Source organism: Oenanthe melanoleuca, chromosome 8 (genome assembly GCF_029582105.1).
Source record: "Oenanthe melanoleuca isolate GR-GAL-2019-014 chromosome 8, OMel1.0, whole genome shotgun sequence".
Taxonomy (NCBI): Eukaryota; Metazoa; Chordata; class Aves; order Passeriformes; family Muscicapidae; genus Oenanthe; species Oenanthe melanoleuca.
Genome location: NC_079342.1, coordinates 19,849,836 through 19,912,325, shown reverse-complemented (window position 1 = coordinate 19,912,325; position 62,490 = coordinate 19,849,836). Strand labels below are relative to the sequence as shown.

Here is a 62,490-nt window from a genome sequence, read left to right as displayed (position 1 = left end):
CCGGTAAATTAAAGTGATGACATGTTTGTAGGGCTCATTGTTAATTTCATTTCCTTTGGCTCAGCCAGCCAGATAAAATGCAATGTTATTAATCTTTGTTTAAAAGAAGATCCTTTGCTGAACAGTAATAAATGATCTTGATAGATTTGTCAGGAAAATGAATGATAATCATTTGCAGATAGACACAAGCCTAGTATGGAAGATTAATAAGAAAATATGTATTGGCATCATTAATAACATCTGCTGCCAATGCACTTGGATATTGGTTACAGCCTGAGAGTGATGTGTTCTTGTTAGGACACCACAACTCATCCCCTGCTGCCACAACCAGCCTGCACAGTGCTCCTGTTCAGCTGGAGCTTCATTTTTTGATTGATTTAGGTTGTTGGCTTTTTTTTCAACTAATTGCATTATTTTCCTAGAAAACACAAGCAAAGGTCAAGATGTTTTGAGACAACTTTGCTTTATTTCAATAAAACCTCTCAGACTTCCCCTCCCCAATAATTCTTTTCTCTTTTATTTCACTTCAGTGCTGCAAAGCAGAGCAGTGAAGTCAAAAAAGTTGACAGGGAAATGTGTCCCTCCTGGGGATGCACAGCTGGCTGCATCTGGCAGTGTGGGTGTCTCCACTCCTTCTCAGGCCCAAGCTCAGAGATGCAGTCACAGCTCTCAGAGTGCATTAGTTTGTTTAACCAACATCAACATCATCACTTTAAAGGAAAAGTTACCTTCAAGGACCCGTGGGATGAGATGGGGAGAACTCATCACATAACCAAAGATCAAAAGTATTTTGTCATTAGGAAAAAAAAATGGCTTAGTAAAATTCAGTTCTAGTCTCTGCAAAACTGAATGTTTCTTAGGGGAAAAATAATCTCAAATGTTTAAAAAATTGCCCCAGTTTTCCTCATCCTGCTTGGTGTTGCTTTCCCAAGCTTTAAGGGGATGTGTGGTCCAAAAAAAAGCCAATAAAGCCATTGAGCTGAGAGCTTCTGAAGGTCTCTGTGGCCCAGGGTGAGGAGGTGAGAACCCTGGCATTTCTAAATGCACTAAAAATGTACCTATTATTATCAGACATTTGCCAGCTATTAATTACTGCTGGTAGTTTGATTTTCTCTAAATGTTTTGAGGCAGCCTCTGATCTGGGCACTGCCTGCTTGAAACTGAATATTGGAAAGGCAAGACCAGCTCTGTGTGCCTCTTCCCATGGGGATGGATGGTGCTGAGAGCTCCCTTGTCCAAAGGAAATCTACTTTTTCCTCTTAGAATGAGCAAATGCTTTTCCCGACCTGCATGAGGCCAGCACAGACCCCATCCAGGCTGAGGAAAAGCAGGGAAATCATGGCCCAGCTTTCCTGTGCCTGGTGGAAACAGAGCCTTGTTTCTTCCCTCCTTGCTGACTCTTGACTCATTTTCTCCATCTCTATGGCTGTGCTTCTCTGTGTGCCCTCACCTCCCCACACAGCCCATGGTGACCTGGACCTGCCCTCTGGATGCAGAGTCACATCCCTGTGGGCATTTTCAGCCTTCTCCAGGCACAGATGTTAACAGTGGGTGCTGCTGTCTCTTCATGGTTTCAGAGATTTTGGCTGTGCCATGTTATGTGATGGCACCAAAATCGGTGAGAAAAGCCCAAACTTGCTCAAGAAAGTGAGATCCTGATCCAGATCCCCAGGAAGGATATTTCTTTTGCCATCCATAGCCAGATCACTGTGGTCCCAGGGAGCCTTTGGTGTGTCAGAGCAGGACAGATCACCACAATGACCACAGTCAGGACTGCCTTGGTTACCCAGGCACCTTTATTGCTGGAAATGCTGGAAAGGGGCAGCATCAGCCCTGTGGGCAAACAGGCTCAGGCTGGTGTGAGCCCAGCCCTCGTGCAGCAGAGGTGGGGGCTCAGGGAGAGCAAGGAGCCCCTGTACCCACTGCTGGTCCCAGTGAGGGTGGGTGGGAGGGATCCCACACAGGTTCTGGGGAGCCTGTGGGAGCCAGGCTTGCCACTGCTGAGTTAATCCAGTCCCCAGCTGATCCCATCTGAAGTTTGGCCACATAAAAAATCACAGCTAGTGTTTAAATCTACTTCCCCACACCACTGTAAACCAGAATTCCTTCCCCTAAGCTCAGCAGTGCAAAGCCAGCCCTGAGAGAGGCCCCAGCCATGCCACAGCTGGGCTTTCCAAAGCCTTTGCTCCTTGCTGGGCTCAGCTCTGCACCCTAAAACTTGACCCCAAACCTCCTGACTTGTCCCACACATCCCCTGCATCCCAGATGTGAGCAGTGCTGAGCCTTTGTCACCCCTCGTGGAGAAACTGAGCCCCACAGTCATTCCCAGCAAGTGGTGCCCCCAGGGAGGGGCAGTGCCCCAGGGACTGTCACCAGGAGCTTGCTGAGCCCAGCTCAGCCAAAATATGCCCAGAGGAAGACGTTGATGGTCATCAGGATAATGGCATTAGCATTGCACACATTCCTCCACAGGGGCTCTTCCTCGATGCTGGTGAGTCTCTGCTCCAGGGCAGCTTTCTCCTCCTGGGACAGGGTGGGCTTTGGGCCGGTGGACAGACCACACAACCACATAACCACCATTTTCCAGCAGGGGCGTTTGGCTGCTGCGAGAGAAGGACCAAAACACGGCTGTTGGAATCTGCTGGGACTCTTCCCTCCCTCCTCCCAGCGATTTGGAGGTGCATGGGCCAGTCTGGAGTGGGGCTTGAGGCACCTTGCATGGGAGATACATGATGGAAAGGAGGAAAAGGAAAAGGAAAAGGAAGAAAAGGAAAAGGAAAAGGAAAAGGAAAAGGAAAAGGAAAAGGAAAAAGGGGAAAAGGAAAAGGAAAAGGAAAAGGAAAAGGAAAAGGAAAAAAGGAAAAGGAAAAGGAAAAGGAAAAGGAAAAGGAAAAGGAAAAGGAAAAGGAAAAGGAAAAGGAAAAGGAAAAGGAAAAGGAAAAGGAAAAGGAAAAGGAAAAGGAAAAGGAAAATTCTCCCTAGACCATGTACAGCATAGCCTGATTGCAGTCAGTTGATTGCACCACTCACTCATTAGTTAATTAACAAACCTCTTCTCCTCCCACCCAACCCAGATTCCATCTACTTTTAAAAATTCCTGACAGCATGATGGTCCATTTAGAGATATCCCAGCTTGTTTATTACACATGGCATGCCAGGTGAAGTGTGTGTTTTAATTGTCAGTCCTGTGCTGAGTATTTCACTCGCTGTTCTTTCCAAATATAACCTTTTTTTGAAATGCAGGATGTTATGAGGCCTTCATAAAGGTGTTACCCAGAAAAAAAATCCTCATTAAACTGTCAACTGCTGTGTTTCACATTTCCTTCCTCATCTCTGCTAATTACCAAAATATCAAGATATTTGTTTATAAAAATCTGAGCTAGTGAAGTGAACTAGGAATTGATAAGAAATAATGCTGAACAGCTGCATTCAGCTTAAACCCAAATTTGATCTATTGGAAAAGAAAAAAATAAGATGTTCACTTCTGTTTAGCTTGGCTGTGATTGGTTCCAGTGTCCTTTGGACTGACCAGCAAATGGAAGGAGTGAAGAAATATTGTGTATGTCTTTATTCTGAGATTCCTGCTCTGTAACCTTTGAAGGCTAAGCTTACAACCAGAAAGCTGCATTTTTTAATAGATTTGCAGAATAAAGCTCTGTCCACTCTAAAAAGAACTTGCCTATGTAGCATCTCCTGCTACTGTTCTGTCTCCTGGTGATTCTTTCAGTTCACTTTGCTCTGCCTTCCTTCCTATTAAATACCTCTGGCAGGACACAGAGCTACTTAAGGTCTGAGCTTTAACCATGGCTTACATCCTAAGGGAAGGTGGAAAGGAGAAAAGTGGGGCCTGTGGGTTCACTCTAGGGCATCCACAAGGTGCACATGTCTGCTCCCAGGGTCTCTTGGTCCCTCAGACTGTGCTGCTGTTTTGGTGCTTTTTGTTTTTTCAGGAATGGCAGCTCTCCAGAGCCAGTCAGAGGGATGTGACATCAAGGTAAGCTGGGAGCACCAAGAACCACAACACTTCCATTTGTCACATCCTTAAAAGTGTAAATACAAGCCCCAGCTCCAGTGAATGCACCAGGTGGCCCCTCACAACAATGGGAGCCTGGCTGTGCACTGCCAGGCTCATGGGTGTGTTTGTTACACTCAGAGCCTACCTGCTTCCTCCTCATCGCCTGGAGATGCATTTCCCACCAGCTCCTTCTCCCTGTCTTCTGGGGTGATCTCTGGTGCTTCACTGTTTGGGATTATGGCAGGTGCCTTTTTGTGCCTGGTCCACCACGTGAGGCCATCCAGCTGCAAAGTGGAGCAGAGAGAAACTCATCACTGCTTGTGTGTCTGTCAGTGTGGGACCCAGACAGTCCCCCCTTGGGGCCACAGGTCCAAGGTGATGCTGAGCCCTGTTTGGGGTGATCTCCCACCTTCCTTCTTTCCTACACAGGTGCTCACACCCTGGGTTAGAAGGTTGGCACCCAGCTGGAGTTGAAAAGCCGAGAAAAAAATGTGAGATAATCTGGTTTCTCTCCATCTTTTTAAATAACCTGTGCCATCCCTGTCTCTGAGGAGTAACCCTTTAGCAGACATTGGAGAAACAGCTTCCTATTTGCAAGGCTCATGTGACTGATCTGAAATAATGATGGTCTGCATCCAGAATGGCAGTCCTCCAACAGGGAAGGGCAATAAAGTCAAATAAATAAATAAATAAGCCAAGATACCCTCTCTGGATGCTGTCACAGACAGCTGTTTTGCCCTCAGAAGATTTTTTTTTTAATTCCAGGTTTCTCAGATGGGCCAATAGAAGACATTGGCCAGGCAGCAGGAACAGGCTCATCCATCCCTCCCAAACACAGCTGCCAGCTCCAGTGGCTGCCCCACTCCTCTGTGCCTGGCAGAGGGGCACAGGGGGGACAGCAAAGCTGCTGTGGTGACAGCAGGGCAGGCAAAGTCACACACCTGCCCCAGGAGCAGCTGCCACCCTGCTCTGCCCATATGGAAATGAACTCCCCCAATGGGTCACTTACAAAGTGACAGGAGTTTAATTTCTGAATTTTGCACACACAAATCCAGGCAGAAGCTTCCAGCTGACACAGAATGTTGCATAATTTCCAGAAGATTTATAGCTTTATTTAAATCATTTTCAACCAAGATGAGCATTGGGCAGGGCTAATCTTTCTTGTCATGAAGTGCTAAATTGCTTTGATTTGATGATCCTCATCTTTCTCGGGGATTTTTTTTTTTTAATCACTTAGGAAATGTCACTGGAACATAGTAAAGTTTCAGGATACTAAAGGATTTCTAAAACTTTTTTCCTTTTCTCTCCTCATGTGTCACTGAACCAATGTCTTTGCAAATTGCAGCAAAATCTCCAAGGCTGGGGTGTTACCTGGGTTTTGGACTCCACCAGAGGGAAGCAATTCCCAGTGGGAAGAAACCTCATGGCACCATCCCACTGACCCACCTGGAGCTGGTGCCTCTCCCATGGCCAACAAAGCAAAGCACCACCCTGGGGAGCTCCTGGTGGAGCACCACACCAGCTTTGAGCTCTGGTTTGGGCTGGCTGCATTCCTTGGGATCCCCCTTCCTGCTCTTTGCCCTGGTGTGGGCAGAGCAGCAGCTCTGTGCCCATGGGGAGGGGAGGCAGTGGTGGCACTGTCCTGGGTGCCTGGAGGAAGCAGGGAAAAACAGAATTGCCAACAGAGGGGCTGTGTCAGATTTAGTGACTGGGACCTTGGAAGTGCTGCCTGAGGCCCCCATCCCGAGGGCAGGGGAGCCTTGTGCTGGGTGCTGGCTCTGTGGCTCTGCTGCCATCTGCAGGGTCACCCCTGGGCACTGCTGGGGGAGCCCTGAGCCCCCCTAGCCTGCTCCTGTCAGCACCCACAGAGTGTGTCAGGCTCCCAGTGCCAGGAGTGATGCTGGGGGAGCTGCAGCTGCAGCAGCTCAGAGCCCTCAGGTGGGCTCAGCCAGCCCAGGTGGGCTCAGCCAGCCCAGGTGAGCTCAGCCAGCCCAGGTGGGCTCAGCCAGCCCAGGTGAGCTCAGCCAGCCCAGGTGGGCTCAGCCAGCCCAGGTGAGCTCAGGCCAGCCCAGGTGAGCTCAGCCAGCCCAGGTGAGCTCAGCCAGCCCAGGTGGGCTCAGCCAGCCCAGGTGGGCTCAGGCCAGCCCAGGTGAGCTCAGCCAGCCCAGGTGAGCTCACCCAGCCCAGGTGAGCTCAGCCAGCCCAGGTGAGCTCAGGCAGCCCAGGTGGGCTCAGGCCAGCCCAGGTGGGCTCAGCCAGCCCAGGTGAGCTCAGCCAGCCCAGGTGGGCTCAGGCCAGCCCAGGTGGGCTCAGGCAGCCCAGGTGGGCTCAGGCCAGCCCAGGTGAGCTCAGCCAGCCCAGGTGAGCTCAGCCAGCCCAGGTGGGCTCAGGCCAGCCCAGGTGGGCTCAGCCAGCCCAGGTGAGCTCAGGCAGCCCAGGTGAGCTCAGCCAGCCCAGGTGGGCTCAGCCAGCCCAGGTGGGCTCAGCCAGCCCAGGTGAGCTCAGGCAGCCCAGGTGGGCTCAGCCAGCCCAGGTGAGCTCAGCCAGCCCAGGTGGGCTCAGCCAGCCCAGGTGAGCTCAGGCCAGCCCAGGTGAGCTCAGGCCAGCCCAGGTGGGCTCAGCCAGCCCAGGTGAGCTCAGGCCAGCCCAGGTGAGCTCAGCCAGCCCAAGTGAGCTCAGCCAGCCCAGGTGGGCTCAGCCAGCCCAGGTGAGCTCAGCCAGCCCAGGTGGGCTCAGCCAGCCCAGGTGAGCTCAGGCAGCCCAGGTGGGCTCAGCCAGCCCAAGTGAGCTCAGCCAGCCCAGGTGGGCTCACCCAGCCCAGGTGAGCTCAGCCAGCCCAGGTGGGCTCAGCCAGCCCAGGTGAGCTCAGCCAGCCCAGGTGGGCTCAGCCAGCCCAGGTGGGCTCAGGCCAGCCCAGGTGGGCTGCTGCTTCTCCCAAGCTGTGCAGCAAGAGCAGCTGCTGAAGCCAGACCCCAAGCCACAGGGAAAACATCCCAACCCCAGGGCACAGCACGTGGAATTACCAATCCATCAGCCTGTCTGGGTCAGCCCTGACCCCTGGGGAGCTGGCCTGCTGCTGCAGCACTCTCTGCTTTGTGGCTGTCCCCCTCCCTTCTCTCCCTCACAGTCTCCTTGGGCAAGGGAGTTTTCAAGAACTCAGCAAAGTTTTTCTTTTGTTGTTTGTAAACTAGAATAAATCCTTCTGTTCCAAAATGCCATCTGGCACCTGACAGTTGTGTTTCAGCTTCACAGTCTCAAATTTAATTGTAAGCTCTTTTGCAGGGTTTTCAAGGACGGCATGACACAATATGGACTACCTACAATGAAGACATATGAACTCTGGAGCATACCAAACAAATTCCTTGCATACTTGTTTTCCAGCACAGCATCAATCACCACAGGGATGGGAGAGTGTCCAAAACAGCAGGAGAAAATGCTACAGCTTGCAGTTCTCAGACTGTAATTCATTTAAAGCCAGGAACATTAGCTGTACCACTCTAACATCAGATACAAATCTCTTTTCTCCTTTTGCCCATTTACTATCTCTAAAGCATTGAGATTCAATATTTAAAGTTGTCCAGTGTAGATCCTCAGCTGGTGCAAGGCGACATAACTGTGCTCAACAGCTGCTGCTGGTCTTTGAAGGCAATGGAGCTGTGGTGATTTACATCTGCTGAGCTGTGATCTATCACTGTATTTCCTCAGCTTTGTCTTTCCTGCCTTGTTTTTCTACTCTTTTTGCTTGACAAAACAAATGACACAATTCCTAGCTCCTCTAGCATGTCTTTCATCATTCCATCCCCAAGCTCTGCAGATAAGGAAGAGCAGAACCAGCCCCACATGAGTCTTAGGGGAGACATACCCAAGGCTCAGGAGACACCAGAGCTCCAGAGATGCTCTTGCAGCACACCCAGCACAGTGTCCCCCTCCCAGCCACTGTCACAGGGACACTCAGGCTCCTCACCACACAAAGGTCAGGTGCCAGTTTCTACCCAGGCAGTCAGAGCCTGGCACATCCACCCTGATCTCCACCTCCTGCCCTTCCTTCCCCACACGCTTCTGTCCCTGGGCCAGCCCAGCACAGCCACAGACTCGCTGGAGATGAGGGGGCAAACCATGAGAAACCATGGCACCAGAGTGATGGTGCAAGCCCACACCTCTGCTCACATCCAGGCCAAAACCTGAGGTGAATCTGACCCAGGAAAATGAAAAATTTTGTTCTCAGTGCTGCCCACTCCCAGCAGTGCTGTCTCCTGCTTCAGTTAAACCCCACACCTTCCCTTTGGCTGTTCTCTGAGGAACAAGGGCAGACGTTTCCTGATGAAATCAGGGATAAATACTAGAAACTGAATGGAATCAGACAAAAAGAAATGGGGACAGACTCTCCCATTCCTACTGAGCTATGGAAAGAGAGAATGAGCTACTGCTTAGTGGCATGAATTCCCTGGCAGTCCATCCCATTTTCCTTGTGGTAAGAAGATACTGAGGGGCAGGGAGCACATGGGATGGTCATCACAAATATCAGATGATTGATCTGGGTCTCTGTGTCCAGCCTTTATTCATTCTCATTCATTTTCTACAACAGAATCTCTTACACAGAGGTCAAGCACTGAGCTCAGCACTGTGTGGGGTCCATGGCATACCAAAATGCTATCCTGAACATCCCTATTGAGAAAATTTCCCCCAAAAAGTCCAGTGATGTTAGTTCCTGGCCAGTGCTGCCCTTCAGCAAGCTCTTATCCCTCCCTGGCTCTCCTGAGGTACCTGAGGCAGGGCAGCCACCACCTCTCATGCTTTGTTCCTCTGGGATAACTGCACACAGCTGCTTCAGACAAAATCCTGCCCTCCCTGACCATAACCCTGCTCTTTGAAGAATGTGTCAAATAAGGTCACTCACATCCAGCACCTATAAACTCACACATTTCAGTGGAAATACACTGAAAATCTCCCCTGGGAATCTCTTAAGGTCATAACCTCTTTTCTCTAATTCTTTTATAGTGGGCTCCGTGCTGAACTCCCCCTCTTGGAAGATACTTTAAATGTTTTCATACCTCAGAGGTCAGACTGAAAAGCCTGGAGGTGCTGGGGGCAGTTTCTCCATCTCCTAAACTGCTGGTTTGATGCTCACTGTTCACCAGTGCTGTGTTAATACATCTTATCTTGCTATTGCTGTGGGCAGGGAGCACTGCACATGTTTAGCTATCACAGGTCAGATGATGAGTGGGAACTCATTAAACCACAGTAATTAATTGCTGGCAACCATCTGGCCACCCCTGAGCAGTCATGAACAACGTAAGCAGCAGAACTAATGGTGCCTCCTTGCCAGTATTTCTCTCTCCCATGTGGATGCTCTGATAGCTAATAAAAGCTGAGAGTTTATCTCCAAGCAGACACAAAGACAGCCTCTCTCCCCCCTCCTCTCCCCTATCTGAGCACCTGCTTTCATGTAATCTTTAGGAGGGGGGTGTCTTTGACACCTATAACATTCCATCAAGCACTGATGGAGCTGCTTAATGCTTTACAAGTTATGAGGAAGCAACAGATTGATGGCATCATAGCATTTTCTCTCTCATGCAGTTAGACAGGAAAAAATAGGTCTTTTTAATCTATCCAGTAACCTTTGCTGAGAGGTAGGTGGCCGTTTTGTTATATTGGCAGCTGCTTTAAAACTTGGGACTGGGAAGAGTTGCTTTAAGGTTTTACAATATAAAACCTCCCAGCTCTGCACCATCTTAATGTGCTAAGTAAAAGAAAGTTGTGCTTCCCTCAAAGTTATTAGATTTAATTGAGATCACACTGGGACAAAATGTTATTTTCCTAAATGCCCATGTTGCAAAAGATATTAATCTTGTTTCCCTGCAAGATTGATGCTGGCTCTGCTGAAACAGGCTAGATGCTACAATTAGATATATTTAATTCCTCCTCAGCAGTGCTCTGTAATGTGATTTCATCTCCTTCCCTTCTTCTTTTCTCTCTATTCCAGCTATGATGGGGGTGTCTGCCCAGCTCTGGGCACAGCATGGGAACTCACACTCAATTTGGAGCACTCAGTGCTCAGCAGCATTAACACTCTGTGACCTGGGGAACAGAGAGAGCTGCGGAGCAAGGGCTGCTCTCCAGCACACCATTCCTTAGCCACTGCAGGAGCAGCAAAGGGCAGACCCCAGGGATTTCTGGTATCCAAACAGGGGTGTCCCTGCAAGTCACTCACCTTTTCTTCAGGGATGGGCGTGGTGCAGAGGCTGACGATGACGATGACAATGGCAGTGAGGGCAAAGAGGATGAGGGCAAAGTAGAGGTAGTGCACATCCTTTAGCACAGCTGGTCTCCTGTCCACCTCCCCACAAGCTGGGGCACTATAAGAAAACTCCATGATCATCCGAGCCAGCCCAGCAGCCAGCCCAGCCATGAGGCCCCAGAAAGCACCCTGGGAAAAGGCAAGCACAGAGAAAAGGTCACTGCAAATTACCTCTGGTTGTAGTTTTCCCTCTCTTCTCCCTCTTTCCCAGGACTTTTTATGCCTGGTGGAAATCCACACTGAGGTGCATCAAAGGATAATTTTTTCAGGTAAAAATCCTCATTTTTTTCTCTCTGCCCTTGAACATGGAACACACAGAGTACAAGCAATGCAAGAATCTCCTCCTAACAACACGCCTCCAATGAGACTTTGACACTAAATGGCAGAACAACTTCCCTTTCATGCTTTCAAATGGGACTGCTGAAAAGTGCCACTTTGCAGTGACTTAGAAGCAAACCCATATTCCCTAGAGACTGGGCTAAGATCCACTGCTGTGTGCCAGGAAAGGCTGTCTGGTTGTCACACTTGAGCTGGACGGGCTCCGAGCTCCAAGTGTCTCAAGGGCTAAGTACTGAGGGAAGGGATACTTATTTATTTTATCAAATTAAGTACATGTATCAATTGGTTGTTGGCACCTCACTTACAGGCTCATTAACCCTCTTCCAGAAGATTGCCAAGATGAAGAGGGCTGTGATTGGTGGGGACAGATAGCTGCCTATGGACTGAATGTAGTCAAAGAGCTTCCCACTGTTGGCTGACTGAACGATTGGGATCCAGAGAATGCTGATGACCACAAGGATGAGGATGAAGACTCTGAAAGAGAAGGATAAAGTTGTATTAACTCTGTAAGTAGATTTGCAGCAAAACATACTCCCAGATGCTCTTGGAATTTCCTAAGAAAAGTTCCACAGATCACTCTCAAGAACCTTTCCTTGTGTACACAGCAAAAGAGAAAATTGTTCTCCCAGTGTGAGCCTGGTGTATCCTAAAATGTGACATGTTCTTCAATGACCTTGCTCTTGGATATGACACAAAGAGGGAGCTTGTGGAAGCAATCTTTCTGCCACTTTTCCAAGCAGGTAATGTGCTCAGTCTCTCACCTTTGCCAAATTCCAACTTGTTTGCTACTTATTAAAATTGTGCTTGGGGTCTCAGGTGAATATTGTGACCTTCCTCTGCCTTTGCACCGTGTGCCACAGAGGTTTGTCCATATTGCTGAACAAGAGGATCCTGTCCCCTCCCCACTCTGCCATGGCAAATTGTGAGTTTGCCTGCAGCCTTCAGCCAAGCCTCAGCAAGGTTTAGAACTTAGTGCTCATGACTAGAGAGCAAAACCTCCACACTGAATGCAGCCTAAATTCCCCTGACTGGAGGAGAACTTTATATGCCCCTGATATAGCCCAGCACCAAAGCACTACAGCCTATCACAGAGACAGAGAGCTGGGAGGCTCAGCTCTGCACTTTTCCCTGAAAAAAAATAAAAAAGAAAATGAAGTAATTCCAATATATCACTCCTGTCTGATGTAAAAATAACATTTTTATAGACCTCTGGTGACAATTATTCAAGAGCACTTTTGGCTTTTCTAAAAGTTACATTTAAAGAAGTATTTATAAGTTCTGAGAGAAGAGGAGCTTAGCTCAGTGGAACACTCAGAGTTTCGCCTTGCCCAGGCCTATCCAAGATGAAGCTGGAAAACACAATGCTCTTTCCCAAGCTGTGGTCCTGCTCTGTATTGCAGGCAGCAGATTTTTCTCAGTGAGTCCAGCCTGGGGGATGTAAAAAAGCTGCTCTCAGAGGAGATGATGGGAGGAATGAGCCATGAACAATGCTCAGACCTGCCCACGATCATCAGCTCCTGCTCGGAGGCTTTCCTGCGGAGCCGCTGCCAGATGTCCACCACGAAGAGGGTGCTGCTGCTGTTGAACACGGAGGTGAGGGAGCTCATCAGGGCTGCCATCATCACTGCAATCATCAGACCCCGCAGCCCTGGGGGACACGAGCACAGAAAGGCAATCAGGATTGGGCCTTGGGCCTCTGAGCACTGTTTTCCCATCCTGCTGTCAGGTATCTGCAGCGAGATCTCCACGTCCTTAGGATGGGGAGGGCAGCCTGATGCCCCCGTGCAGAGCCTGGCTCAAGCCCAGCTCCACAAGGCTGTTCTCACCATCAGGCATGAGCTCAATCACCAGTTTGGGGTAGGCAATGTTGGAACAGCCCACAGCAGCTCCACAGATCCTTTTGCACTCTTCTGGGTCCACGCAGCCCACTTCATCTGAGGAACACAGGGAACAACAAGGAGTCAGTGCAAACCCCACTGAGCCACAGGATGTTTAGATCAAGGGAACAAATCCTGATGCCTTGTGCAGTTTCATATAAATTCAGAGGTGGAATACAGCTACAATGAGTGGAGCTAGAAAATGCTTTATATCATTTAATAGAGGTGAAACTTTGAGATGACATTTTGAAATTCTGTTCAGGGTACAGCTAAATTCTCCTGGGTGTTGCATAACTGTAATCCTTGATGATTTGTCACTTGTGGGAACTGGACTGTTTCCATGAACCTGTCATCTGGGCTCCCAGGGATGCTGGAGGCTCACTTACTCCTATTTAGGCAATCTGGGAAATAGGCTCTTTCCTTTGGGAGTGGTCCTTCCAACCAAGGTATTCCTCCTGGAAAAGGGAAGGCTCTGGAGAAACCAGCAGTGAGAGCTCCTTGGGATTTAAGGGAGGCTCGTTCAGCCTAATCCACCAGGACCTAAATGAATTTGTGTGGTAGGTTGCTAAAACTCTCCAAAATAACTAATGGATGTAATCTATAGAATCTGAATGACAACCTCAGTGCTCCATGAATTTAATTTCACTGACTCCCTCCCTCCCTCCAGACAGATGAATGCAATGTCCACAGCATGGAGCTATATGCCCCAATGGCAAAGTGTGCCCCTTATGGCTACTCCTGCTGATTTCTGGCACTGGGAAAACTGGAGGTGGAGGGAGGGCTTGGGAACACCACAGTGCAACAGGAGTCTCAGTGAACATGCCTGCAGGACAGCAGTTCCTAAGAGGTGAAAGTGCTGGCAGACCTGTGTGGGATTGGTGGTCCTGGCAGGTCTGGAGCCCCAGGTCAAGGAAGATGGGAAGGCTTACCTGGGTAAAGAGCTCTGCTGATCATTCCTGGCATGACAATGAAAAACACAGGCAGCGTTTTCAGGTGTCCTGCCAGCACTGATCCACCTTTGGCATGGGAGAGGTTCTTGGCAGACAGAGACCTCTGGACCATCACCTGCAACCAGTGCAGAAAGGAAGCAGAGAATGAAACAGAAGCACAGCAGGGAGAGCAGGATCCATTCTCTCTGTCTCTCCTTCTCAGGGATGACTTTCATCCTGCAGGATCCCAGGGTGTTTTGCATGCCAAGGACAGCTTTCCCACCTCACTGACTGCAGCCTGCTGCCACCACTCAGAGCTCAGTCCACAGGCTACAGGAGAGGGCAGCTGGAAATTTCCTTTACAGGAATAATTTCACCCTTGACTGAAATGAAGCCACCTTCAGGGCTGGAGACAGCAGCTGTACGGCAGCAAGAGACACAAAATGAAGCAGACTGTGGGTGTTTTGGTAAAAGCTCAGTGGTGGGGTTTCATAATTATCCCATCTGAAAGCACAGAAGCACCATGTCTCAAGAAACACACACAGCTTTCCTTGTTTGTAGCTTGAAAAGGAATAAGGGACATGAGACATCTGGGAATATGAATGGAGGAATACTGTCTGGAGGTCTACTCAAGGTCACAGCACAGCCAGCTCCAGATTCATGTTTTTCTATCCTTGTCATGCTATCTGCATGAAGACTCCCAGTACTCACCAGCCCACAGTGGGATAAAGACTGATGGAAACAACCTGTTCTCACTGCACTAAGAAGTGCATAAAATTAGCAGCTTGCTGAGAAGGTGGAAGGAGTGAGACATTCTGGTCTAGACCAGTAAAAAAAGTAGCAACTCCTGCACACTGAGGCAGAGTGAATTTTCAGCTCATGGATCTGCAGACTGAGGAGTGGACTGAAAATAACACTGTGGTGGTTTGTCTGCTGAGGGAAAGATTTTATTTACCTGGTCAGTGCACCAGCACCAAAGAGCCACTATAGTGAGACCAAATACAAGGCCAGGCCAGGGAAGGTCTCCTGTGATGGGATCCCTGAACAAATGGAAAGAATCATCTCGTGGGAGGTGACAGGTTGTGTTTGGGACTGTGATCTTTGGTATTGCTGTGATGTATTTCTCCTGAAGTCCTTCATACCAGCCAACTTTTTCAAATCCTGTAAAGAAGATGCCAGTGATTTAAGGGCTGTTGGTATATGCAAAGTTATTAACTTATCTGAGTCTCGTGATTACTTTTCTTTTATCTTCCTCTTATCTCCTTTACTTTTCATTCTACTCTTGCTTTTTGCAGTCAAAGTTTCTACAGAAATCAGCTGGATTTTGCCCAGGTTTAAACTCTTGTGGTTTAAACAACACATTCTGGAAAAGGATCAATGCAGGAAAATCTCCATGATCCTAATCCCTGCAATGTCATCAGCATCTAATTTTTACTTACACACCCTCCAAGAGCTAGAGCAGGAAAAAAATAACATGAAAAAAGGTTTAGATATTACTGTTTGCCAAGAAGGCTCAAAACAAAGATTAATGATGATCATTTCCTTGTTGCTCTTTATTTTTTATAACGCTGGGTTATACCCACATGAATCCACAGTAACTCCAAAAGTCAACAGTGGAAGTCAGCAGGATTACTCTGGATTGACATGGGCTTAATGAGAGCTGAATTTGGCTCTGAGAATGGGATGTTCCAAACCTCTTTGGCAACTACAGTGAGGTGACATTATCCAGAGCCTCACCTCCATACAGTTAGTGCAAAGGATATAGGAAGTATGATGGCTTGGAGAGTGAGACTTGTGCTGGCACCACTTCTGTGAGTGGTTGAAACTCATTTCTGCAGCACACATGAAACTGCTGTGTGGTAGCACTGCAGGTTCCCCTTACCTATGAACATGAGGACAAAAGCTCCCAGCACCATGATCACGGTCTGTATCAGGTCTGTGTAAATCACAGCAGTCAATCCCCCTGCCAGGAAAACCAGAGACAGCAGTCAGTGTGTCACCATGCACAGGGAAACAGGTACCTCAACTGGAAAAAGGCTTTCTTTAGCCCCAGCCCTGTGATGTCAGGACAAACCCACTGGGAGAAGCTGGCACTGAGCTGTTCCACTGGAGCCCACAGCTGTCACAAGCCCTCCCATGAGGAACAGCGTGGAAGGTTTTCTGTGTTCATGGGAGAACTTGGAGGCAGCTCAGCATCTTAACAGCTAAAATTGCTAATTTTGCAGAAAGGGAACAAAATAGTAAATATGGGCAGTGGAGACTTCCTGCACAGAGGGATCCAAAAGCCTTGTGCAGTGTTATTAAACCCTCTAAAAACAGTAATGTTCCCCCCATAACACTTTCCCTTGGGCCAAAGGTCTCCAACAGCTGGGAGGGACAAGGCAGGTACTACCAGCAACTGGGGCAATCTCTCCCTCAGACCAGGACCTGGATACTCTATTCCCTCTGTAGGAAATGGAAAACTTAGACCCTAGGCTCCAGTTTAAAATCTGTCCTTTAAAACCAGCTGATTACCAACTATGGTGTAGACAGCAGTCACTGCTAGCAGGACCACAGTGGACAAGTAGAGGTTCCAGCCCAAAGAGGTTTGGATGAACAATGCTCCAGCAAAAATGTCTGTCTGGAATAAAAAAGACAAGGGCAGTCTGGCATTAGTAGTGCTTCGTGCAAGTGAAATCTAATAAAGCAGCCTGCAGCCCTCTGCAGCTGAGAGCACTGACAGGGGAGGACACCACGAAGGTGAGCTGGAAGGGGAGGAGAAGAGCTCTCAGGACTCTTGGCTCTGAACATTGTTTTGCTGTAAGGAAAAACTTTCCTCCAGGTCAGAGCTTTCAGGATCTGGGAGAGCAGGAGGGTGAAAATGAGGGTGCTATGCCAAGGGACTAAAGAGTCGTCAAAATAAAGACCATATTGAATCATAGATTCCTGGCTGGCACAGAGAAGGACTGGTGTAAACTGTCATTTCTTTTGGTGACTGTGACATCACTGGAGAGCAGAGCCCATGGATGCACAGGCAGACACAGGAGGGAAAGAAGGGAGATAGCAGAGACCCTGTTCTTCCCAGGGCTGCCTCTTGGTGGCTCATGGTAGAGACCCTCCCTCTTAAAATACTCCTACAGAGTCACTGATGTCTTGTGCCATGATTTGTTTATCTGAGAAGGTCAACAGGTGGTTTTTCTGTTTGTGCAGTTCAGCATATTAGAGTGACTCTAGAAAAACAGGTTATACCTGCTGAGGACCTCACTAGAAATATAGAAACCCCCATCAGCTGTGTTTTGTTTGGACCTTCTGGCAGAAAGTGACACCAGAAACCAGGTGAAACCTGGAATTACACAGCTAACATAATTCAAAATTGCAGAAGGTGATATGGGAGATGTTTATGTTGGGAAGGCAGGTGGAAGGACACCTGCAAGTCTGATAAGGGGTGAGATACAGGTGAAGACCTTTGCCAAGTGAGACAGAAAGGATGGGGCAGGAATTCCATTTGCTGCATCTGAAATGGGCACCTTAAAAGCAAGGAGCAGTGCAACCCCTGAGCTCTGCAGGCCTGAGACACAACAGGCACAGGCAGCACACCACAGGAATCACTGCCCCTTCTGGGGTCTGGCTTCCCAGCAGGGAGCACAGCCACCTCTGTAGCCGTGCAGGATCAGTCCTCTGACAACACTGGTTATTGAGATCTCTGTTTTCTTTGCAAGCCAAGGAGACTCTGCAGTGCCCTGCTTGTTGACCTATGTTTGGGCAGAAAGCACAGGGAGAAAAATCCTTCTTGTAACCAAGTGCCTGCTGTCCAGCCAGCCGCTAAATGAGCTCTCCACAAACAATAGCTCTGCTTAATAGAAAGCACCTGTCATGGCCATAAACTGCCCCAGCCACATCCGTCAGCCACGCCTGAACTGGCTGCACAGAGGAGAAACCACTGAGATGAAACAGCAGTGATGGGGCCAGGGTCCTGCTCTGAAAAGCACTGGCAAATTCTGCTCTGCTGAAGGTCACTCTGAAAGACAGCTCTGTCTCATACCTTGGCTGTGTGGCTGTGCTCACTGTGGGCTGCTGCAGGAGAGAGTTGCCATTTATCCCTCCTGGGTAAAGAGGCTTCAAGTGCCTCTTTGCAAGACCTAACTCACTCTGCCACCAGGGGCACAGAGCAAAGCTGGGGGCAGTGGTGACAGCAGTGGGTGACATGACCAAGAGCTGCCCATTAGAGGAGGAAATCTATCCCACACTCCCAGCCTGGAACTCCTCTTAATGTCCTTCCCAGGAGCTGAGACATAATAAGCCTGGGAAAAGGACCTTGAAGCCACATGAGTGTTTTATCTCCAGTCAGTGTCTTCTAAGGCAATTTGACATCTGAATACTTTAGCAGGGTCTAGTGAAAACTGCCAGGTACTGATAATCAGCTGGAGACAGAGGACTGACATCTTCAGTGCCTGTAATAGACTCTGAAATACACTCCTCTCCTTCCAAGGGCACAGGTAGCTCTTGGTAAATATCTGAGCATAACTTCTGTTTCTTTCTGAATGGTATTTAAAAGGGGAAAATACCTAGTAGGCTACACTGGTTTTGGTTACCAGCAGGGTACAATGCTATGAGCAATTCAGAAAAGATGCTGAGTTTTGTCTTAAGCCAGACCTACTTCTCTTTCACTGTGCCTTTTTCGGGCAACACAGATGAGAGAAAGTGAGAGGAACAACCATAAAATACCTAATGCTGTAAACTCAACTACAAGAACAACAGCGAGTTTATGGTAATTTAAGAGAATTTCATCTCTACAAGATGCAGCCAGCCAGATTTTCAGAGAGGCAATGCAGTCCTTCCTCTATCTCTGATACCTAAGGTTTGATGTGATAGAAGAGGAAAAGCAGGCAGACAGCCCGTGGTACTTCCACTGTTTAGTAATTAGCTGCACATCCCTGTAAAGTTCTCACTGTGCATGGCTGTTTAATGAGGGCTCTGCCTCTCTCTTAGGAAAGGTCCCCATGATCAATACAGAGGCAGGAGCAGCACACTAACACACTGCTGCTGCTCCTGGGAGCAGGGCTGCTCCTCTCAAGGAGCTCTCTCTGAGCAGCCCAGCCCTGTACCAGGATGCCCTATCCCTGCCCTGGACACAGGGGCTGTGTTCAGCTGGATACATACGGATATCCTGGTGAATATGTAGAGAATCAGGGACAGCACGGACAGGTAGATTTGTATCCTCTGCCCTCCAAACCTCTTCTGCAGGTACTCAGGCATGGTGACAACTCCTGCTGCGATGTACACAGGCAAGAAGATCCAGCCGAGAGCCAGCAGTGGCCAGATGGCCTGTTAGAGAGACAGAGAATAAAGGTTCACACATGGAAACAGCCTTCCCCCTCTTCTGCCAGTGGCCATCCTCAGCAAACAGAAAGGTACAGTGCCATGCCATCTATCTGAGAGGCAGACTGACTTTTTCTCCGTGCTCAGAAGATGAGCTAGCAGCTGGAGGAATTATTAAAATTCAGTTAGAAGCTTTTGAAGATCTCCTCCTAATGCCTGTATTTCCCGCTGTCATGGGTGTCACACCCTCTTCCATCCCCATGGCTTTTGAGCAAGGTGGTGTATTCTGTTGCTCTGGCTCTCTGAAGAGATGGTAGTGTATTTGGTGGCCTTTAAAAGCACTGATGCTGTGGCAGTGAAGAGTTAAGTGATTCAGAGCAGGATGGGAGCATCTGTTTGTTGCTTGATTAGCAAGTGATGAGGCTGAGGCAGCCGACCGTCCCTGCGGAGCATAAAAATCAGCAGCAGCAAAACTCTGCTGGGATGTTCTCCTTGCAGGCTGGCACAGATGTGCTTCTGTCACTGGTAGATAAAGAGGCACTTTAGCTGCTTTGCCACAGGTGAAGAGTCTTTTGGAAAGTATAAAGGCATTCCTCATGTATTTCTTCTCCGATTCCCAGCAAAAGCCCAAACAGGAGAACTTAAAGGTAAATGAAAGCCATTGGATCATCAAACCTCACCTCCTGGTTGTCTCTAGCCATTATCATTCATCCTTGCATTTATTTTGATAAGTTATTTAGGTTTTCAGAAAAAAACCCTGATCCCTGTGAGCAGAGATTGTGACTGATTGAGAGCAGCCGTGGCTCCTGCAGTGGCTGAGGTGAAAGATGCTCATATGGTTCTTCCAGCTGAATGATGTCCCATGGCACAGGGAGAGACTAATGGCACATCTAAGTTCCCTTTCCATTCTGAAATAAATTAATCTAAACTCATGAAGTTAGATTTGCCCTGAAACACAATCTTGTCTTCATGAGCTTCTAAAGTGACTTGAATGGATTTCCTTTGAGTACAGCAATACTATGCCCTATATGCACCAGGCTGAACACAGTCTCTGTTTTCTTCACAAAAGATTTAAAGGTGACCTTAATGGTCTATAAAAAAACATTGCAGTGAATGCACACCCCAGGAGAGAGCTTTTGGTGGGCCCTGTCTGTGCTTGGCACCATTAACACTCTCTGCTGAGGCTGGCAAGAGATTCAGAGTTAGCTGAGTGATGCTTCTTGTGAGGCTGGCACTAATCTCACTCCTCATCAGCTGAGAAATTTCATTAGCACCACACACCAAGGGCCTGGTTTCCATGCTCTTGTGTGGTGTCAGTGGCAATTTTCCAGGCTGCTTCAGCAGGGCAGAATGAGACCTGCCATCACACCCAGATGTTCAGAGATGCCACATTTTGGCAGCTGCCAGGTGAAGAGAGTGTTGCTGATTCTCATGGATTTACAGTGAATATGGGAGCACATGCTGCTTCTTTTCACTTTTTTTCTCAGCTCCTTGTACTCAGAATCCTATGATTATCCAAGTACCTTTCCAGCATTCATTATCCTTTATTTTAATCTTCAGGAGTGCAGACTAAATCTTAAAAATAAGGCCATGTACCACTGGGAAGGCCAAAGAGCTAATAAGTCTAGTGAATTCCACTTAAACTCAAATAAAGATCTCATGTTTCCAAGGCTGTCAGAATGTCTGGAGGCTTCTCTCCTGAGAGTTGAGTACTTGTTGCTGCTGATACTGTTAAACACCTGATTTTGGAGAGAAACCCCAATCCCTTTGTAAACAGTGACATCTTAGTTGACAGCAGAAGTGAGTCTTACGTTCCACTCAAAGCCTCCAACAGCAAGGCCCCCAGCTGCTGCAGTGCCTGCCAGCCCCATGAAGGAACCACTGCCCACATCAGTTGACATCAGGGATGCTCCAATCTGAAACACAGGGCACAGGGGGAAAAAAACAGCTGAGAAAGTCGCTTTGAGGAACTTCTGTATCAACCCAAGCATTTCCCCCAGAAAGTCTCTTTCCATGGGGTCTCATCTCCTCGTTGTTAGGAGCTGGCTGCTAACAGAGCAGGGGTTTTTGAGAGGTGAAGGAAAACATTTTTATATCTTAAAGCACATTCCTGCTCTTTTCCACTGCCCCTACTCCAGTGCAAAGCTTAATCTCAGAATCAGGACTCACTTTGCCAGGGGTTTCTCCTGAGAAGCACACCTGCTATAGGGGCACAGAGAGGGAGGGCAGGCTGGTGACACCACAGATTCCTCAGTGAAATGTGGTGTATTTCTGCATTCCCCTGTTAGGCAAACAGCAAGGTGCCATCTCTGACCCTGCTGACCCTGCTCTGCCTCCCCATGCCTTGCTGACAGCCTCTTTTGAGTCCTGCTCTGGACAGGTGTGGTGCTGGCTCACACAGCCATGGGGACAGGAGTGCTGTCTCAGAGCAAGGGGGCTCCTGAACTGTACCAAGGACGTGCTAGGAGCGTGCAGGTCTTTGTTGTTCAGTGTCCAGGGCAGGTCCAAAGCTATGGAGCTCTGCAGCAGGCTGGGGAATGCCCAGGTTTACTCCAGCTGCAGGCTGTGGGCAGGGCAGCCTGTCCCTGCCCCATTGACACCCTAATTGTAAGAATGCCAGCTGCCAGGCTCTTTAAACAGGGCAGAGGCTATCTGACTTGATTACTATTTTTACTGGCACAAAGCCTCACCTCCTTTCTGCATGCCAACATCAACCTCTTCCAGGTCAAATGAACAGTCACCCAAAGGACAAATGAGCTCTTTCATCCTACAGTTTGCTTTTAGGCACACCACCCACGAGGAGCTCTGCTCTCCTTGGTACATGTAAAGAAAGCTGATCTGCTTCTCACCTTTGGGCAAGGTAAAACATTAATATGACATCAACACTCACACTGACTCTGCCTTCTTGTCCATTTGACAAAACTCTTGGTTAAAGAAGCTTCTTGCAACAGGACTTTGCAACCAATCTTGCAAGAAATGTAAGCAGTTTTCCTGATATGTAGATCAGACACAGAAATAAAAAAGATACATTGCACAGGACCAGCAATTTCCTATCAGGGCTGAGTTTAATGCACAGCTGGAGCCTGTCACTCTCATAAAAACAATAATAAAATGCAGATAAGCCAGTTGTGTACTCAAGGTGAAGGTCACAAGGAGCTGAGCCTGCAGGAGAGCTGCAGAGGTGGAATCAGCTCTGATAAATGAATCTGGGAAGTAAAGAGCATTTGAGGTCACTCTGAACCTAAAACAATTCAGAAGGTGCAAGACCTGATCTGCACCAAACAGCCTCTGCAACCACCTGTGGTTGGAGCCAAAAGCATCGAGGATGTTTTGGGATATGTTTGGAGGATTTTTTTAATAGAAAAAAAAAAAATTAGAAAACCACAGAAATCTTGCTTAAAAAAAAAAAAGAGGGAAAAAATATTCAATTTTAGTATCTTTTAATTTTCCCCCTCCTAATTAGAGAAAACCATCAAGCTAAGCTTTTGCATTAAATGTCACTTGGCCCAGACAGGAGTTTTAAGAACATTTAAGAAATGACATTTTAGAGATGTGTATGTGTCTCTGGTGGAAGAGGATGAAAATCTAGCCCAGTGAATTTATGGGCAATTCACAGCCAAAGGAAAAAAAAGAAAAAACCTGTTTTGCTTGAGAAGTGCATTCCACTACCCACGACTCACTGGAGAGATATATGGTTCTAGAGTCTGGCATTGGCTGAGAAGAATCTTTATTCCTGTGATGCTTTTATTCCTTTCCAACTCTAAATTATCTTTATATGCACCTTTCAGTCCCAAAAAACAGGTGTCTTCAATAGATTTTTTTCCTTCATAGTGAAGATTTATACTTCAGTTGTTTGAAATTTATATCCTTTACATCATTAGTCTATAAACTTAACTCTGCATTAAATAGCAAGGGCTCAGAAAATCCTGGGATTAGGGATTATTTTTAATTCAGTGTCTAAAGACTCTTTACTGGATAACACATTCCTAGATTACCTAATGCTATCTTGACTTGGGAACATCAGTGGTGGGTTGAGGCCAAAAAGTTTCCAACCCAGCTAGGCAGCCAGCATTCCCTAACTCTCATCAATGGGAACATTTTTACTGCTGACCTCAGCAGAGAAAATGAGAGCTGGAAAACCCTGAAGATGCTGAGCAACCCTCTTGGCCTGGCAGCTCCATGCTGCAGCCCACTGGCAAAGACGTGTGGGATGATTCCTTATGGATCCTTCACCTGCACCCTTCATCTCAAGACTACAGTGAGAACATGAAGAGACTGGGTCCCCTCACCAGACCTGCTCTCACACCTGGAATTGTTTTCAAGCCATGAAAAACCATGAGAAACAGAGAGAAGCATTTCACTCACAGGCAACCACGTCATGGATCGTCCAGCCAGAAAATAGCCTCCAATGGTCCCCTGGCTCGTTCGGATTGATGACTGCAAGCACAGGAAAAGGAACAGGGAAAAAGCTGTTTTCCTCCATCCACCCACCCTGGAGTCAGACCAAGCCAGGAGAATCCTTAGTGCCTGGCCTCAGCACCAGCTCCAAAGTATGTGTGCCAGGCTTTGCACACTGTTTCTGCCCCTTTTTGTGCAGGCTTCTGATAGTCGTGTTCTGGAAAGAAGCTGCTTGTACCTTCTAATGACTTCTCCATGAATGTACCAGCTGGGAAAGAAAGAACTGTTCCACCAAGCAGAACACAGTAGGTGTCTGTGACAGAGCCTTTGCCAAACAGGAACAAATCATTAGCAACAATCTTTCCAAAGTTTTTAAGGCCCCATTTCAGTCTTCTCCAGCACAACCCTAGCTTTTCTTTTGCCTCCTGCCCATCCACACCCAGCTGTGAGAGCAGCACAGGAGTTGAGCATCATTCCCAGAACAACCTCCAGGGAGTGATCCCACAGTTGTCCCCATGTGGGGTGGAAGGGAAGGCTCACAGCAGGATTCCTGTCACCCCCAAATCTGCTCCATAGGCCCTGGGATAAGCTGTGCAGAGGATGCCATTTGCAGGCGAGCCCCTCTGTACCCAGGAGGAGCCCAGGGAGCATCAAAGGCTCAGTGGCTCAGGCAGACCCAAGCCCAGCCCCCTCAGGGACTCACCCATATCCCAACAGCGAGGATAAAGGCGAAGTACAGAACCACCACGACGATGTCTGCCACTCCAAAGGCTGCTGCTGGGCCCCCTGGCTGCCCAGGCAGCCCCATGGTGCCTGTGGTCACCTGGCTCGTGGCTGTGGTCACCTGGCTCATGGCTGCCAGCAGACTGAGGGTTTTCTCACTCACACTGGACTTAAGTGCACATTGGCCTTCATTGATTCCCTTGTAATAATTAACAGGGTGAAGAAGGTGTGAGTGGGGATCAAGAGCCAGGCAGGACAGTGGCTAACATTTCCCAGCTGGAGCTTGGTCTCCATGGCTCACAGTGAGGCCACCAGGCAGCTCTGTGGTGTGAGGATTCCTCCCATTCCCCTCGTGTCCATTTACCAGTGGTCCTTCTGCTGCCCATTTACCCATTGGTGACACCCACTGGGATGTAGGAGGTGCTTCTACTTTGAGTATGGGCTCTGCCTGGAAACCTCTGGAATGGCTCTGCCAGCCCCAGCAGGAACCTTGTGTCCCAGGACATGGGCAGGAAGGAGGGGAGGGCTGGACCCTGTGCCATATCAAACTGTGAACCCATGTCCCCAGCAGGGACATTTCTCATCCTGGTTTGCAGACACCCTCCAGCAGGAGCCCCCTGAAGCAGGGCACAGGGAAGGGGTCACCCCAAACCTCTGCTCCTTTGCTGGGACAGCTTTGGGAGGATCACAGAAAGTTTCTACTGGGGCTGGCAGGGCCCCTCCAGAGTCTGCTCCAGGCAGACCCCAGACACATCACATGGGACATTTTAAACTCAGGTGAGCTGTGCTTGATCTTGGTTTCAAGGGAGCCAACAAAACCTCTCTCTCTCACTTTGTTGTACTCCCCTGTCTCCCAGAGTTTTCTTGCAGATGCTGGCTACCTACTTGCTCATTAATTGCACTGCTAGCACGAGGCCCACATCCACCCCTGCTCCCCAGTCTGAGGCTCCCTGGGAGCAGTGCCTCCCTCTAGGCTCATTATCCACAAGAGGCTTTTCAAGACTGAAATGTTTCCACAAGCTGAAGTACAGTTACCAGAAATTAAATATCTGGAAGCCTAAATCCCCTGGTATAAACAGGCAGCTCTCCTGCACAGAGCTGATTTACACTCACCCACACACTTCTCCCTCTTAACACCTCAGCACCTGAAAGCAAAAGACTGTGGCCTAATCATAAAATGTATTAATACCTGCCCAAGGAGCAAACACACCATCTCCAGTCTTCCCAAACCTCCACCTGGGAAGCCCAAAGCCCAAGTACCTGCCTGACCTGGCCCTTCACCCCTCCTTCCCACAGTGCTGTACCTGCAGCAATTAACACTTGGAAACACTTGAAAGGTTTCAGCCCAGGCCAGCACACACATGCAATATGCCATTCCCAACAGCCATGAGCTACCAGGAGTCCACTGGACACACTGGAATGACACAGGCTTGTTGTCAGGTGCTATTGCACAGCCTGGATCATCCCAAACTGCAGTGGCAGCCTGCTCAGGCAGGAGTTTTCCTGCTCCCCACTGCCAGGACAAGCTGCAGAGGAGTGCTCCTCCCTAGGGACATGAGCACCGTCCAAAGGAATGACACATCCCTGCTGGGTCCCAGCAGCAGGCAGCACTTATCTCCTGCTCCATGCACTGCTACATCAGCACTGGTGGCCACCCACACCCAGGAGATGCAGTGCTCCTTGCCCTGGGTCCAGATGTGGGAATTGTACACAGGAAACAATAAAATTCAAACAAACGAGTGGCCCTTGGGGTGAATGATAGGAGTGTAAGCCCAGCAGGTGCCATTTGGCAGATCTCTGTTGATTCAGAGAGTGGCAAGCTCTGTCTCTCACTTTTCTCCAGGGACCTGGTGAGGCACCTCAAGTGCAGGGTGCCTGCAGCAGCAATCCCACCCTCCCAGCTGGCTCAGAGCCTCTTGGCCATGCAGGCAGCGCTGAATTTTGCTTGCCCAAAGTGAAGGAATGAGTTGGTTTATGTTACCTGTGTTGTGGGAGTGGTGGTGGCAGCAGAGGAGGTGCTGGGCATGACAGAGGGAGGTGAGCCAGTGAGCACAGGGGACAAAGCCATCCCCCAGTGTGTCACCCACGGCAGGACCAGGTGATGGCAGAGGTGCTGCCTGCACTCATGGGGACAACTCGCACAGAGAGCTGAGGAATGCAGATCTTCACCCTCTCCCCGTTCCTCCCCTCCTGAGACATCACTCCTGTACTTCCAAAAACCACTCCTCCTCCCTCCAGGGCTCACCTCCTGGTGCATGCCTGGCTTTATGCAGTCTTTGGTGAAGGCTGAGAGCAGGGCTATCAAACAGGGGCAGAAGACAGCCCCTGAAGCTCTCATGGTGTCACTGAGGCCACCTTGTCCCCTCGGCCAGAGACAGACCCATTGTCACCGAGCCCTTCATCCATGGCTTCTCCCAGCCCTGCAGTGATGCCAGGCAGAGGTGTGGGGCAGGCTGCAGAGTTACAGCAGCCCTATAAATGAACTCACAGTTTCAGCAGTACCTGGGAGCTGCAGCCAGGCAGCCAGACCCTGCAGCACAGTTATACACTCTCCTCTCCTTGCAGCAGAAGGGACAGGATGCTGAGTGTCCCCTTGTGGGGTGTTCACCCTCACTCCTGTCACAGCAGCTGAGGACGAGCCCTTCAGGGACTGGAAACTCTAAGTGGTGTTTCAAAGTGTGCAGCTCAGAAAAACAGGAAGATGCTGAAAAGTAAGTGTTTCTGGGGCAAAGGATGTTCAGTGGAGTGACAGGCAATTATTTTCTCAAATGCTAACGAATAAATGGACTTCCTCTTCATTATCAAGCTACTTCACAGTCATCAGCAAATAGTTCCAATGACAATTAGTGAATTTCAAAATGGATTGAGGAATTGGCTTATACACAGATACCGATGCAATGAGGTGAGGTGACAGCCCAGCCTCACTCTTTAGCTTTCCTCCGGGGGATTTTCCCGTGTGCTGAATGGGTGAGGCATTCAGCTAACCATTATTTTCTTCTCAGCCCTTTCTCAGGGGAATGGCTCTTGAATGAAATCTACCAGTTTAATTTTAGTGTGATATGAATGGGCTTTGAATGTATTTAATGTTTAAAGGCAGCAATTCAGCTCGGAGCCTGCTCCAGAGGAGCAGCGGGAAGCAGAGCAGACCCCCGGGAAGCTCAGTGGTGCTACCACAGCTCTTTTCTTCCCTCTGCAGGCCACACTCCGATTTTCACTCTTGGAAGTCCCATAAACCTGGAGGCAGTCACTCCATCACTTGGCCTCTTGCACTGCTTTTGTTTGTTTGTTTAACCGGGGTGGCTCAGGGACACCTGTGCTGAGGAGCCAGGGAAGGTGCTGGATTCAGTGGGAACCTCAGCACCTCGCCAGGCTGCTCTGAGCCCTGCCCCAGCAGGGAAAGCTCCTGGCTCTGTGTGCTGGAAACTGCTCCTCTCCATTCCTGGGGATGGCAGGGTCCCTGTGCAGCTGCATGGGCTCGGTTCCAGCCATGCAATGCAGGTGGGCTCACGTGGGATGTGCTGCCCACCTTTGGGCTCCCTTGGCAGGGAGCTGGGGGTGTGGATCTCTCCCTGCAAGTGGCCCTGACCACCTCTTACCCCCTCCTCACTCTCCCAGGGATCACCTGTAGCTCTGCCTGGCACTGTGTGTACAGCCTTGACACACAGGGCAGTTTGAAGTTATCACACAGCTTTTGCTGCACCTAAGTTAAGTGAGTTTGGTGAGAGGAGACCTTGGGCTAAGCGTGGTGTTAGCAACCAGCCAGTCCAGGATGAGGTGGAATACTAACAGTGGAGTCTCATCCTGGCTGTCTTTATCCAGACAACTCATTTGCTGCCCCAAACAAGGGTTTGCACCTCCCTGTTCAGCTGAACAACCTCCTCTGATTGCCCCTTCCATCCCCACACAGCCCACTGGAAAACTTCTGGGACTGCTGGGAAATTAAAGTGAGAAGACACAGAAGGAGTTTCAGGTCACCCTTCCAGCTGTAGCTGCCTAGAAGAATCATTCTAGGACCAAGCAGACTTAGGCTAGAAAAAATATGTCACATTTACTGAGTGACTTTTTTGACTAACAGCCAGACTTTGAAAAATATTAGCAAGGGTAAAACATTAAGTGACAGAACAAGGACACATTAGATGAAGGATGTTGTTCTTCCTTTAATTTACTCCCCTCTACAGCCTTGCAAAGATCTCAGCAGAGTAAGTGTCCTTATTGATGGATACACTATCCTTGTTAAGATGGGACAATATACTTATTTACAGCTTTCATCATTGTCATGAAGGCACAAAGCAAACAGATATAACTAATGAAGATTTAGCTGTTACATAATGTTTTTGCCAGTGCCATACAGAAGTCTGGGTAAAAGCCCTGGAAATAAATCTTTTTATGAGAGCATTTTTTTTATGAATTTAAGACATGGAGAGATGTATCTGTAGCTTGTATCAGGATGCTGGGTATTGCTTTTCTGGAAAGATGTCTCAGGTTGGGAGTAAAAATGAAATGATGGTCTGAGAAACACCAAGGAAGTGAAAGTCACATCAGCCCTATGACCCAACAGTGAATTAGCACGTTCATGGTGATGCTCCATGATAAGGTGGGGTGAGCTCTGACCATTGGTACCACCAGCAAGATGCAGACTCAGTAATAAGGAATCAGCAGAAGAGATGGAGGAGTTGCAGTAAAAGCTTGTTCACTTCATTTGATCCCCTCTGGGACCATCTGAAGATGACACCAGCCATGGGTGGCTGGGACAGTAATGCTCCACAGCAAAGCAGGAGAGGTATTGCTCCACAGCTCCTGCAGGAGGCATGTTTGGTACTACAGGAACAACCAGATTCCTTGAATGTTCTCCTGAAATCCATTCTCTGAGAACCACAAGGAACTAAGTCCAAGAGTGGTAAAGCTGGAGGAGGTGCATGACCACCTGGTAAACTCCTGTGGAGCAGGGAATAGGATGTTTCTCTCTGTTTCCCACTATAACCTCACACAATCATTTTACAGATCACAGAGTGGGGAAGAAAACTGTCCTTGCTGAATGATTCTGATCTGTGCTTTCCCAAAAAGCACTCCCTGAACACAACTAAAAAGCAATCTGAGGCATTTAAATTTTCACTTTGTGGCCCCTTTCAAAAGAAAATGCCCCGTGGCAAACCCACAGATGCAAACATCTGTTTTGGAACTGTGAATTCAGACAAGTATCAGCAGCTTGATCCATCTCTGCTTGGTGGCTGTTTAAAAAATCCTTCTCCTCCATGGCAGGAGAAAAATGGCAAAGTAGAATCAGATCCTTCTTTTCAAAGCTGGGAGGCAGAAAAAAGGCATTCTCCCTTGTGACAGGTTAGTCAGTGTTTGGGGGGTTGGTGGTTGGTCTCACTGAGAGGTGGAATCTGGTACAAACCCACTTGTCTAGAAATATTGAAGTCCAACAGAAGCAATGAAGGGATGGTTTCTTCACAGCTGGGCTTCACACCCCAGAGCTCTGCAGAGCTTTTATTAAAGTTCCAAGGTTTGCTCCATGATGTTGTGTGCTCCTTCTGTCCCTCCTTCACACAGAGCCCCCTCACTCTGCAGCAGGGCCCCAGGGAGAGCCCCTCTGCCAGCACAGCCCCTTGCAGGCAGCTTTCAGCACCAGGGGCAGCAGCTCCTGTGCTCCAGTGAGGAGTCCATCAGCACATCTCATTTCTTTTCACATCCAGGCTCGAAGAAAGACAATATATTTCCCTGTCATTTCCCTGCAGTCACTGTGTTACAGACTCAAGGAACTGGAGAGGAAATCCATGTCTTTGAGCCAAACCCTATAGATGCAAGACCCCCCTTTTAAGTTGCAGCAAGAGCTTTCTACAAAGTCTGTCGATCCATTTCTAGCTGAATTACATTTCAAAGAAAACTGGCCAGATAAGATTTTTTTTTTTTTTTTTGTAGAAAGGAGCATTTTTGAATTGATGCTGAATTTCCTTTGACTAGTTGATAAAATGGAAGTCAAAAAGCTCTCAGGGTCAAGGATATATAGGAAGTGAGTACAGTCTTCAGAGTTACTATCCCTAAGGAAAAGAATCAGAAAGGAAGGCTGAGACAAAATGGTTGCTGAGAAAACGAAGGAGGAGGAAAAGAGGGGGGAAGGAAAAAGTAGTAAAATCAAAGTTAATGGCTTGCTGCAGTTTGTGGGACTGAGGAAACAAATTCTGGAACTGAAGGAGTTGTCAGGCAGTGAGATAGGGTTACACATCTTCCACACAGAGCCTGCAGTGTTGGCTTGATTAGGAGAAAGGACTTGGGATCACTACAGACAGAACTGCCTTGCTCCCTGTCAACTTGCACAAGTAATCAGCATCCCAAAATGACAGCTCCCTCCAGGGCTGAGACTTCTTAAAACAAAACTAAAATAAAAATAAAAGGCCTCTTTGGTCCTGCTTCAAACCTAGCTGCACTACCAAAAAGAAAAATAATTGTTGAGAAATAGAAAGACTTTGACATTCTCCAGCAACATCCCCAATGCTAATCTTCACCATGATAATAATAATAACAACAATGACTTATATTATTCCTGTACCACAGTTGAGCAGCTCATATCCTGAGGAATACATCAGACTTGATAAACTATTGCCATCAACTTGCACAGTGTGATGAGACTTAGCGTGGGAGGATGCTGATGTTTCGTGATGCCCTAGAGAAGCTGGGGACAAAATGTGATAAAGACTCCCCCCATGCAGACCTCAGTTTCCAGAGAGCATTTTGAGTACATGGAAGGGGAATCATACAGTTTGGGACATTGGCCAGGACATAGGAAATAATGCCCTTGTTCTTGGCCAAAGCATCAGTGAAGCTTCCTCTCTGCCAACTCCAAGCCTTAAAAACTCTTGAGATGTGGGCCAAAGCTGAATGATATTGGCTTAGCTATGATGAGGACTTTTTTATTTTTTCAGCAGTAGAGGTTTTTTGTTCTTTCTGGTTTCTGTTCCCAGAGGGTGCATTTTAATACTTTTCTCCATCATAATGAGCTCTAGCAGCAAGTCTCATATATGCATGAAATTTGGGAAGTTTACTGCACTCCCATGACTGCAGAAACTAGGACTTCAGGGAAAACAATAAATCTCACCAGTTTCACAGGAGAATTGCCAATGCTGGTGCTCAGCTGAGGCCCCTCTCCACTCTTACACTCTCCTGCAAAGCCTCTGCTCTGAAATGTGCAGCCTTCCAAGCTGCAGCTCCAAGGGTGGCTTTCCAAGAGGGCCCCAAGAAAAAAAGTCTTCAGTGAGCAATTAAACCGATGAAAACAGCTTTTTTTGGATGTCCACTGCAGTGTAGGAGGTGTCAGAGGAAGGTGTGGGGTCTCACAGATCCACTCTGATGGTCAGAGTGCACTGCTGCTGTGGATTCTCTCCTGGCTAAGGAGGCTTAAGCTCACACTTTAATTGTTCCTTTGTGGTGAGACTGTGAGAACCTTTCTCCTTCGATCCATAATTTATTTTCATAAACTTTGTAAGGGCTTCATATATTTAAAACTACCAGTTCTCTACCACATGTAGTCAGTGTCAACCAAGGCACCCACTGGGTTGTGATGGTCACAAGGACCAACAAGGACAACCTTGCCTCCCTGTGATCACCCCAGGAAATCCTCCTTCCAAATCCAGGGAAACTAATTCCTCAGATCACTCCTGGAGCATCTGTGGCTTTTCCCCTCTCACCTACAAGATTCCTACGTGCAGGGAAGGCAGGAATGGTGTCACAGGGTCTGGTGCTGCCTGGGCCATGTGCTCAGCCAGTATTCTTGTGCTGGGTCTCAGACCTGACTCATTTTTATTGGTAAATATGCAACAGAACAGTTCTGAAGTTGCACAATTCAATTAGAACCAAACAAACCAAGACAACTCCCAAACCCCACCAGTCAAAGACAAGCTCTCAATAACCTCTTTCACTTTTTGCTAACTCACTTTTCTGTGCCTAAGTGAGCAGAAAGCAGCAGAAACATCTTTTAACAGATTGTTTCCCACCTCTTCCCCGCCTCTCCAAGGCAGCTTTAATATCTCTCCAGAGAAAAAAAATTAGTCTCCAATAAATCATCAAGTTTAGTGCATCACTTAAACCTTGCCTGTCCTTCAGTGTTCTGCTAGAAAGGGATTGATTCCTCCTGCACACCTTGAGGGGGGGTCCCTTTAGCTCAGCTCTTTGCCATCTCCCAAACCCTGAAGCTCGACTCCTGGTCCCCAGGGATGCCCCTTGACCCGGGTCCTGGTCCCAGGGATGCTGCTTGTCCCCTGCTTGTCCCCGGTCCCAGGGATGCTGCTTGTCCCCGGTCCCAGGGATGTTTGTCCCCGGTCCCAGGGATGTTTGTCCCGGTCCCAGGGATGCTGCTTGTCCCGGTCCCAGGAATGCTGCTTGTCCCGGTCCCAGGAATGTTTGTCCCCGGTCCCAGGGATGCTGCTTGTCCCCGGTCCCAGGGATGCTGCTTGTCCCGGTCCCAGGGATGTTTGTCCCCGGTCCCAGGGATGCTGCTTGTCCCGGTCCCAGGGATGTTTGTCCCCGGTCCCAGGGATGTTGTTTGTCCCTGGTCCCAGGGATGTTTGTCCCCGGTCCCAGGGATGCTGCTTGTCCCCGGTCCCAGGGATGCTGCTTGTCCCCGATCCCAGGGATGCTGTTTGTCCCCGGTCCCAGGGATGCTGTTTGTCCCCGGTCCCAGGGATGCCCGCCCAGCCCCGCACGGTGCCCGGCAGGGATGCGGTGGCTCTACGGGCGCAGTTACCAGCAGATGGCAGCTGGAGATCGCGGAGGGAAATTTGGGAGTTCTCTGCTCTTTCAAGCACAGCCCACAGTTCCTGGGTGACCCCGGCACAGGCACGGTGTCACCACGGAGCAGGGATGGGACCTTCCTGCTTCTCACCCCGAGCTGGGAGGGATCACAAGGAGCCCCAGCAAGGACAGAGAGGAGAGCATAGGGAAAGACACGGTGCTTAGCCTTCCAGACACTGGAAACAGAATTTTAAAAAAACAACCACCAATTCACAGGCCACATCTCTCCTCCCTTAACCCCAGGCTCAACCTCTCAAGCCACAGAGTCACTTAGATGTCATTTTCTAACCAATCCCACCACAGAATTGCTCATGCAGGTCAAGCCAGCCCTCAAATACATTTTAGGCAGAGTAACTCAGAGGACAGGAGCAATCCCTGTTCTCCTTCACACCAAAGCCTCACCCATCACTGCAGCAGCTCCCCAGAAACAAGCATTACCCTGTTATCAGTTCTTGCTTCTTTCCTTTTCAGGTCCCAGTGCCCATAAATGCCCCTCCCTCCACCACAGTCCTGCAATGGGACTCACTCACTGTGCCATGGCACAACCCCAGCTCCACACCTGCTGAGATGTCCTGTGCCCTGTGCTGCTTCCTCCTCCTGCTCCTCCCAGGTAGCCCAGGTGAGCTGTGTCACAGAAGACAGCTGTAAGGAGTAAGAAGGAATCTGTGAGAAGAAATCATCCCCACCTTCTCACCCACAGGAGCTGGCTTTGAGGAACTGCAAATGTGACAGGATCTACCCAGTCCCTCATGCACTGATTGAAAAATTGATTCTTCCTCAACAGGCCCAGATGCAGCTGCTTGGGGTACCCCTCCATGCCAGGCAACAGGAATGCTTTGTATTAAAATACATTAAAAAGCTAAAGATAACCCCCAGCTTACAACAGTTCCTTGTTGTGTAAGGGCCAGCTCCATATCTGATCCCGAGGTGTAAGAAGCACTGTGCATCCTCTGGATCCCTGGTCAAACATGTAGGACAAAGGTGTGTCCCACCAGGGTGACTTCTGGGCAGCCTATGCTCAATTTGGGGCTCACTGACCCCCGAGCAGCTTTTATCCCCACAAGGATCCTTGCACAGGCTCCTTCCACAGGCAGCACAGAGTTTATTCACACACAGAAGCTTTTCTTGGCAAGGACAGAAAATGAAAATAGGTTGGTTTTTTTCCCATTCCCCCCAGCCCCCAAAGGTTCAGTTTTGCAGAAGCCAACGGAGCCAAAAAAGGGAATAGACAACACATCAAGCACTGCCCATTTAATCCAGCTCCAGTTCCTCATTTACCAATGTCAGCCTCCTGTCCAAGCTTTCTTTGGCTTTCATCTCTTCTTTTATCTGCATGCTGTCTCTGGTTTGCCCCTTCTGGTTGCTACTGCTTTGATCTCTTGAATTTCTGCAATCCAGACCCAAATCCATGAGAGCTTATGCTGAGGAGTTTCCAGTTTTTTCCTGTTGTTACACTCTTTAAATTCTTCCTCATGAAGAAACTTCTGGCAGATGCTTTCTGTGCAGCAAATGAGGATTTTAGATGTTCAGCCTGAGCAAATGACCCTTTGACAATACCCCAGACCCTTGGACATTTGCATCCCTCTGTTTTTTTGTTTCTTCCATCCCAACCCAGGAGCAGATCCCTTGTGCAGGCTGATGCTGTACCTGGCTGGGAGAGGTCTACAAAAGCCCCAGAATTAATTGCAGAGTTTTGCCTACACTGTGTTACCTGGTTGTTATGTGGCACAGAGAGTGTCTACTGTTCCATAATTAAATTTATAAGAAAAGCATAGGAGATACAGTGGGAACTCTGTGTACTAACCCATTTGATTTCAGCTATTTCTTATGCAAAGGTAGATGGTGGTTCTTTATTTCATCATGAATGCAATGAGAAGAGGAAAAAAGCCAGGAGCAGAAGGACAGACAGGTTTTCCAGCAAGTTTTGCTATTCCCAGGTAGGGATGTAGTGATCATGCAGTAATGGGAAGGCTCATCTTTCCCATCCTGGAGGATGCAGGAGCACTGCAGCAGAGCAGAGCAGGGAGGGATGTGTGGATTCCTTGTGAGTGTCACTCAGCCTTCTCTCTCAGCACAGCCCCTCTTGCTGTTCTGCAGTATTTTAGAATAGCTGTGTGCAAGGGAAGTGTCCTCATTTCTACTTAGAAGTGTGGGAGAAGAAAAACATGAGAATACATGGTTGTGCTTTGAACTTCCTAATTCTTCACCCTGGGGGACAGTGTCAGGGCAGACTGTCCAGCCTGTCCCTCGTGGCCTCTGGCTGATATGGACTAAGTTGAAAGGAGCAGGGTCACTGCACTGAACTGTCTGCCCCGACCCACCTGGGACAGCCCCAAACCACTGCAGGCTGGGGGCTCCTCTGCCCCAGAGCCCTCAGCACTGGGGCAGCAGCTGGGCCAGCAGGACCTGCCTCCCTCTCACAACCAGCCAGCCCCAGCCCAGGGCCCTGCTGCCTCTCCTCAGGCTGATTCCTTTTGAAAGCAAAGCACAGAACATAAGGCCTGTGTTTATTTTCCCCTTAAATTAGGGTGGCTTGATTTTAATTGAGAGATCTGCCAGAATAAGGCACGTTTGTGCAGCTGTCATCAGAAATGCATGCTTGCTTTTTTCTCCTCTTTTTCTTTTTCTTCTTTTTCTTTTTCTTTTTCTTTTTCTTTTTCTTTTTCTTTTTCTTTTTCTTTTTCTTTTTCTTTTTCTTTTTCTTTTTCTTTTTCTTTTTCTTTTTCTTTTTCTTTTTCTTTTTCTTTTTCTTTTTCTTTTTTTCTTTTTCTTTTTCTTTTTTTCTTTTTCTTTTTCTTTTTCTTTTTCTTTTTCTTTTTCTTTTTCTTTTTCTTTTTCTTTTTCTTTTTCTTTTTCTTTTTCTTTTTCTTTTTCTTTCTTTTTCTTTTTCTTAACTTCCTTCCTTCCTTCCTTCCTTCCTTCCTTCCTGATGGACAGTGGTCCTGGCTAGAGGATGCTGGGAATGGCTCTGAAAAGAGCATTTGCCCAGCAAGGAGAGGGGTCTTGCTGTTATCCTGTGTGGCATCACCATCCCAGCTTCCTCTAACCTCCCCTTGCTTTGTATAAAAGTCTACTTTTCATTGCAGAAAGCAACCAGGGAGATCCAGTCCTGCCTGTTTCTTTTTCTCATATGGAACAGCTGGAGAAAGACAGTAGCCTGAGAAATTGGCTGACCTTTTTGATGCATTCAGCTGTCTAGCCTTATATTTGTCCTTTAAATAATTTGTCAAAAACCAAACAAGCCCAAAACAACCAACCAGCAGGAAAATAAGAGCCCAAACAAAACAAGAGAGACTTCCTTTTCCAGCCTTGCCCTTCTGCAGTTGCTGGACTGAAGCAGTTTAATCTAAAGCAGGCTCTGGCAATTGCAATGTCCGTGATGGGTATTTAGAGACCAGGGCTCGCCTGCCATACACTGTCCAGGGGTTTATTACCTGCTGAAAAAACTTAATGTGCTTCAGGTGCTATGTGATGTCCAGATGTCATGGCAGAAGCTGCTTGGAGAGTGCTGGTGATAGAAATGCTGCTGGGTAAATGCAGAAACATTAGTGCCAAATGTGATATTTAGTCCCAGTCCATCTATTTGTAGAGAAACACAGGCTGAGCTGCTCAGGGCCAGAGGCCCATCCATCCCAGTACCCTGTGCATGGCAGTCAGCTCTAGCAGGTATTTAATGCACAATATCAGGGCATGCAGATGGTGGCTCAGGGCCAGTGATTTGTGGTGCTGGGATTTCCTGAGCCAGACATAGTGCCTTTGTGTTTAATAGCCCCTGGTGAATTTTGCTTCCAGGAATTTACCTAGCTAATTCTAAATCCCTTTGTACCCACAGTTTCCTGTGGCAAGCAGTTTCACAGCTTAGCAGCACATATTGTTTAGTGTTGCCCATTTTTCCATTCCCTGAAGGTGAGTGAGTGTTCTCTGCTGGATGCCACTCAAGTCCTGCCCCGGATCCAGCTCACATAGGAGAAATGGGTGAATGGAATCTGAAATAATGTAGCTGTTGTGATCAGATGTGTAGTTATCAGTAGGCCACAAGCAGGGTGTGTTTTAGGAGCCAAGACACAGCTCCTCACCTGCCTGGTTGCTAACAGGTCTCATGGTGCTGTCTGCATTATGGACAAAGAGGGTTTTGAGAATGAGCAGGAAAAGATGGGCACAGTCTGGGGAGGGAATGAAGGGCAGCATGGAACCAGTTCAGTAGAAGATGGTGAGATTGGAGGCAGCATCCCCTGTCAGGAATGTGGAAATTGTGTTCTAACAGCTTTGTGCCTGGTTAAGGTAAGGAAAAGAAAGTTGCAGGCCATGATCTGTATGCAAAGACTTGGAAGCAAGACCTTAAAGTGGGAAATCCTACAGGGAGAAAGGACACAGCACCCATAGCTGCAACACATGAGGGGACTGATTTCTCTGCAGAGGCCAGTGAGACCAACCTGGCAGACACAGCTGTCCCTTTCACCTGAGCAGTGACAGCTTTGGGCTAAAGCCCACCAAGTGGCTGGGCCCTGCAAGGTAGAAAAGCTGTGTTTAAATTTGGTCACTCAAGTTCAATTTATCAAAGCCACCTGCATCTCTTTTACCCTTATCAGGAATAGTAGTTGTTGGGAATTGTTGAGCAAGCTATGGCTCAGGCATGGGGGATTTAGAAATTGTTCTCAAATCCACATATGGTAAAAGCATCAGGGTGCTTTACTTCCCTATGAACACGAGTGATGAAGCAGAAGTGGGAATGTTTTCTTCTTAGAGTCCAATTTCCAGAATTGCTCAGCTCCCATTTAGGCAACAAAGTCATTTGCCATATGTGGGAAAGAGACAGTCAGAGGGTGGTGCTGAGCAATCCTGTGTGGCTCCTTCCTCAAATGAGAAATTCAAAGCCTCCTCAGCTGACGGTGAGCCTTTTCCAAGGGCTGTTTATGGATCCAGAGACTGGTTAAAAGCTTCATGGTTGACCTCAGGCACACGCTGGATGGTCAGCACATTTTTCTGGGAAAGCAAAGTGCAATTCAAGATTTCTTGTAACTTTTTTTGTTCACCTGACACATGTGCTCCAAAGACAGTGAAAGATGGGAAAATAATATGGGCTTGATAAATGACCGAAAGAAAGTTTCCGATCTGCAGCGGTTCCCATTATTCTTCTTATTCTTGGCATCAGCAGAGTTATGGCAATCTCCCCCTTCCCCCCTTCCCAAGCTCTGCTCTGTTAACATTTTTTTTTCCTGTCAAATTCACAGGAGTGGCACCTGGGAGCATTTTGACCAAGGGGAAATTGACTGAGCAAAGTTGCCTCTTTTCAAATACATTTTCTTGAGGGACTGGAATGAATGAGATTCATAGTCATAACATGGCTAAACAGTCTTTGTTTAACTTAATGCAATATAATAACCTAAGTGTTGCAACACAGCTCCTTGCTGTGACATCCTTTTTCCATTTGCTTAATTTTCACCCCAAACACACGCTGTTAATAAGCTGCTGAGAAAATACAGCTCTTGTGACAAAATCCAGAAACTGAGCCCCTGTATGGTGTGTTAGATACACAACTCTTATTTGGACTGGCAAGTGGCACTGAAATTGGTATTGCAAAATAGATCCATTTTTCTTGCTGCCAAAAGTGATGGACAGATGAAAAGGGAGGGCTGGAGAAGTGGATGGCAATAAGCAGAGAACAAGTAAAATAAAATCCCTGACAGAATGGTAACATGTGAGTTAGAATAGACATGTGATTGCCAGAAGGGAAATGCAGGATGCAGGGTGCTTTGTCAACAGCCAAAGTTAAAATAAATGTCACACTGGCACTGAAAACTACAAGATTAAACTCCTCCTGGTGATTTATAATTTACAAGAGAAAAAGGCAGATAGACACCCAGTGACTGAGCTGAAAAGAAAAACTCCTATTGACTTTAGTGGGTTTTGGAGAGGATCCAGTGCAGTAAAGGTTCTGATCTGATCTCTGGAGTCAGAGTATGTTTGACCAGTGATTCTAATCAGCAGAATCAGGCTCTTAATCACAGTTTGGTTTACATTTACTGCCTTTTTACTTGCTTTGTAGCAAATCTGGAAGTCATACTTCTTCTTTAGGAGCTAAGTGAAAGTAAATAAAAACTGCCATAAAATTTGGACATCTTTAAATTGAAAGACAATTACATTAAGGAATATGAATAACCCTTACCCCTTCATTTTACCAAACCAGCCCAATGCTTTAGAAAAGCCTGAAATAAACTCTGGTTTTGCACAAACAACATTTTGAAAGTTTCACAAATTATCCTGCAGATTGCTGGGGTCCAAGAGAAAATGTAAAAGACTGTCTTCCTTAATGAAAGCTGAAAAATGCATTTTATATCATTTATAAAAAGTAATTAATACAAAAATGACATGGTGCCGTGTGGAAAAAAGGAAATAGATACAAAGGCAGTGGTTCCCAGATCTTTATCCTTCCCACAGCTACAGCATTCTGTGACTTTTTCATCAGGGATTTCCAGACATCAGCTGGAGAGTGCATTTGCCAGGTACTGAATACTGAGATCCAAGATGCAAAACCAAGGACAGAGTGCAAAACAAGAAAAAAAATCCAACTTTGGCCACTCAAACCTTATCTGAGAGTCTCAAGTGTGTTTTAGGCAAGAAGACCAGTGTTTGTGGAAGGGGTGTTCAGCATGATATTTCCTTTTCAGAAAAGGAAATGTCTTACAGAGGTATTCCTGTTGTAGCAGTGGATGGTTTACAAGCATGCAGAAAACATGCTGAGGCTCTCCACACTTTGGAAGTGGCTGTGCAGGGGCACAATTAGCCCTGGATAATTTGGCACTGGCATTCAAACCAAAGACAAGGCTGCCTGTTTGGCACACTTCCTTCAGGAACACTGAGTTAGTGAGAGGACTGGGGGACCCAGATGGACTGCAAGTGATCTACCAGGGGTGGTGAATTCCAACATATTATACCTGGTTAATGATGATTTTTATCATTTATTTACTGGATGAGTAAGTTTTCCTTTCAGTTAGACCTAAAAGCTGGAGACATGCAAGTTATTTTTAAATTACAGATTTCAAACCTCAGAAGCCTATGACTTCCCAAAAGAAGAAACATTTCAGATGATAACTAAAAAGATTACTTTTCTGTAGTCTGGCTGTAGTTTTTTGCAGAATCTCTTAATTCTATCTGCTAAAACCAACTAAAATGGGTGATTAACAGTTTCCAGCGTTCCAGAAGTTACGTCAGGCTCTGTCAAAGAGCTCCTGGGCTGTTCAAAGGGCTGTCTGAAGGGATTACAGCTCCCTCTTGATGAGATCCTCTGCACAGAGACCTGGCTCAACAAGGCTGAGTCAGAGTCATGGATTTGTGAGCAGAGCCCTTTTAAAGAGTCAGGAGAAAATCCTTCCCCATGCCACCCCCCTCCGTGGTTCTGCTTCTTGCATGGACCTGGAGACAATCCTGAGCAGAGATTTCTGGCAGCCAAGAGACAACAGATGGCACAGGCATTGCCCTGGTGCAGAGCCTGTGGCTGTGATCATCCAGGAGAGGGATGACTAACTCTGTGGGATAGCTGGAAATCACATAACTGAGATGGGAAGATGTCTTAACACCAACACCGGGAAACAAAAGAAAATTGAAAAAAAAGAAAGAAGGCAAAAGGTACTGCCTGCATTTGGGAAGAAAAAAAAAAGTATTATAGCAGCTGCTGTAATGCATAAATATTGGGAAAAATATGAAAATATCTCTATTTTGAAGAATTGAGTCATCTTCATTGTTTGAAGGGAGTATTTGCTGCTGGGGATGAGAAGTTAACACAGCTGCAAGGCTTTGGATTTGAAGGGCAAAAATTGCTCAGAGAGGATGGGCAAGATTGCCCACATAAGCTACAAGTGGGGACAAACATGAATCACATGGAGAAATAAAAACTCCAAGGAGCAATACCCAGAAACTTAGTGCTGTCTGTCTCTGTGAGACTGGGATTAGATCACACATTAATTGTGATTTTTGTTTGACATTAAAAATTCCTTTGGAGCAGACTTTGTGTAACAGCAGCATTACTGGAAAGAAAAGGTCCTGAAAAATGTCTTCATAGTTTTCTGTGTATGTGTATAAATATAAGACTGCCTTCCTCTCAGACATGCCACTGAACTCTGCTCTTGTTTGCATGTTGAACCTGGAAACTTCTCAAAAGTTTTGCCTACGGATAATTCATGAGTTAAAGCCCAAATTGAAATGCCATGTTACAACTTGTAGAAATGTTAGACAAATATAATGACCATATTTTCCAGTTACCTAATACCCACTCAAAATATAAACCCCAAAAGAACTGAATTGTTTTCATTGCTGTTAACCAGACAATATCACTCCATCTAAATATAGTATGTGATGAAACCAATTTAAATATTGTCCAAGTATTTAACACTGTAAATATTAGACTTAACACTCCATAAAAACAGGCTTTGATGATGTAGGCTGACAAAAGGAGACTAGTTAATTGCAGATTACATCATGGCTAGGACAGCATCACTGCTAGGACAGCCACGATAAATGTGAGGTGCAAAGTAAATCTAATAAAATAAAAATAGTCTCTGTTCAGTGTTCACCTTTATCAGTTTTGCCAACCTTTCTTAGCAAAGACTAGGGGGAAAATGTAGTACTAGGTAAAGGAGTATCTGGAGTTCAATATGTTGGTGAAGTTTGCATTTAGGGCCTGATTCAGAAAAACATCCAAATCTGTGTTTGACTTCTAGGATGATGGGTTTTTGTCCTTTTCACTACAACAGGGTTCATACTTCTGACATTTGCCTGCAGTGGGAACATTTCCTGAGTCAAGGTCCAAATCTATCTCATGTTGTTGTGAAATATGGCACAGTTCCATCAGAGTTGGGGAAACAAAATTTTAAAGCTTTTGGTTGCTGATAACTTCAAAGGATTTCTTAAACCTCTGAGTTCAGATAACTATCTTGAAAAGGGGACAATTTCCTGGCAATACAGGCCTGATTTTCTTCTTGTAGCAACCTGCACCCTTGTGTTCTATCAGTCTGAGTTAGCCTTCCTTGACATCTGCCCAGATATGAACATAAAGATGGATTCTGCCCTGTGTTTTAAAAAGGACACTTTTGTAGTACCAGGATGCCCTCAAAGCCCAGAGATGGGATGTGTCTACACAGGTTTAGCTTCAGGCTCATACTAATAGGAATTTCAGCTTCCAGGTGAAGCCTGGACCCTCACTAGAAATCCTGAATGGGATGGAGGCATCCATTCCATCATCCTCTCCAATCCAGCCAGGGCTCCCAAACGTGTCATGTGGAGGCCTTCACTTTCACTTGCCCAAGACAGCAAAAGTGCAGTTCAGTGGACTACAAAGAGTGCATTGGTTTTCCTGAAAGACAGTGAATAACTCTGTGTAAGTTCCCAGCTGTTATTGTGCTGAGATGATAAAGTTTCTTAGGGGGTACCTCATTTATTGTTGAAATCACTGAAGATGCTTCTGATGGCTGATGACACCAGCAAGTGGTTGCCACTGTATTTTGGGCATAAAGACTGGGTAAATACAAAAATACTGTTTGCCTCTTTTATTTCATGGATCTATTTTTCTCCCCTTCTGCTCTATATAAGCTGGTTTTCTGCACTTTCTACAGCACCCTTCAGAATCCAAAACACTTAAAATCAGCGATGCTGGAAAGAGCCTCCTGCTAACAAAAGATCTAGTTCCAAAGTGGCTTGTGAGGCCTGTTAACACCTCAGAGTAAAATCAAAATACTGATGTTATATAGAATAAGTGAGTCCAGCTGTGCATGTTGACACTCTTGAGCCATGAAAGGAGAAATGTGATATAAACTTGGGTAACTATGGTTTGTGCAGGCCCAGCTCCATTGCCTGCCTTTGTGTTTGCCTGCACACAGGGATGGGTACCTGCACACAGAGATGGGTACCTGCACACAGAGATGGGTACCTGCACTCAGAGATGTGTACCTGCACACAGGGATGTGTATCTACACAGAGGGATGAGTACCTGCACACAGGGATGGGTACCTGCACACACAGATGGGTACCTGCACACAGATGGGTACCTGCACATACAGATGGGTACCTGCACACACAGATGGGTACCTGCACACACAGATGGGTACCTGCACTCAGAGATGGGTACATGCACACAGAGATGGGTACCTGCACACAGAGATGGGTACCTGCACACAGGGATGGGTACCTGCACACAGATGGGTACCTGCACACACAGGGATGGGTACCTGCACACAGATGGGTACCTGCACACAGATGGGTACCTGCACACAGATGGGTACCTGCTCACAGGGATGGGTACCTGCTCACAGGGATGGGTACCTGCTCACAGGGATGGGTACCTGCACACAGAGATGGGTACCTGCACACAGATGGGTACCTGCACACAGAGATGGGTACCTGCACACAGATGGGTACCTGCTCACAGGGATGGGTACCTGCACACAGATGGGTACCTGCACACAGATGGGTACCTGCTCACAGGGATGTGTACCTGCACACACAGATGGGTACCTGCACACAGAGATGGGTACCTGCACACAGATGGGTACCTGCACACAGAGATGGGTACCTGCACACAGAGATGGGTACCTGCTCACAGGGATGGGTACCTGCACACAGATGGGTACCTGCACACAGATGGGTGCCTGCACACAGGGATGGGTACCTGCACACAGAGATGGGTACATGCACACAGAGATGGGTACATGCACACACAGATGGGTACCTGCACTCAGAGATGGGTACCTGCTCACAGGGATGGGTACCTGCACACAGAGATGGGTACCTACACACACAGATGGGTACCTGCACACTGGGATGGGTACCTGCACACAGATGGGTACCTGCACACACAGATGGGTACCTGCACACACAGATGGGTATCTGCACACAGGGATGGGTACCTGCACACAGATGGGTACCTGCACACAGAGATGGGTACCTGCACACACAGATGGGTACCTGCACACACAGATGGGTACCTGCTCACAGGGATGGGTACCTGCACACACAGATGGGTACCTGCACACAGGGATGGGTACCTGCACACACAGATGGGTACCTGCTCACAGGGATGGGTACCTGCACACAGAGATGGGTACCTGCTCACAGAGATGGGTACCTACACACACAGATGGGTACCTGCACACTGGGATGGGTACCTGCACACAGATGGGTACCTGCACACACAGATGGGTACCTGCTCACAGGGATGGGTACCTGCACACAGAGATGGGTACCTGCACACAGAGATGGGTACCTGCTCACAGGGATGGGTACCTGCACACAGAGATGGGTACCTGCACACAGAGATGGGTACCTGCACACAGGGATGGGTACCTGCACACAGATGGGTACCTGCACACAGAGATGGGTACCTGCACACACAGATGGGTACCTGCTCACAGATGGGTACCTGCACACAGAGATGGGTACCTGCACACAGAGATGGGTACCTGCACACAGGGATGGGTACCTGCACACAGGGATGGGTACCTGCACACAGATGGGTACCTGCACACAGGGATGAGTACCTGCACACACAGATGGGTACCTGCACACAGAGATGGGTACCTGCACACACAGATGGGTACCTGCACACAGATGGGTACCTGCACACACAGATGGGTATCTGCACACAGGGATGGGTACCTGCACACAGATGGGTGCTGCACATAGATGGGTACCTGCAGAGATGCAGTGGTTTAGGTGTCTTTATCTGGAGCTGCTGGTCAGCATTACCTCAGCAGCAAAGCCAGGACTGAAATCTGCACTGGTTATAAAAACTGTCTTGTGTATGTTTGTCTGTGTGTTTGCTTCTTCTCCCTGTTAGGTGTTCACTCTCCCCTGTCACAAGGGACACAGCATCACCCTCAGCCATGGTCCCCTTTGCTATCTGTGCTGAAGAAGGGTGTCTAACACAGACTGCAGCAGCAGAGGACAACTTCCACAGGCCAGGAGCACACTGGTCACAAGGGCAGGCAGGAATGGGATGCAGGCCCCCTCCAGCTTCCCTTGTTTCTACTGTATTTGTCTTTCTTAATTAACCCTGCACCATGTTACTGACCCAAAGACATGGCAACAGCAGTGTTGAGAACTGCAGGGATTAAGACATTTGCGTTATAATGCCTCAGCCATGAGATCATAAATGCCCCTATGCTGTATTTTGTTATCCTGGGTTGATAATGGAGGCTGATAAAGCTCCCACTTTCTCTCAGTATTCAAGTGAGTTAATGTGTCTGGGCTCATGAGATCCCGGCAGGCAGAGAAAGCAGCAGCACAGAGTCCCCAGCCTCGGATGTAATCAAGTAATGAGGCTGTTTGAGGACATTACTTGTTAACATATTAGCAGGTACCAGGGGTAAGTGAGTGTTTATTTAGTCCTGGTGTAAAAGCATGTCTAAAATGATTTATGCTGGGAGCTGTTTCACAGCAAACAGGCTGCTTTCATGAAAGAGGGTCAATCACCATCTCCCGTCTGCCCTCATAAATCATATTCAGGTGCTAATGTAACCAAAGGTTTATATAATCTGCACAATCAGCATAGAGGTCTGCCTGGATACAGTAATAGCCAGCCTGCATTAATGCCTTTTGCCTCTAAAGGTTGATATTGAGGGGAGTCAAATGATTGATTTAAAGAAGAAAGAAAGGAAATAAACTTCCATGACAAGTAACAAAGTGTATGTACCGTTTTCCAGCCCCATTTTACACACACAGGAGTAACTTGCCACTGTTGAGATCTGCTGCTGGGACTGGTTTTGCATCAGGATAACTTCCATACATATTCTCTAACAGAAAGTGCACTGTGATTTTAAGGTAACAATGACAGATACCAGAAGCACAACACTGAAAACTGGGATTGGCTTTCTATGCTCCCCAAATTTCTCTCCCTCTTTTGCTAACACACCTTTCAGCTAGCAATTTCACTAGCACTGTTAGTGCTGAAAAGAAGGTTTCAAAATCTTATACCATAATATTTTGGTTTGGAACAATGTTTTCTGAATACAAGAGGTGAACATGTTTTTTCTGAGGAGTAGCATCATGTTACTTGTTTGCTGAAAATGTCTGGAGACTTATTGATGGACCATGAAGTCCAGACTGTAGGTAATGACTGTGCTTGGACTTTAATTGTTAATTGCTCTTCATTATTTGCTTCTTATGAGTCATATTATACCATTATAAAGTCATAAAGCATTAGGAATTAATAAGGACACAGGAGGGATACTGAGCAAAATAAATAACCAGCCATGGGCAAAGATCAGTGAATATTTGTTATGATCAGATTGAAGTTAACAAATAATGTTAAAACTTAGTGTTTGGTGACTAAATGTACGTAAGAAAAGAATTTGTGGGAGCATTCAATAAATAGCATTCAATAAAAAGGTTTTTTGAGAGTGGCAAAGCTAATGAAGTTGCCCTCTGTGGTATTGTTTGGGGGTTTTTTTAACTTCTTTCCCCATCACAATAGCCCACTTTTTGTTTTTGGTAATATTCTGTACTAGGTTAAGGACAGCCAAGTTTTTTGTATGAGCTGCACCTCTTACAAAAGCAAATAAAAAGGATTAAGTCAATCCTGACTGTAGAACAGGTCACAGGTTGAGTTTGTTTGATGTGCATCATAAACAAAGCTGCTTCTGCAAGGTGTGTGGTAGTTGCAGTTACAGAACACTGAATGCTTGTGACAATTCCTGTATTGTGTCTCTTTTAGTTAATTTGTGACAGAACAAAGGAACCCTTTACAGCAAGCAGAGGTGCTGCTCAGCTGGTAAGAAAGCTGGTTTGTGAAGAGCAGGGGCATGGTGAGTGCAGAAAAATCCAGGTCTGTATATTAGGTACATAAAGGAGATGTTCTTTCTTTCTTGGGAAAACTGATTTCAGCATGTTCCAAGGAACAGGGACTTCCAAATGTTCTAGTAATTGACTAGAAATGTTTAGACAGTGACTTCTTGTAGTGGCATCAGACCTCCTTGGTGTTGTTTGTTTGGTTTGGGCACTCTAGAGAAGATGGTGGGAATCAAAGTCAGTACTTGTATCACCTTGTATTTTTCATGCTTTATTTCATTCCTGTTAAAGCAATTGAGTCAATGTGACAAAGGTCATTGAAAATTGCTTTAAACATTCTTCTCAAGACTCTTTGAGCTGCACATTTATTAGGGTGTGAACTTGGCTGGCTGTTGGTTTGGGTGTTTGGCCATCACTGATGCCAAGTGCACTGCTCTCCAGAGATTTGCTGCGTGATGTTGGGCAAGCCTTCCTGCCCTGCCAGCCTGCTCTGCTTCACTTGAAGTTCCTTGGCACTGATGTTTCTGTCTGGCTGTAGGCATGGCTTCCACTCAGCATGAGGATGGGGGGCCTCAAACTACACAATTCTAGTACAAAAAACCCAAATTTACAATAAGACTGTTTGTTGCACATAATGGATCAGCTTAACAGTGTCATTCTCATTCTGAGAATCTCATTTAGGCATCAAAGCCATCACCACAGGATGTAAATAGTCTTTCAAAAATTAAGTAAAGATGACACATATGAGCTGATTTTGAATTTTTTTACTCCAAGTCATGCACATATTGTGGTTTTTTTTCTGTGACAATTTATTTCAATTTTATTCCTTTCTCCAAGAATCATTTATTGACTTAAGCCATTTGTCACTTAGACAATCACTGTGATCTTTAATTCTGACTTAGAAATGGATATAATATAAGACATAATTAATATACCTTTTGCCAGTGATTAGACAGGTCTACCCTGATTTTCCAGCCAGCAACACACATACAAAGAAGAATGCTAAAAATTGCTTTTTGCCACAGCCAATAAAATATACAATTAGGCAGTGGGAATCACTTATCACTTATCTGTCCTAGAAAGGAAAATAACACAGAATGGAACAGAAAATGGAACTCTCTGGATTGGTATCCTCAGTTGTGACTCACTCATCCAAAATAGCTGAGGTGAATGAGATGTGAATGACCTTAAACAAGATACCTGTTTAAAAGACCAAAGTTAAGGAAACAAGTTTCATCCTTTCACTGTAGAATTAAAGGTCAAACAACCTGACTCCTAAACCAGACCCACTGAATAACCCTGCTGCCCAAGCCCCTGTGACAGCCTTTCCTCAAGGTTGTAAGATAATGTAGGGTAATGTTTGACATAGCTGGGAAGAGATAAAGAAGGAAGTGGGATGTGGTGCTGGCAAAGTCATGCACATTATCTCTCTGGTGCTGCTAAACTGGATGGCAGGGACCATGGGGACACATCCCCCTTGTCCTGGGAGATGTCCCATGTAAAGGTCAGGAGCAATAGGAGCCAATGCTCCTTCATTTCCCTACCATGGTTTTGTTACTGCCCATGTGTGAAAACAACATCCCTGAGTGGCCAGCCAGGCAGCAGTCACAAGATTTTTCAGTGTATAATAGCACTCATCCATTAACCATAAATAATCTGTATTTATCCAAGGGGTCCCTAACAAAGCCATGTGTACATTGCACAGAGCATTAGGCTATCAAGGTATAAACTATTTAAAGCAGCCAGTGTTTGAATTGTCATTTCTCAAGTTTAACATTATGTTGTTTCAATATCTAAAGCCTCCTTCCCAATGCAGCAAAAATGCAAAACACATTGAGAGAAAATGTAAAACATACTAACTTGATTATTATGAGTGCTCTGGATTGTGTCACAATTCACTATTAATTTAGACCACATTCCAGTGGCTTCTCCCTTCCCTCTACATTCTGGACCAATCTGTCAGGGAACTACACCACCAATTAAATAAAAAATGTATATTTGCATCTATGTATTTTAAAGTGTGCTGCTTGGAGGAAATGTTTGGGATATGCAGTTTAGGGAGCATTATTTTCCATTGGAAACTGGAACTGATGGACTGATTTTGAGGGTCACTTGCATAATAAATTCCTTCTGAGCATCAGGGACATCCACATGCTCAATTCTGTGAATACCATCATAGGTTTAGTGGTGAGGTTTGTCTCACCTCCTCCCACCCATTAACCATCATTAACCAAATGATGGTTAAATCCTCTCACTGAGAAACTGTTGCAGCCAGAACCAATTTCTGCTTTGAGAGAATGGCCTTGTGGTTACAACTCCAGAATATGGTTCAGCAAAATTGCATTGTGTTTTTGCCTCTTTTATAGACTGCCAGTGTGACCTTGGGTGAATCATTTATACTTTTCCACCTGTAAAGTGAACAAAATGAATTTTCCTATTTTCTCAGCTTAAGAACATAAATACTTTGAAGTAAGCTAATCAAAGCTAGTGCTATGACAGTACTAGTCATGCTGGAATCCTCCTCTAAATAAAACTATTGTGAATGTAGTATATATTTAGGGTATTTTGACATCACTGTGTCCAAAGCAGCTGTTGGAAGGAAATTCAAATAATGCATACAATCAGACTTTTCAAAGAGGTGTTTTTTAGGGGAGTTTTGCTGATTTTCTGGCCACAGATTATGCAATCAGTGTGGCAGGCATGTATTAAGAAGGCAATAACTATTCCTGGTCATCACTGTTGCTCATTCACAAGTTGAAAAGCCAAACTTCAGAGCACCTTTTAAAAGTCTCACAGAAAGATTTCAACTCCTGGCAGAAAATTGCTTAGAATTCACCCTACATAGCAGCAGAAGGACAATGTCATGGTTTATCTCCACCAGAACACTGGACAGATCCCCCTTAATCTGTGAGGTTTTGATGTATTTGTTTTTTGTGCTTGGTGGTGGTAGTAAATTTTGGACAAAGAATTTGGGATCCAAACCGTTCATAGCCGGACAGCCCAGCTGCAATGTCTCTCTCCAGTTTGTACCCAGAGGGGGCCATAAACACCCAGCTGAGCACTCCCATCTGAGCTTCTTGCTTATGGGAGAAGAGCACGTCTCTCAGGGAAGACATCAGCTCCTCGAGTCACTGTCAGTGTGCGTGGGACAATAGTTTGAAGGATTAAGTGAGAGAACAAAACAAAAAAAAACCAACTTTGTGATGTGTGCTAGGCAAATCCCATAGGTGCATCTCCTGAATAGCAGAGGTTTTCAAAGGCCACCTAGGGTGGTCTAACTGTGGAGCCCTGACCCCAGGGAGAGCAAAGCTTGGCAAATATGTGGCAGAGGTTGGGGAAGATCCTTCCTTTGCTTTTGAAATGTCCTCTTCTTTCTCCAGAGACACTGGCCTTTTGTGTGCTGATGCTCAGCTGCTCCTCTGAGGGATAAACCAGATTATGCAGGGTTTGCTCTGGAACAACCAGGCTGGGTTCCAGCCTGATACCTCAAACAAAGTTATAGCTATGGCTCCAGTGTATCCTTGCTGTTTTCTGCCCTTTGTTGTAGTGCCCAAGTGAGGACACTCATCACTACACTCCTGCTGTACCCCACAGCCCAGCAAGCACCTCCAGCAGTTCTCTGTCAACCCTGCTGATCTTTTCCACTGACTGGAGAGGGAGCCTGATGCAGGTGTTTCTGTGAAACTTATACAATCCAGATGTAAATCCAGTGGCAAGTCCCTCAGGATTAGACATGTCTGGAAATGAACATTATTGGGCTGATAAGATTTCTGAGCATTTTTTCCACAGGAAACCCACTGATTTTCATCTCCGGGTTTGGCATGCAAGCTCCCTAAGGCTCCTGGAGAGGCATACCTTGGATTGCCTGTGACAAGATACGAACAGGAGAGCTCCAGCTGACACGAAGGGCCAGGCTGGGATGGCAGTTAGGAAGGAAAAAACACTCTATTCTTTACTGTCGACTTTGAAAATGTGTTCAGGAAAGGATTACAATGTCAAGATTGTAATACTGGTTGCGTAAGAATTGCTTTTTGGAGGAGTCGTTTTTTGGAGGAAAAAACTGAGAGAAGAGACCATTCACTTCATTCCTGCAGATACACCAAATAAAAAAGGATCAGCTAAACCACAGACAAGCCCCTTTTTTGCTTTTGCAACTGTTCATTTTTTCCATCAGAGCTCAGAGTATGGAGCTAAAATCCAGTAATGAAAACCTTCCTTGCAGCCCATGGCTTTGCAGTGCCCTAGACCAGCCTGAGATTGAAGTCAAATGGAGTTGATCCCCAATTCTCCAAGCTGCAGCAGGGCAGGCAATGGTCTGGGCTTCAATCTTCACACAGATGAAACTGCTGCAGTGGGACTGGTTTCCTGGCTGATGTTTTTCATCTCTCACTTACTGAGAGCCTGAGAGGAAGCAGAGAAACGCTATCAATTCCCTCTGCTCCAGACCATCCCTCTTTCTCTGCTGGCATACATGACAGCTTGAAAATGATCAGGTAGCAGCTGCTTTTTGATTTCTTCTCTTATCTCTAATCCAGTGTCTCATGAAATGGCACGTTAGTGCTTTAAGGACATTCTAGCCAGGGGAGTGTGCTTTCCTCTCTAGCCAGCAGGTAGAGCCAGCAAGCCTTGCTTCGTGTCACAGGTTAATGGCAACTTCACAGAAACCTGGATAAACAGATCGCTTCCTCTCTCCCTTCCTCTCTCAGAGAAAGTCCTGACTCTAACAGTAATCCTAAAAACCTGTGCAGGGAAAGAAGCATCTCACAGTTGGAAAAAACTTGTACAGGTAACCTTCTGTAATGAAGATTTCAGCATTTGCTCAAGTGACTGCACAAGTAAGCCCAGGAGATGGGAATCTCATTGGATGTAAATCAGCATCCAAACTGAACCAGCTCTGTGTTTGGGGGTTGTTTTCAGTAGGAAAGAAAAAAACAAACAAAAAAACCCAAAACAAAACAAACAAACAAACAAACAAACAAAAAAAAAAAAACCAAAAAAACAAACTTGCTGTTTTCCACAGATATATCTCTTACACTGCAAGGGGTGCAGGGCCCAGGAAAGGCTCCTCTGGGCATGTTTTAAGCCATGGTCCACTCATTTCTCCTTCTCCACTGCAATCATGACTTTGTGTCATTATCTTCTTTCATAAGTATTTAAAAGTGTGGTGTCCTAGAACTCCTTTTGGCTCAGGAGCTTCATGCTGGCCACTACCTGTGTGCTTCAATCCCCATCAGAACTCATCTGCCTGTCCCATAGTCAGGGAAATGGCCTTAAACGACGGGTTTTACAAAAAACTATACTTCAGTTTGTACAAAAGATAGTGCTATATCTAAGACAAAACCTAAACAATCCTATGGACAGTAGCTATAGATAAAGAATATATAAATAATTTTTCATGATAGTGTAGGTACACAAACATCTTTGATCACATTGGTGAATCCTTAGACTGTTGCATTTCAACCAGTGATTAGTTTGAATGATTTCATTTTAATATCATCAATGACCATAGGTTTAATTTCTCTTTTCAAAAACATTACTGGTATTATCAGCAACATTTCACTTTTTATATAAACCATGTAGTTACTCTTTTCCCCCAGGGTTTTTAAATCCTTTTGAAACTGCTCTCCAGTCCAGTTTCTAAGCTTTCCCAGCACAGCCATTTACCTCTGATAGGCACAGTTTTTCAGAAAGAGGTCAAGGATGGTGAAAGTTGCTATCACATCACAGGAGTTGATAGTGCTACTTTCCCCTCAATGCTTTCTTTTGCTTGCCTTGCAAGGCCTCTTTCAGTTCCCTTGACCCCACTGCCCTGCTCCTTTCTACTGATACAAGAGCATTAATAATAGAGCTCTGGTTTTCAGCGGAGCCGCACAACCACCGGGATACGGCAGTAAAACACACAAGCAACCCTCACAACAGCAAAGCCCCCCCCCGCCTCCTGAAATCCATTTTCCTTGAAGCCTTTGATCTGGGGCAGGTGGGAAAGAAAGCAAAAGGCCTTTGGGAGAATTATGACGGCAGTGCCTTCCTAGGTGGCACGGCCGCTTCCCTGAGAGTGGCGGTGCCATTAATGGCTCCTTTGTGCCAGCGTGTGGCAGACCACCAAGGCATTCACCCAAAGGCTAGAATGTGTGCAGAATAAAAAGTTACATTTTGCTGCTTCTTTCTGAAGGTCAGATTCGTTTCAGTCACACAGCAGCTCATGCTCAGGCAGATGGGTAATGGGGCAGACTGGGGGGAAGAAGAGGTTTTCTCATCTCTGTTCTGTGGGAACAGCCATGACTTCTCACATAAATAGACTCTCCCTCCCCCACTCCTGTTTCCTTAAACCACTGGATAAATCCCCTTTTGATCCACCTTCCAAAATCCACTAGCAAAGAGAAACAGCTCATCTCTTTGCACAATGTCATTGTGGCCTGAAAGGCCAGCACTGAATAATCACCTAGTTCTGTCCAGGGATGTCTTCTGTTGTTGCAGTTGTGTCTTGCCAGGACTGCCAAAGTTCTGGGTAAGACTTCCCATAATTTGCAGAGATTGTATGCTGGACAGGTGATATGGGTAGCCCTGAGTACAGAAGGGGTCAAAGAGCCATGCAAGTTCCTGCCCAGACTTGCGAAGAACCTTTAAAAAGCAGAAGTGACTGAAAGAGGTGATTTGCATCTAATGGACTGAATGGAGAAATGAGCAGGTTATACAAACTCCTTGTGAGTGCTTTGCCCTATCAGTGGTGTCAGGCATGAGGAAACTCTAATTGTAGCTGAGCAGGGGACAGCCAGATTGTTCTACAGAAATCTCTGTCCCCTTGTGCTATCGTCCTGCTCCTGCCACCTGCTGTCCTCCCCCCGGGTACTCATCCACAGACCACAGCCATGCAGCTGTGCCCATCCCATGGAAGAGTGTGGAACCTCCTGTTGTGGAGGACATGTTCAGGAATGCTTTCAAACTAGATGGAGGGTGACCCCAGGCAGAAAGGCTGCTGAGTTTGCCTCAAGTAGTTCAAAAGCTGTCTTAAACCAAAGGCAGAAATGTGACTATCAGGTTCACCTGCCTTGCTTTGAAGGGAAACACAAGTGCATTATTTCCCCATTTTTCCTGAGTCTCCAGAAAACCCTTTACAGTGAAGGCTGAAGACACAAGCAGTGAAGTGCTGGGTGTCCAAGGAAGTGTTTGAGTGGAACTTTGATTTACAGTCACAGCAGCTGTAAGTGGAAAAGTCATCGTACTTTTGAAACAAAAGAAAGAAACAGAAAAGAAAAATATCAAGGGGATGGTAATGTATCTTTATAAGATAGTTTGTGATAAATTCTCAGTAAAGGTCAGAGAAGCCCATTCAGACTGAAGACAAAAAAATATGCTTGAACCCATGATTGTTAGGCTGGCTTGATTTCTCCAGTCTCCTGCATCTGTGAGTGAAGTATTGAAGCAATTCCTTTCCTCAGCTATCATTCTAAGACAGCACTGCTTAGTCATGTAACTCCCTGAAGACATTAAAATGTCTTTCCCTTCCTGTAAGAAAAGATTTTCTTTTCTTAAGACATTAATTACAGGGTCACTGACTTTGGCAGATTACTTGCTAAATCGAGTTGCATCCTGATATCCTGTGTTTTATTGGGATGACCACCCATCTTGACACCCAGCTTGGGCTTGACCTAAGATTATCTAACAATGAAATCATGAATCTTTAAAGGGAGAGGATGAATGGCTGCTCTAAAGTGATCTAAGATCATTGAACAAAGCCAAAAGCACTCACCTTTCTCCAGCTCCTGGCCATATGGACCAGCTTCTCCTTTTGTCTCAACACCAGCAATCACTGAGTTGCATGGGGAGTTTAATCTGCTAGGTGATCTGTGTAAAAAAAAAAACAATTAAAACACTGCGAATGTCTTATTGTTAGGGTAGTTTTAAGCTAATCTTCCATAACTGATTGTCACCACTAAAAGGTCACAGGAGTAAATGCCTGCTCTGGCATTCTAGAGAACTAGTATTTCTTCCTGGAAATGGAAATTTCTCCAGGAATGGACCACAGAAAAGCACAGGAAGGTTGTGAGCCTCAAATCAGGTCAGTATCTACACTGTACAGAACTCTAAAACCAAGGAATGGCACTCATCACCTGACCCAGGTAGGGCTCAGAAGGAGCAGCAGCAGGAGTTCAGGTTTGTCTCATCAAATCAGCAGTAGATTCATGTGGAAGAGGGCACACAAGCTGGTTCCTGGGTTCAAAAGTCTTTCTCATCCTTTGCTTTCACACCGTGGTCTCTGGTTTTATGTAACACAGATGCAGAGCCATTCACAGGATTGTCATAAACCCTCACTATTCCACTGCCCATTATCAAACTGAAACAAGCACTCTGGCACTTTAAATTGAAAGATTTTTTTTTTTTTTAAAGAAACCCAAAAAACAACTTTTCAGCTTGTGTTTTGAAGTTGATGATAGACAATCTCATAATTTAGTAGCTATGACAACAACGTGATTTAATACAGAAATTCAGCCTTCCCAATGCTTGGTGGAAAAAGAAGTGGCAGGGATTTTTATTGTCCCACCTGCAGGGAGGGGCTGAAACCTCAGGGCTGGTAGAGACAACCCCAGGCTGCAGCTTGGGATCAGCACAGTGTCCTTGCAGAATCTGGGTCTGGCTGGGACATTCCTTCATCAATGGGCACCATTTATCACCAAGATTATGCTGGGTTCCAACAGCGACAGAAGGAAAACACTGGCAATGTTTTCATTAAAAGGTACAAAAGATTTGCAGTGTAGCTGACAGAGGCCATATGTGACCTGCTCAGTGTTCAGCAGGGCTGATAAAGAGCAAAAGAAGCGTCCTGTGAAGGTAAAGCTATACCTCACCCTAATGAACAGCCACTCAGGGTAGGAGGTGGGAGAGGATGATCAGATTTCCTCTGACTTGGAGTTCAGCTTATTTGGATGCAACCAAGAGTGGCTGAGATAGCAAAGTAGCTCAGAATAAAGAGAGTGAGAAACGAGGGAGACACTTTTTTTCTTCCTTAATAGAAAAGCTTGGCCTGGGACTGTTCACAAGCTTCCAGCAGCAGCAATCTGTATGCAGACCACTGTGTCCTGCACGTCACAGCAAAACCTTAGCAGGAAAAGAACCAGGATGAGTGCAAAATGCCTCCTGTTTTCACAGGTGGAAGCATTTTAGAGGTGTGAAGGAGCAAGAATCATCCATTTCCCCCCTGGTAACTTTGTATGTCAATTTTACACACCCATGATCAGCTATGGCAATGGCCATGAGCAGCATCACCAAGGCCTCAGCAGACAAATGACATGTCCCATCCCTTTAGGCTCTGTCAGGAGTTCAGAGAGCTGATCTCCTCATCTTATATCAAGGACACACAGAAGTGCTATGGGGCTTTGGGCAGAAATTAAGAGAGTTTCTCACAACAGGGAGTCTGCTCTTCTCTAGCCTCAGTCAGCACAAGGTGCTCATCAGTCCTGCTCACCTTCCTGCTACTCTTCCCATCTGCCTGACCTGCTGCGTTTTGCCTGGCGTTCCTTAGTTATGTGTTTACAGAATGTTTCATATCTGGAATATTTTATTTCATTCTAACGTTTTCAGCTGCTACTGTGAAATCAATTTTTAAAAATTCTACTGATACAGCACAGGAGAGATGTTCTGTACAATCGCACCAAACTAAGAGAAGAAGGAAACAAACCTAGACCTTATTTCATGCTGTTGAAAAACACTTGAATAAATCCAAACATTCCCTCAAAGTTAAACCAGAGGTCAGGGGTAGAGGAAGAGACTTGAAGCTGCTTCATTCCCTGTAGGCATGAGATCAGAGTAAATTACAGCTTGCTTGTAACACCAGCACTGACACAGAGCCAGCTCTGGGGTGGCATTTGGCAGTGTTCAATCCAGCCAGACCAGGGTCTGGAATTCCTCTGGCTGAAGGCAATGGAGTGCCAGCTCACCTGCCACTGGCTGGGGCCCTGGTTACACAAAAAACACTGCAAATGTTTTATCAATTAGCCACGTGAACCACAGAGGGCTGAATGTCCCCACAGCTAAAAGGTTAATATAAATAAGTATGTTTTAAAACACTATTTATTGTTTCTTCAAGTAGCAGGCTTTCACAGCCCCATAGCTCTGAGCTGGGATATGGTTTCACAGAATTTAGTGGGCACCTGTTGAGGTGTGTGGGGGGAAGGTTTGTGTTCCAGCATCCTGACACCCTCTCCTTGTATATCACTTGTTACTCACCTCCCTCCTGCCCTCTGCTCGCCTCCTTCACTGCCCCATCTGTGCAAAGGAGGCTTTGTAGAGCTGGCAGGGTCAGTGATTAATTACACAAAGACAAACAGAGTTAATATTCTTCCTGGATAGAACTAATTACTCAAGTGTTTGCTTTTATAAACCCCAGATTGATTGTTTCAGAGACAAATCAGTCTAATTGAAAAGACCGTTTGTTTCCAGGAGAGGAAAAATAACATGTTTGTGCATCATGGGTTGGGGGATTTTTTTTCCCTCTCCTTTTCAAAAGGGAGGCAGTGAAAGAGTTGGTGCATATTGTTGCACCCTCACTGGACATCAGAGTGGCTGTGCCTCAGCCATTCCCAGACCATTTCCCCTTTCACACAAGCTGTAATTTCTCTCACCAGCACTTTGTGGAAGATCATATGGTGTGAGGTGGAGGGTATGCACATACTGAAAAGCAGTCCTAGCCCAACATGCTCAGGGTTTAGCTGAACAAAGGCAGGAAGAGAGAAGGGGCACAAGATACACTCATGTCTTTTTCTTGTATATCCTCTGAATCAATTCATGAAGCCTCCCACATCTGGGGAACTGAAAACAACTGGCATATCATTTCTGCTCCAGTGCACTCAAAACACATTTCTGCCTTTCTGCTGCCTTAGTCTGATGTGTCACCTCCTACTCTCTCCTCTCCTTGGCACCTCACCATCTCAGAGCACTTTGAACTCCTTTGTCTTCCCTTGCAGCCCACCCTCTCTGATGTCTTCTTTCACTGATGTCTCCTCTGACCTTTTTCATTTGTATTTGTTCCTTTCCAGAAGATTTAAGCAGACAGGATTGGATTCATGCAGCAGCCACAGGACAAGAAAGCTGCCTGGGTGCTCTAACAGAAAGCACTGATGCGTGAGACAAGGTACAACAGAGAGCTGGCATGAAATGCATGCCTGGGCCCTTTACCTCTGAAGCAAGGAATTGGAAAAGGGGTGCATCTCAGGAGGAACCTTGAGTATTGCCATACCAAGATGTCCAGGAATGTAGCCTGAGGCTGGGCATCCCTCTCCAGCTCCTCATCTCACCTACAGTTCTGACCTGCTCAGCTTATGTCTGCATCACTGTCCACATGGTCCCTTGGGAGTGAAGAGAAGTTCTTGCTATGGAATTGGGTTTGTCAGGGAGCAGGATACTTGCAGGCCATTCAGCCCAGGTTACTCTTAGCTAGGGAATTACACTGGTCATGATAACACAGAAGGCAGATGAAATTCTGTGCCCTTTGTCATGTGGACCAGCAGACCACTTCCCAATTTTGGCTCTGAAAATCTCTCAACAGAGATGAACCCCATCAGTTTGCTCCTTGCTGTCTGTCAGCTGAGTGAGGCTGCAGGACATGAAGGCAACCTTCCATTCTGGCTAGAAGTAGTCAATCTTAGATTGTCCCTGCTTAGGGATGACTGAGACAAGGGAAAACCACCTCCAAAACAAGTCAACTGCACAGAGCCTGGGGCACCAAAGGACAGGAAGCATTTCCAAAGGAAAGTGATGTAATACAGGAGAAGGAGGCTGACCTAGAGAGTGAAGTGGCAAAACAGCCCCAGGAGCTCTCAGAGGAGGCATGAGAGATGCACCAGAGACCAGGCAAGAGTTAGTGGCATCATCCTGGGTGAGAAAATGTGGAGGCTTTGCAGGCAGAAGGAGAACCACGTGCAAGGAAACCATCTCCCACTGATAGTTTTCAGCTGCTTGTTTTCAGCTGTGCTTGGGAAAACACAGCAACAGGGTCATTCTTCATAAATAAACACTCATAGCATCCGCTGCTTCACCAGGGAAAATAACACTGCAGGCATTTGCTAACTAGCCATGTCTGAGAGGAACAGAAATCTCACTGCTGGATTAAACTGAGAAAGAAGCAGAGGGAAACCCCAATAAAACAAGTCTGGCCCAGTTGCTGTCCAACTTTTTTTTTTTTCCTAAAATAAAAAATATTTAATGCAAATTTCACCATTCTCCACCATCACCAGTCAGGTGAGCATTTTGCACCTTGAAAAAATACAAGCCATAAAGCAGACAAGCACTTTTCCAGGAATGTTCTCATCAGGCAGTTAGCCAGCCCTCTTCCTAGGCCATGACAGCAATTATGGCATGCTGCTGCCTCCCACACTTTGACTTAGGATGAGAGAGCCCAGCAGTACCCTGTAAATCCCAACACTGCTGACAGCCAAAATCAGGAGCAGCTCATTCCCCTGGGAAAAAGATTTGTGAGAAAGGTGCTGAGCTTTCCTTACCCATATGCTTTCTGTTCTCACTGCATCTATGCCTTCACCTGCTTTTTGTTTATCTCTGTCACAAAATTCACGTGTGAGAGCCTAGAACTGAGAAGGATTTTCCTTCTCCCTTCCCCACCTCCCCTCCCTCAAGAGAAGACACTTCTAAGTATTTGAGCATTTTCTTACAAAGGGGTTTTCTCCAGCTCCTGACCTTCCCTTGCTGTCCCTCCCTTTTGTTCTGGATGAATTATATGGTGTCAAGTGTCCACAGCAGCCATTCCTGCTCCAGTCCAGCTTTGCAAAGTGCAGGAGATGCATGGTGGAGAGGGAAGAGCGCAGAGAGAAAGGGAACCACCGGATATTAAAAATTGCTGACCCTTTACAATCATTAAAGCTGAGAGAGGATATATTTTTCATGTGGGAGGGCTGGGCAATTTTCACAAAATTGCTGGGCTGTTTGGTGATCAGGCAGAAATTCAACTGCAATAACATGTTCTCTAGTTTCCTAGCGGAATACCAGGAGGTTTGGAGGTGAAGCCACAAAGGTTGACACCTTTGATCAAACCTTTCCTGCTCCTGGCAGGGGTTGTTGCTCTGAGTGTCATACCTCGTTGTGGTGGTAACAACAATAACTTCCCTCCCTCAATTCAAGGGCTGGCTCCACAGAAAGCACCTGCTGGTACTGCTGTAATGGAGAAATGCTGCAGAGCAACAGCCTTTCCCCAGGCTTAGTGGGAGCAGTCAATGGAAATTATCTGAGACATCTGCTCTTTCCCTGTTTCACTTGCAGCTATCATTCCTTATTTCTAGTTGCTAATAACAACCACCAGCCTGATCAGCAGTAATTCCTCTTTGCATATTGCAAAGAAAACCAGAGTCTTTTTTTACAGAGTGGGAAAAGCAAAGGACAGGGGAAAGCAAGGCTTGCTCAGCATCTCCCAGTAATCCAGTGGCAAACAGACAGCACTCTTCAGGCCTGATTCAGCAACAGAACCCAGAAGAAATGCTACCTGACAGTAAATGTTTCTTAAGCATGCATGCATACATACACAGATGACAAGGCAAAAACTGCATATAATATTTGGTAACAGTACTGCAAATGGGTACATTCCCAAATGTTTTACAGAAACAGCCCCAACTTTCACTGTCAAACAGACATGATTGAGCCAGTCATCCTTGTAACCACCTCCCTCTTGCTCTCCTTCTTCCTGCCACCCTGGTGACCTTATCTCAACATTGAATGCCAAAAGCCAAACCCCAAATATGAAGTTTTCCCAAGTGTTTCATGACAAGAGGTTTGTGGAGATTAACGTGCCTGAAACCAAACTGACATTCCAAAAATAAGGCTGCAATGCTCTGGAATTTACTACACAAATACACAGCCTTTCTGCAGGTACTTCTGCTTTATTTTAAATCAATGTAATCTGGCCAGGATGAGGAGAGGAGAGGAGAGGAGAGGAGAGGAGAGGAGAGGAGAGGAGAGGAGAGGAGAGGAGAGGAGAGGAGAGGAGAGGAGAGGAGAGGAGAGGAGAGGAGAGGAGAGGAGAGGAGAGGAGAGGAGAGGAGAGGAGAGGAGAGGAGAGGAGAGGAGAGGAGAGGAGAGGAGAGGAGAGGAGAGGAGGTTTGGCTGATTGGAGGAGTTCTCTGCTGCTGTTTAATCCATTGAACAGGCAGACACCTTGCAGACTCATATTTCAGATTTTCAAGCACAGTGTAGCATTGCACCAAGAAAACCCCCTCCAGAATATCTACTGCTATAAAGGAGCCCTCTTTCCAGTCCTTATCTCAGAGCAGAATGAAAGAAACTGGTAACAGAAAAGACACACAATGATTTTTCTCTCCTTCTGTTGCATTTGTTTTCTAGCCTCCTATAATACTACTCTACAACATTGTGTCATGTGCTGAAGGCTTTTCTGTGAAAATAAAAACATGGAAACATGGTTTTTGCTTCAGGAGTGAACAGCAGTTGATAGGAGCACTTTGTGGTCAGATATGGCTACTGTAAATTTTATTGAATTTGAAACAGACACCAAAAGGCAAATCACTTTGCAGATGTCAGGGCAATTTGATCTGCAAGGAACCTGATCCTACAAGCTTCTGCACTGCACTGACTTTCAAACATTAGGAAATTTTAAACATCTGAAACAATCACTAGAAGTTTAATGTTCTTGCTTATTTGTTAGCACAACCTTGTAACCCACAGAAAGGATTTGAGGGTTTGACCAAACAGGCAAAGATCAATCCCTCAGCCTAGGTTTAGCTGCACTGTCCAATTTAGAGACAGAAAGAATGTTCAGATGAGAATGCCACCAGTCAGGACAGACAGATCCATACTGGTCAGTCTGGTCTGTGGCTGCATCTCAATATGCTGAGTGACTGGAGGCATGTTTGGGAATGCTGCTGATGCAACAGGTTTCACCCCAGCAAGATAATTTTCCACCTCTGAGATATTGAGGTGTTTAGCAATGACTCTTTTGAGGTCCTTCTGAGACAACAGACAAAAGCAAATTATTTAGGGTAACCATATTTTCATAATTAAAACTTGGGATTTTTTAGGGTCAATATTTCTCATGACTGCAAAACAGACTGAATGCCCTTTCTATGGTCTTCTGAAAATGTCAGCTTTTGATTATGCCTCAACATGTATGTATTTCTCAGAGCAAGGACATAGGGGTTTGTTTTGCCAAGTAACAGCACATTCTGATGAGGTTCATTAATACAGCTGATGGGAAAAGGTCATCTCTGACCCTGTGCTAAATACCATTATTTTGACATTTGGATTTCAGCCTCCACTTGGGTCAAGGAGAGAGAGAAAAAAAAGAAAACCATCAAAGTCTTGGAGGATGTAAATACTTAAAAAAATATATATATTTTTTGTTCATAAATCAGAACAAACCCTATAGTGCACACCTACACAGCTGCACATTCAGGAAAAGGGAGAGTGACTGGGCCAGGGGCATGAGGTTTAGATTTCCTGGAAAGTACCAAAGGAGCACTTTAAAAAGGAGCCATTTATCTTCACCTGAAAAAAAACCTCACAAATTTCAGAACACCAAACTAGAGGTTCATTTTGACCCAGTGAATATTCTCAGAATCTCCTTCCCACACGTTGAACAAATCCCACTTCAAGCAGAAGATAGGATCAGACTGGAGCTGTAGTGAAGCAGCTGAGCAAATGGGAATTTTGGGAGATGCTTTCTCACATCTGTTTTTTGCCTTGAACACCTAACATCCTGCTCTGCTCAGAATTGCACCTCAAACAAACATTGTTTTGTCACAAGAATTGAACACTGATTATGCTGAAATCAGTTAACAGAACGCTTGCATGGGGCAGATTTTCTAAAGGAAGCTACTGAACAATAAGAAAAACAAAGTTTTGTCTCACAAGAACTGGGCCAGAGGTAGACAACTGCAGCATATCAACTGCAGTTTGAAACACTTTGCTCTTCACATTTTAATTTCTCACTATTTTCTTGTAGCCTAAAACTTTTTGTAAACCAAGTTGAAATACTGAAATGAAAAGCCTGGGAGTTTATTACCTCAATGTAACACTAGATTCCTGCTCAGGAGGTCA

At 46.4% G+C, this 62,490-nt stretch overlaps 1 protein-coding gene across 1 annotated transcript; it reads right to left on the bottom strand.

Moving 5' to 3' along the window:
• Positions 1–1,766: 1,766 nt before the first annotated feature.
• On the bottom strand, positions 1,767–24,026 carry SLC5A9 (solute carrier family 5 member 9). Its single transcript, XM_056498033.1, has 14 exons — positions 23,858–24,026; positions 23,122–23,193; positions 20,568–20,672; positions 18,598–18,762; positions 15,973–16,078; positions 15,341–15,421; positions 14,414–14,619; positions 13,459–13,594; positions 12,479–12,586; positions 12,150–12,300; positions 10,958–11,126; positions 10,227–10,442; positions 4,161–4,299; positions 1,767–2,603 (listed from the first exon to the last, which is right to left on the bottom strand). Exons 1-14 carry the CDS (start codon positions 24,005–24,007, stop codon positions 2,395–2,397), a joined length of 2,013 nt encoding a protein of 670 aa, XP_056354008.1. The 5' UTR covers positions 24,008–24,026; the 3' UTR covers positions 1,767–2,394.
• Between the last annotated feature and the right edge of the window lie 38,464 nt (positions 24,027–62,490).

Coding starts and splice junctions, on each gene's coding strand:
- SLC5A9 (XM_056498033.1), bottom strand. CDS start 24,007: ATGAGCCAGGTGACCACAGCCACGAGCCAGGTGACCACAGGCACCATG. Junction 18,763..20,567: donor TTGGAGGCTTTGAGTGGAAC/GTAAGACTCACT, acceptor TCTCTCTAACAG/GCCATCTGGCCACTGCTGGC. Junction 12,301..12,478: donor GATTGAGCTCATGCCTGATG/GTGAGAACAGCC, acceptor CGTGTCCCCCAG/GGCTGCGGGGTCTGATGATT.